Source organism: Aquarana catesbeiana, linkage group LG04, assembly GCF_042186555.1.
Source record: "Aquarana catesbeiana isolate 2022-GZ linkage group LG04, ASM4218655v1, whole genome shotgun sequence".
In the NCBI taxonomy this organism is placed as follows: Eukaryota; Metazoa; Chordata; class Amphibia; order Anura; family Ranidae; genus Aquarana; species Aquarana catesbeiana.
In genome coordinates this window covers 495,782,007-495,854,095 of record NC_133327.1, presented here as the reverse complement: position 1 = coordinate 495,854,095, position 72,089 = coordinate 495,782,007, and the positions used below count along the sequence as shown (strand labels likewise).

The window sequence follows — 72,089 nt, the reverse complement described above, 5'->3', positions numbered from 1 at the left end:
CCATCAACATCTTTTTTGGACCGGCGCAGGAGCGAAAGAACCCCGCCTTGGCAGGATGTAATAACGCATGCGAGAAGCCCAAACGCAAGAGGGGATGCCGAGGAGGATGCAAGGTCCAAAAGAAAAAGAGTAGTGGGTGAAGGCATATACAATCTCAGTGGAATTGATTTAAGTAGAACTGAATTACTAGTATTGAATAAAGGATTAAAATACGCACCAAAACGCAATCTAAATAAGTTCGATTTATATGTGGATATTCAAAAATATACAAGATTGAATATCAAAAAATACATGTTGAACAAAACTATTGTGACTAATGTAGAAAATGGAGGTAGAATTGATACATCTGGAAGAATTCTCCATAGTAACTTAAGAAACAAATCCTTATTTAACCCCCTGTTCATAACAACCAACATATAGAAGTTTTTAATAAAATGGTGACAAAAGAGGTAGATAAACTTAAAATTAAAAGAATGAAAGATCTGCAAGAATATTAGAAAAGGAATCAAAGAATTGGAAGATAATAACAATGTGGTAGTGAGACCGACCGATAAAGGAGGTGCAATTGTGGTTCTATCAAAAGAATACTACAACAATGAACTTCAAGGACAACTGAATGATCAGAATACCTATATAAAACTGAGAGGAAATCCCACTAGAGAATATAAAAGTGAATTACAGGAGTTGATACTAAAAGGAAGCAAAAATAATATATTAACTAAAAAGGAGGAAAAATATCTCTTACCAGATACATTTAGGGTGCCTATTATTTACACAATACCAAAGCTTCATAAGGATCAGAAGAATCCACGGGGTTGGCCAATAATAAATGGTATACATTCTATAAATGCAAGATTAGGGGAGTATGTGGACAATTTTTTGCAACCATTAGTTCCATCAACACCAGCTTATGGTGACATCAAGCACTTGATTCAGGAATTGAATAACATTGAAATCAGGCCAAATCAAAAATATTTATTAGCCACAGCAGACGTTTCATCTCTGTATACAAGCATAGGCCATCAGGAGGCCATACAAGCCTCAAGATGGGCCGTGGATAGATATAGCAATATCATTTCTAAACAGAAAATATTTATTTTAAGATGTTTGGCATTTGGTTTACAACACAATTATTTTTGGTATAATTTTATAGGCAACTTAATGGTATTGCAATGGGTGCTAAATATGCCCCAAGCGTGGCTAATATTTTTATGGCCGAATGGGAGGAATATGCGGTGCACTCAAATACCCCCCCACAATTGATAATGTATCGAAGATTTAAAGATGATTGTATAATATTATGGAATGGGGATGAAAAGTTTTGGAAAAACTGAATGACAATCAAAAAAATATCAAGCTTACCTATGAAATCAGTAACACATCTATACATTTCCTGGATCTGGATATACAATTAACTAAGAATGGATTCCTAACAAAAACTTTTTTTTAAACCAGTCGAGAGGAATAGCTATATTCCTGTAGACAGCTGTCACTTTGATCCCTGGCTGATTAACGTCCCGAAAGGGCAACTAATACGTCTAAGAAGAAATTGCACTGATAAAAGCACTTTTTTGGAACAAGCTAATATTATTGGAAGGAGATTTGTTCAAAAAGGGTATAATAATGATTTTATAGAAGATAAAATCAAGGAGGTATCAGAGCTCTCAAGGAAAGAATTAATTAAAGACAAACAAAAGAAAACCCCACAGTACCAAGAGATTCCTATGGTTCTGGATTATAATATTCAGCATAGGCAAATCGAGCATATCTTTTAGCGGATCACCAATTACGTAGTATTTTACCAGAAAAAACAAAACTTGTTTATAGAAAGGCACCAAGCACCAAGTTTAAGGGATTTAATAGCGAAAAATGTTTTGGACCCTCCAAAAATCTCACAGGGGTTCACATTTTTTCAAGGAAAGGGTTTATTTCCATGTAAGATATGCTATGCCTGTAGAAATACAAAGCAAAATGGTCAAAAATGCATCAATTTTACATCTACCAGTAAAAACAAAGATTATGAAATCAAAGATTTTGTGTCATGTAGAACTGAGGGGGTGGTGTATGTATTACAATGTCTGTGCCCCCTACAGTATGTGGGAAGAACGAAACGCCCTACGTGGAAAAACATTCGGGAGCACATACAGAATATTGAAAAAGGTTTTTCAAAACACAGTGTGTCACGGCATTTTGCTCTATATCATGATAAAAACCCCGCATTGTTGAAATTTTGGGCCATTGGGGGGGCAGGAGGCGGAGCCTAGTGGAGCAGACATGCATTGTTAGAGCTCCACACCGCTGAGGAGAGAAGAGAAGGACAAAGCGGAGCCTGCAGGCTCAAAAGGTATCCATTTGAACCTTTTTGCCCCAGGGAACAAACTGTGAAAGTTTGGGCAGGAAATATGGTACTGGGAGGAAACCGTGGCAGAAATAAAAATCACCTCACAAAGAGCTCACAGGCACTCACTGCAGCTGAAGCAGCTCCAGTCACCTCACAAGATACAGCATCAGGGCGCTCTCACAGACAGAAAATGTCACAGCAAGACTCTCCATTTGAGTCAGATACAGAACAAATCCTCTCACAAACTTCTCCACAAGCCTCCACAGCATCCCCAGTAATATTATTACAATTTGAAAAGATGCTTCATAAGGCTTTAAAACAAACCTCAGACCAAATAACAAAAAGCCTAACCAAAGAAATAAGAGAGCTGGGAAACTGCACCGCAGCCTTAGAAATAAAAATGGATGAAATTGAAATTACAACCCAAGAAAATATAACAGAATTGGAACAATTAAAAAAAGAGAATTTAATACTTCAAACTAAGCTCGAAGATTACGAAAATAGAGCCAGACGTTCAAACTTGCGCATAAGGGGAATACCTGAAACTGTGACAGACCTGCAATCTACTATTACTGCTCTATTACAAGAACTAAAGCCAGATATCCCTATTGAACGTTTAGAACTGGACAGAGTACACAGAGCCCTCACAGCCAAAAAGAAAGATGGACCCCCACGTGATATAATCACAAAATTTCATTATTACAGAACGAAAGAACAAATACTAATTGCTGCAAGAGAAAAAAAGGAACTTAATTTTCAAGGACACAATTATCAAATTTTTGCTGACCTATCCCAACTTACTATTACTAAAAGACGATCCATGAAACCCCAACTAATGGAACTGCAACACCACAACATTATGTATCAATGGGGCTTCCCCTTTTCAGTCAGATTTAATTACCAAGGTACAATTTACAGAAGCAGATCAGCAGATGAACTACAACAAACCCTTTTAAAATTAAATCTGACAGAACCCACAAGCAGCAACACTCCCACACGCAGAAGAATGGCATCATCTTCACCTTCAGGCAGCACCCAGAAAATTTCAGAACAAAATGGGAATCATCATTCTCACAAAAGAGGCCGTTATGCCACATCATCCATGAACCAAGAAGATTCAATGGACTGACATCCTAATTCCTGAAATCTCTTCATTTATTATACTAAGAGATGGTTCTCTATAAAAAAACCTATATTTATAACTGAATGTAACTGCATTCTGATAGTCACACACTGTGTGGGATCATGTTACATTCCAGTTATATTTCTTATTACTTCTGACTCATATAGCCTTAGAATATATAAGTGAAATAAGGAAATTCTTGTTCAGTTATATATTATCAGGTAATAACAATAGATTTATTACTTTTTAGGACAAATATGTTCAATAATCCAGAAGTAATGGAAGCTTTTTCTTTCTTTTCTTAAAACAAATATATTATTACCTAACTAGTTCCTAGAATTATGTTTTAGTTTATACTAATCTGAAGCAATACAACCTCAATTTTATGAGTTAACATATCTAAACAGTTACATATGAATAAAATATGTAATTGTTTACTCTAAAAGGGTTAAAATCCCAAAATAATTCAAACTATCTTCATCAATACCAAAGTTATTAACAGTACCTTTCTAACTGAATTATTTAGCCTAGGGCAAGACTAACCATATACAACCACCCTGGAATAAATAATTTCAACAAAAACTATATTCTGCACTCCAATTAATGAAACATCATTTTGATGTCTTTTGACATAGCACTTCTCTCCTGTAAGCGGAAGATCCGTGTACCCCCATTAGCCCTCCTCATTCTCCCAACCATATTATGTGGGAGTGTGACGAAGGCACTTATTCCCCTGAGAGAGATATTTATTCTCTTTCACGGGTAAATTGTGATTACTTGCAAAAAATAATTTATACAATGTATCATCTAATCTCATATGTTTTTTGTTTACTCTTTACTCCAGAATTCACTGGTTTCTTTTCTATCTATTCATCTCTTCAGTCCACACAGGTTGATCTGCACAGTCAGCTCTGCATAACAAAAAGTAAGTCAAAACTATTTGATCTATTGCCATGGCACCACTGAATATACTTTCCCTGAATGTTCAGGGAATAAATGTCCCTCAAAAAAGGACCAAAGCCTTCCGTACTTTCCATAACAAGAAGGCTCACATAGTATGCCTCCAAGAAACACACTTCACCAAAGATTCTACTCCAAAATATATTTCTCCTTTTTATCAACAAATTTACACGGCTTCTGCCTGTACCAAGCAAAGGGGAACTCTAATTGCATTTCACCGATCCACACCATTCACCTTATCATCAGAAATTAAAGACCCAGAAGGTAGATACCTGATACTCATGGGTTATATAATGGATACAGCAATCACGGTGATTTCCTACTACGCTCCTAACAAACAACCTACACCATTCCTCTCACATATATTACAAGTGATTAATACACACAAAATAGGAACAGTGATAATGTGTGGGGATTCGAACCAGGTCCTCCTCCCATTTCTAGATAAATCACGTTTTACACCATCTAAAATAACCTCTAGATTACCTTTTTGTCAACTTCTTTCCAAATACAATCTGGTAGATTCATGGAGAGAAAGTAACCCAATGAAAAAGAAATTCACTTATTTCTCGCACCCTCATCAAACCTTCACCAGAATAGATCAAATTTTTCTAACAATAGGAATGATACCAGAAATTATTGCATCAGATATAATTCCGATTCCGTGGTCTGACCATAATGCAGTATACACTACTATAGCCTCAGCCATACCAAAAGCGCATGACCCAACGTGGTACTTACCGGACATAATGCTCAAACACCCACTACATCAGATGGCCATTGAACAAGCTTTAAAGGAATACATATCAATTAATAATACAACAGACATCTCCCCAATAACACTGTGGGAAGCTCATAAGCCTGTCTTGCGTGGTACAATACAAAGACAAATGGCACTATTTAAACGGGAACGCAAAAATCTAGCAAAAAAACTAGAACTCAATTTTAATGCAGCCTACATATCATTTCAAGATAATCCATCTCAGAGTACAAAATCTCATCTGGAAAAATCTAGATTGGAATACGATCTATTTCTCACTGAGTCAGTTGATAAATCCCTCAAACGCTCCAAACACAATTTCTACATGAATACAAACAAACCAGGTACATATTTGGCTCGGGCATTAAATTCAACTAACAAATCTTTCAAACCAATACGTTTGAAATTATCAAAAAATGTTTACACTTGTAATCCAGTTAAAATAGTCCATAAATTTCACTCACATCTCGCAACTTTATACAAGACAAACAATGAATTTAATCCTACAGAGGCTGAATCCTTCTTCTCAAAAATAACCTTACCTGAGTTATCTCAGAATCAAAAAAGCAGTTTGGATGAGCCTATAACTATAGATGAAGTTGCTAACGCCATAAAAGACCTAAAACTTAACAAAAGACCAGGCCCAGACGGCTACTCGGCTTTATACTATAAAACATTCTCAGAAATACTCTCTCCCATTCTCACTGAAACTTTTAACAAACTTCTAGATGGACATTCTTTTCGGCAAGAAACACTAATGGCAATTGTTTGTATGATCCCAAAACCCCTTTCTGATGATACTTCCTGTGTGAATTATCGGCCTATCTCTCTGTTAAACCTCGATATTAAATTATTAGCAAAAATAATAGCAAAACGCCTCAATAGCATTATAGGAAAATTAATACATAGAGATCAAGTAGGCTTCATGCCAAATAGACAGGCAGGCGATAATATACGCAGGGCAGTGTTACTGGCACATATTGCTAAAAAACGGAAAATCCCTTTATGTTTTCTATCTCTCGATATTAAGAGGGCATTTGACACAGTATCCTGGCAATATATGCAATATTCATTACAAAAATGGGGTTTTGGACCCCACTTTTTAACATGGATCAAAGCATTATATAATAAACCCAAAGCCTATATAAAATATGCTGGATACAAATCTGAAGCCTTTAATATCGAAAGAGGTACCCGACAGGGTTGCCCATTATCTCCCTTATTATTTGCCCTTATACTCGAACCCATGGCCCAATACATCAGAACAAACCAAACTATAACTGGCATTGAAGTAGGAGGTATTACACACAAATTATGTATATTTGCAGACGATATATTACTTTTTCTATCATCACCACAGGTCTCTGGTCCTAACTTAATACCAGCTCTTGATGGATTTGCAGCCCTATCCGGCCTTATGATTAATCCTAAGAAATGCCTAGTGCTTAATATTTCACTCACAAACATGGAATTGATCCCGGCTAGGGCTGCACTCCCATTCACATGGGCAGAAAAATCAATCCCATATCTTGGAATTCATTTAACAGCATCTCATTCTGACTTATTCTCAACCAATTATCCTCCTGTATTAAGACAGATCACAAATCTAATAAAACAATGGTCGCAACTTCCTCCCTATTCCAATTCCTTCCTATTTTTTGAGAATAGTACAAAAAAGAGCAACTTCGTTTATATGGGGCTCTTCTAAACCACGTATACCTATACACACACTACATCTTCCCAAAAATAAAGGAGGCCTGGGATACCCTAATTTTACTAACTACTACAGAGCAGCACATTTGGCCAGTCTCTCCAAATACCATGCAAAACAGGAAATCCCATTATGGGTATTTATAGAGGCTTCAGAAAATGACCCTCTATTAATATCAAATTTATTATGGCTTGATCCTAAAGACCGCTTTAAAATTCATAATCCCATAACTAAACACTTCTTATCTCTCTGGGATAAACTAAAAACCAAATATCAGTTACAATCTCCACACAATCCTCTCCTTTCTTTTATCAGAAATCCGGCCTTTTATCCGGCATGGATCTACCCAAATTCTTTTAAAGCTTGGACAACATCAGGCATTCAGACACTAAATGACTTCATAGCATCTAAATCATTCCTTTAATTCCCATCGCTTAGAGAAAAATATGATCTACCAAACTCTGAGATATTTAGATATCTCCAAATCAAAAATTTCTATACACCATTCCTAAAGGGGGATACACCATTATCCCAATTATCCATTTTTGAATCAATCTGTACAAATGATCCATTTGCTAAAGGTACAATTTCATCACTTTATAATCAATTATATGGAGTAGCAAATCTTAATAGACCCTCTTACGTTCAGAGGTGGGAGGAGGACCTGGGACGAACTTTAGAAGACACGGACTGGTCTAACATATGGCTCACATCTAAGTCATCCTCACCCAACATCTTAGCACTGGAGACAAATTATAAAGTCCTAACTCGCTGGTACCTTGTACCCGCTAGAGTGGCAAAATATTCACCTAATACCTCAGCTCTTTGTTTTCGAGGATGCCCAGAAATAGGCACATATTTACACATATGGTGGACGTGCCCAGTAATCCAAACCTTCTGGAAGGAAGTCTTCGTGATTGCATCTAAAATATTTAAAAAAATAATACAACCAGATCCATATTTAACTTTACTTAACCTAAAACCGGAATGGTTAACACTCTCTCAATTCAAACTTATGATCCAACTAATAACGGCTGCAAAACAAACAGTGGCCAAGGCATGGAAATCTCCTACATTGGTACTAGCAGAAACAATTCACAGAATGAATAATACAATGTCCCATGCTAAGATGGTAGCCATCGATCAAAATCAAATTCCAAAATTTGAAAAACTTTGGCATCCTTGGATAAAACAACAGTTCCTGTCAAACTTCAATGACTCTGTCCTGTTGCCATGGTAATGACTTACAGAGACACCCATTCTAAGGCTTCAAAGAGAACTAAAAAGAATAATAAACTGACGAGTGGGACAACCTTGTGGACCATACCTCTACCTTTCAACCCTTTTTCTTCTTTCTCTTTCCTTTTCTCCACCTAACGTTTAAAGCTCATTATCAGAATTTATTTGACCTATATACACTCTACTTGTAAACAATATGTATAGTAGGTATAAATCATTTAAATACCTACAAAAGTAACTAAGGAAATGATATATATCTTTAATTTAGGTTTACGTGAACCCAATATTTAATATTTGAAATTTCATGATATTTACCTATATAAACCCTACTGTAAAACAATGAGCTTACTTTATAGATCCTTGTAAACTTACTTTATGTATCTTTATAACATTGTATACTCAATAAACTTCTTTTGACAAGGAAATTTTGGGCCATTGAAAAATATAAACCGCACTGGCGGGGTAGTAATAAAGTGAGAGAATTAAGTAAAAACAAATCAAAATGGATTTTTGAAATGAGGACTCTTGCACCCTTGGGCTTAAATATAGATTTTGATATAAATTGTTTTATTTCAGATTTTTAATTTATCTCTTGACATTTGCTCCTCCAAAACAAGTTCTAATATTTTAAAATATCTTTAATAATTGTATTATATATTTTTTAAATATTTTTGTCAAAAAATTATTTTAGCGATTTTTTTTTAGTGTCTTTTTAGCATCTTTCTACCTCATACATATTCATTTATCCTTAGTTCATTAGAGGATGATTATGTAGAGATGTAATTCCATTGGTTCAGCACTGGAGGGAGTTCCTAGGTTATATCTGCTTACTTCATGTATTTTAAATGGGTCTTAGGTTAGAGTTGCAGTTATGTTTTTAAATATATGTTTTATTGTAAACATTATGTATTTATATGTATTAAATTGTTACTTTGTATGGATATTATGTTGTTTGAATGTAGTGCAGAACGCATATAGCGGCATGATGTTGCATTACACTCCCTGTTCACTATGGCAACTGGCATACACACTATAAATGTTAAGCAAGGTCGTCACATGGTCACACTTGAAAAAATCACATGTCTAGTGATGAAACCGGTCGGGAGGAGCCAGTGACGAGCAGTGCTGTGTGTACACTGTTGGCGTGTGAGGAGATCCCAGCTGTTAACTGTATGCAACTGACCTTACCATATGCGATTCATTCTGCTGGAAAGTGAGAGTGAAGTTTACCCTTAGCTTATAGGGAATATTTTATACACTATCTGCGCAATGGTCTCTTTCTTTGTTGTTTCATACTGCGGAAGTTCTTTGAAAGCCAGCCCATGCTAATGAGCAGCTGAATATATGAGCAAGCCATCTATCACTGGGGTTACTCATTGAAACCTGTCCAAATTCATCAATCATTAAAGACATTTCTTCACATCGGTATGCTGTCCTATTGAGATATTTGTGCACTGTGGCTCATCACATTAATATATCTAATTTTCTTTCTTTTTTTATTGTGTTTAATAATTTATTATCACATTGATATTTAGTTCTAGGATTTTGTTAGGGTGAAGGATGTTATGTTATTTATAATAGGTTCCATTTGCTTATTTTCGCACATGATTCATTGATTAACCATTAGGAGGTTACACCGCATTATATTGGGAGGTTAATATTAGCGCGTTATACATCCTGAATATAAACACCATAATACGAATGCTGTCCTTAAGGAAGCACTTTCTCCAGTTATCCCCCTAAATACTTACCTGAGCCCAATCTCGATCCAGTGATGTGAATGAGAGCAGCGGCTTTCTCGTCTCTCTCTCTCTCTCTCTCTCTCTCTCTCCTCATTGGACGGAGAGGCAACAACGGGAGCCATTGGCTCCTGCTGATGTCAATCACAATCGGTGAGGAGAGAGTGGGGATGTTAGGCCCGCATGAGTATAAAAATATATATATAAAAAAATAATGCATTTACAATCACTTTAAGTCAGGGCTGGACTTCATCCAGACTGGCCCACTTTGACAGGTCTCTCCCATGCCGGCCGGACAAACCCGCCCCCCCGGCCTGCCACCCAAGCCCCCCCTCACTAACTATTAGCCATTCTACATTATTTCTCTTATAGGCAGTACCGGTGGGGTAGCTAGACATTATTTCACCCGGGGAAAAGAATCAGTTTGCCCCCCCCAATGGGATAAGATTAGGCAGGAAAGTGAGAAACTCCCAGGCCATAGCTGTTAAGTCAGCTGTCTGTCCCCTCCTCCATGCTCCTTCTGGTCTCTCCAAAGCTCCTCTGTTCCCCCCGTGCTCCTCTGGTATCCCCCATGCTGCTCCTCTATTCCCTCCCATGCTGCTCTGGTCCCCCATGTGCTTCACGTGTTCGTCTGGTCCCCCGCGTGCACCTCTTTTCCCCCATGCTGCTCTGGTCCCCCCGTGCTCCTCTGGTCCCCCCCCATGCTCCTCTCCCCTCCATGCTGCTCTGGTCCCCCATGTGCTCCGCGTGTTCCTCTGGTCCCCCGCATGCTCCTCTATTCCCCCCATGCTGCTCTGGTCCCCCATGTGCTCCTCTGGTCCCCCCATGTGTTCCGCTGGCCCCGCATGCTCCTCTGGTCCCCCGCATGCTCCTCTCTCCCCTCATGCTGCTCTGGTCCCCCATATGCTCATCTCCCTCCCCCCTCATGCTGCTCTGGTCCCCCATATGCTCCTCTCTTTCCTAGTCACCCATATGCTCTTCTCCCCCCATATGCTCTTCTCCCCCCTATGCTGCTCTTTTCCCCCATATGCTCCTCTCCCCCCCATGCTGCTCTGGTCCCCCATATGCCCCCCCCATGCTGCTCTGGTCCCCCATATGCTCACCCCCCCTGATGCTGCTCTGGTCCCCCATATTCTCCTCCCCCCATGCTGCTCTGGTCCCCCATATGCTTCCCCCATGCTGCTCTGGTCCCCCATATGCTCCACTCCCCCCCATGCTGCTCCTCTCCCCCCTCATGCTGCTCTGGTCCCCCATATGCTCATCTCTCCCCCCCCTCATGCTGCTCTGGTCCCCCATATGCTCATCTCACCCCCCCCCACCTGCAGCGCTCACCTCCTCTCCTTGGCTAGTTATGCAGCGTGCCTGAATACAGACATGATGCTCAGGAGTCGACACTGAGAAGCTCATCATACGATCCGGAAGGAGGGCGGACACACACAACTGTAACATAACTTTCCTCGGCACTCGTTCTCCTGCTCTTTACTTCCCCCGCTCTCCATCCTGTCTGTTGCCATGGAGAATCTAGATGGAGAAATGTAGGCAAGATGTGGTGAGAAATACTCCTGCACTTGTGAGGCCCTTTGCTGAAGAGTACGGGTAGTATTGTAGAAAGTGGAAGGATTGGAGGAGGTGATAAAGCGTATCCCGCCGCCTTAACTGACCCGGGGTGGTCTGGAAAGGTCTGTATGGTAGGAGGTGGATGGAAGGCGCGTGATCAGACGCTTACATCAAAACATGTATGGTTTAATCATGTATAGGGAATACACATATATAAAATAATGAATCATACAAATACTACATTGCATACAAACAGGTAACAAAAAAGGCACTAGAAAATAAATTAAAATTGGGGTATGCCCATGTTGAGGCAAGTTGTTAAAAATGGCTGATGCGTTTTGAGGGTAACCTCTTCACCAGAGCCAGGAGAACAAGAGCACAGTCTGTATGGGCCTGTAGGCCGACATGTGTACATAAAAAGAGGTGGCTAGTGGGAGGGGATGTCCTGTGGTGGATGGTTGTTTATTCCAAGTTCCATACTAGTCCTTGTCCGGGTTTTCTAGGAAGGGTATAGATCAGGACAGTATATACCGTACACTACAGACCTGAGACGTGAAATACATTTGCAGTAGAAACAGCGTAAAAAAAAGGTCACAGGTATAGACCTTAAAAAAATCATAAAAAATTTAAAGAAATATAGAAATATATAAAAATATATATAAAAACAAAAGAAAAATAATAGTACTAGTAAAAAAGTACCATATCACTATAGGAAATAGGTGATGGGTAGTGGACAGTTGAAACACAGAACATGAGAATCAATCGCTTATATAAATTCGTGTATAAACAAATACATAGAAATAATACACATATATATATATATATATATATATATATATATATATATATATATATATAGATATGTGCATAGACATACATATAGATAAAAGCACAAAAGCATAAAGGGGACATAAAGGAAGCACTGTGAAGTGTACATGGTATAGCCAGTGTTGCTTGAGTAAAGAGGACCTGCGCATGCGTGTGAAGACAGTATTACCAGTTCGTGAATCGCGGTGTAAACATACAGATATGGATGTATGTTGATGCTCACCTGCTCACAAGAGCAAAGAATAGGGGCACAGAGAAGTTCGTGCGGTTGTGCAAGAAGCTAAGATGTATTCATATACATGGAAATCAATGAGAATACATGTAAATGTACATATATAAATATCTAAGAGGACATATAGAGATAGAGCCCGCCTGAGTGAACACAAATCATGTGCCTGTATTTAGAAAGTATCATGAGAAGGGCAAAGGGGGAGGAAAAAACGCACCTACTTACGAAGGTAATCGGACTGTAAATTAAATGTATTCTCCTTTTGTGATGGAATTGGCTGTCAGATGTGCCTGTGGTGGAAACAGGGGATGAGCAAGGGGAAAAAAGCAGAATGTAACCAGAGCAGGAAGGGGGGGAGGGAGAGGGGAGGACTAGAGGGTAGAAGGGGTAGGGGAGATAGAGAGGTGGTGGAAAGACCTAGTGGCTGACCTTTCTCCAGTGGATATGTGGGAGTGGCTGAAGTCCCAAAAACCTCCCAGGATGTGGAGCCGTGTGATCCTGGAAACCAGAGGGGGGAGGGGGTGCTCCTGATGTAGCTGCAGCTGAGGACGCTCCAACAAGAAGCGTCTCACTGTCAAGGATAGGTAGGTGTTCAGTGAGAGCGCTCGAGGGTTTGAAAATCTCTGGGGGGTGGATCTAGGGGCGGGCTAAGATTGGATGTAGCCAATGGCTTGTTAATGGAACGCACGCCGGCGTGTAAGTGGGCGTGGTCGTGCGCTCCAAGTGGCATTAAATATGTCTCCTGTCAGCTGGCAAGGGAGGGCGGGCTGACAGGGAATTTAGTGTGTGCCTGAGCCGTGTCCTGCCTTTGTGATAGACGGCAGGGGCTCGTTCATGGCAGCCACTCGAGCTTGCCGTCTATCACAACGGCAGGATATGGCTCAGGCACACACTAAATTCCCTGTCAGCCCGCCCTCCCTTGCCAGCTGACAGGAGACATGTTTAATGCCACTTGGAGCGCACGACCATGCCCACTTACACGGCGTGCGTTCCATTGACAAGCCGCTCCCACCCCCTCCCGTTGGCTACATCCAATCCTAGCCCGCCCCTAGATCCACCCCCCAGAGATTTTCAAACCCTCGAGCACTCTCATTGAACACCTACCTATCCTTGACAGTGAGACGCTTCTTGTTGGAGCGTCCTCAGCTGCAGCTACATCAGGAGCGCCCCTCCCCCCTCTGGTTTCCAGGATCACACGGCTCCACATCCCGGGAGGTTTTTGGGACTTCAGCCACTCCGACATATCCACTGGAGAAAGGTTAGCCACTAGGTCTTTCCACCATCTCTCTATCTCCCCTACCCCTTCTACCCTCTAGTCCCCCCCCCCCCCCGCTCTGGTTACATTCTGCTTTTATCCTCCTGCTCATCCCCTGTTTCCACCAGAGGCACATCTGACAGCCAATTCCATCACAAAAGGAGAATACATTTAATTTACAGTCCGATTACCTTCGTAAGTAGGTGCGTTTTTTCCTACCCCTTTGCCCTTCTCATGATACTTTCTAAATACAGGCACATGATTTGTGTTCACTCAGGCGGGCTCTATCTCTATATGTCCTCTTAGATATTTATATATGTACATTTACATGTATTCTCATTGATTTCCATGTATATGAATACATCTTAGCTTCTTGCACAACCGCACGAACTGCTCTGTGCCCCTATTCTTTGCTCTTGTGAGCAGGTGAGCATCAACATACATCCATATCTGTATGTTTACACCGCGATTCACGAACTGGCAATACTGTCTGCACACGCATGCGCAGGTCTTCTTTACTCAAGCAACACTGGCTATACCATGTACACTTCACAGTGCTTCCTTTATGTCCCCTTTATGCTTTTATCTATATGTATGTGTATATGTATGCACATATCTATATATATACATATGTGTATTATTTCTATGTATTTGTTTATATAAGTGATTGATTCTCATGTTCTGTGTTTCAACTGTCCACTACCCATCACCTATTTCCTATAGTGATATGGTACTTTTTTACTAGTACTATTATTTTTCTTTTGTTTTTATATATTTTTATATATTTCTATATTTCTTTATATTTTTTATGATTTTTTAAGGTCTATACCTGTGACCTTTTTTAACGCTGTTTCTACTGCAAATGTATTTCACGTCTCAGGTCTGTAGTGTACGGTATATACTGTCCTGATCTATACCCTTCCTAGAAAACCCGGACAAGGACTAGTATGGAACTTGGAATAAACAACCATCCACCACAGGACATCCCCTCCCACTAGCCACCCCTTTTTATGTACACATGTTGGCCTACCGGCCCATACAGACTGTGCTCTTGTTCTCCTGGCTCTGATGAAGAGGTTACCCTCGAAACGCGTCAGCAATTTTTAACAACTTGCCTCAACATGGGCATACCCCAATTTTAATTTATTTTCTAGTGCCTTTTTTGTTACCTGTTTGTATGCAATGTAGTATTTGTATGATTCATTATTTTATATATGTGTATTCCCTATACATGATTAAACCATACATGTTTTGATGTAAGCGTCTGATCACGCGCCTTCCATCCACCTCCTACCATACAGAATCTAGATGGAGAGCAGGGGAAGAAAGGGGCAGGAGAACGAGTGCCGAGGAAGGTTATGTTACAGATGTGTGTGGCCGCCCTCCTTCCGGATCGTATGAAGAGCTTCTAAGTGTCGACTCCTGAGCATCATGTCTGTATTCAGGTGCGTTGCATAACTAGCCAGGGAGAGGAGGTGAGTGCTGTGGAGGGGACAGAGGACCGGAGGGAGGCGGCGGTCCACTGTCACTGAAACGGCCCACCGGGAAACTCCCGGTAGTCCCGATGGCCAGTACATGCCTGCTTTAAGCCCATGATCTACCAGAGCCCCCAGATCATTGACCTCCCAGCTGTTCTCCTAGAATGTATGATGCTTACATATTTTAGCCCCCAACAGAGCACCCAGATCATTGACTCCCCCAACTGTTCTCTTCCTAGAATGTATGATACTTGCATGTTTTAGCCCCCAAGTGCATAACTTTACATTTATCAACATAGTTGTCTCATTAAATAGTGCATTGAGGTTGGCTTATAAGTTGGAAGTCCTGTAAGGATGTAATTCCATTGCCTAGTTTGGTGTCATCTGCAAGCACTGAAATAGTACTTTTAATCTCAAAATCTATATAATTTATAAATAGGTTAAAAAGTAAGGGTCCTAACAATGAACCTTGGGGTACACCACTAATAACCTCAGATGATTCACAGTATTTATCATTATTCGCTACTCTCTGAATACAGTCTTTTAGTCAGTTTTCTATCCATTTACGAACTGAGTTTTCTAAACCACTTTAACATACACATTAGCTGTGTGTGGGAACTGTGTCATACGCTTTTGCAAAATACAAATAAACTATGTCCACAGCTACTCCTTTTTATAAATTTTTGCTAACTTCCTCATAAAAAGAAATCAGATTTTTTTGATAACGTCGGTGTTTCCTGAATCCATGCTGTCTATTGGTTAAAATATTGTTTTCTAGCAACAATTCTTCTTTGTGGTCTTTTAATAAACTCTTCAGTATCTATCCAACTATAAAAGTTTACCTAACTGGCCTGTAGTTACTTGGTAATGAATGTGATCCCTTCTTAAATATAGGCACCATGATGGCCTTCTGTGAATCCAGTAGTATTATGCTAGTCATTAAAGATCCTCTAAAAGTTAGAAATAATGGCTTTGAAATAAAAGACCTCACTTCTTAAAGGACATGTGGGAGTAAGTTATCTGGTCCAGGTGATTTATTCATCTTTATTTTGTCTAAATGTGTATGGACCATATCAATTTTGAGACATTGTGGATAATTTATAGCTATGTCCATACTATCCCCATTAAATACATGAGCTCCTAAACAGTACATGTTGGCATTCATGGTTCCCTCAATGAACTGTAGCTCCCCAGTGTCGGCAGCACTCATGCAGCCCCAGACCATGGCACTCCCGCCACCATGCTTGACTGTAGGCAAGACACACTTGTCTTTGTACTCCTCACTTGGTTGCCGGCACACATGCTTAACACCATCTGAACCAAATAAGTTTATCTTGTCTCATCAGACCACAGGACATGGTTCCATTAATCCATGTCCTTAGTCTGCTTGTCTTCAGCAAACTGTTTGCGGGCTTTCTTGTGCATCATCTTTAGAAGAGGTTTCCTTCTGGGACGACAGCTATGCAGACCAATTTGATGCAGTGTGTGGCGTATAGTCTGAGCACTGACAGGCTGACCCCCCACCCCTTCAACCTCTGCAGCAATGCTGACAGCACTCATAAATCTATTTCCCAAAGAAAACCTCTGGATATGATGCTGAGCATGTGCACTGAAATTCTTTGGTCGACCATGACGAGGCCTGTTCTGAGTGGAACACCTGAGACCTTGTAACACTAATGAGTCACATGACACCGGGGAGGGAAAATGGCTAATTGGGCCCAATTTGAACATTTTCACTTAGGGATGTACTCACTTTTGTTGTCAGCGGTTTAAACATTATTGGCTGTGTTGAGTTATTTTGAGAGAACAGCAGATCTACACTGTTAAAGCTGTACATGCATTACTTTACATTGTAGCAAAGTATAATTTCTTCAGTGTTATCACATGAAAAGATAAAATAAAATATTTAGAAAAATGTGAGGGGTGTACTTACATTTGTGAGATACTGTATATACTTCTAAAGCTTTATCTAATGGGGCGTACACACGGTTGGACTTTTCGGCTACAAAAGTCCTATGGACCAAATCCGACCGTGTGTGGGCTTCCCCGGACTTTCAGCGGACTTTTCTAGTCGCAAATCTGACGGACTTTAGATTTGGAACTTGCTTCAAATCTTTACGTCGTAACTCCGTCGGACCCAGAAATCCACTCGTCTGTATGCTAGTCCGATGGACAAAAAACGACGCTAGGACAGCTATTGGCTACTGGCTATTAACTTCTTTATTTTAGTCCGGTGTACGTCATCACGTACGAATCTGTCGGACTTTGGTGTGATCGTGTGTAGGCAAGTCTGGTCGCTAGAAAGTCAGTTTAAAGTCCGCCAAAAGTCCGTCGAAAGTCTGTCGGACAGGCTGTCGGACTTTTGTAGCCAAAAAGTCTGACCGTATGTACGCCCCATAAGATTTACAGAAATGGATTATGGGGTTAAGTTTCATTGATACCAGGAGCATGTGTGGCCTTCAAACGTTCAATCCATCGAATATCCCTTTGGAGAAGTGCCTTGTCCCAATTCCCTCCTCACAGATCCTAGGGGAACTACGGCCAAGGCAATAAAGGATACCATAGAGGTATCAAATCTGTGATACAAGTCTAGGTGTCTGCTTACCGGGGTAAGCATTTTGCCATTGGCCGACTAATAAACATGGTAATTGTTCCATTGCCGGAACTGGCGAGCCGTCTTACCAACATAAAACGTCCCACACCTACAGAGCATTAGATAAACAATACCCCATGTCCCGCAATCTGCAAAGAATTTGGGAGAGAAATTGTTCTCCATCGAGGAGGGTAAAACTTAATAATAAATCCATGGCCAAAAAGTGCAGCCGCCACATTTAAAAATGCCCTTATGTTTCTTATTAGACGTTGTAATGGGAGAATAGTGACTAGATACCAATCTATCACAAAGTGAGTTTGCCCGTCTGAATATCAACTCAGGTCATGATCCACTATGTTTCCTTAGAATGAGATGCTGATGTAGTAAGTGCCAAAGACTGAAAAGATTGTCTCTGATCTCAAGATGCTGTGACGAAAACCGCGTGAGAAGTTTACCTGTGGGTCTGGATTTGGATTTTTTGTTTTTAAAAAGTAATGTATCTCTTGTCTGTTGTAATGCCTTATTGTAGGCTTTCCGCAAAAGCAATTTGTTGTATCCCCTACAAAGAAGACGTGTATGTAGTAGGTTGGCTTGTGTTTTGAAATCAGTTAAATATGTGCAGTTACGGCAGAGGCTGATGTATTGTGCATAGAGGATGCTGCGTATTAATGCCGGTGGATGTGCACTAGCTGCATGTAGCAGGGTATTACCAGCAGTCTCCTTGGACGTGGCACTTTTGTATTTTTTGTATTCACATCACCACTCTGTGATGATACAATCAAAACCTTTCAATAGATGTTTATGCAAGTCGCAATAAAATTGTAGTAGTGCAGGGATCTTTTTCACAATCGCGGCAATATGAATGGTTCCATTACTGAATATAGGCTGCAACTTGTAATGCGATTTGGAACTGTTAAATTGCATGACAAGTCGCACCGGTGTAAACAGGAGCTTAAAGTCACAGTGATTGCAAAATAAACAATTGAATCAACACTTTACACCCGCACAAATCAAAAGTAAACCCAAAAACTAAAAAGTGATAAATATGAAGAATAATCTGCCCGTCTTAAAGCTAAAGAAGCCCTTGACCTGTGAAGGACTAAACTTCAGTCCTAGAAGCTACCCCTTAACCATCAACCTCTAATACCTCCCACAAATGACACGACAAGGTGGTGGAGTAAATGGCCTTGTCGGCCTTTTATTAATAAAATATAAAACCAATAAATAACATTTTTGTAAATAACTTTTAAATAACTTTTAAATAACTTTACGGAATTATTGGAGTCTAGGAGGGGAATCCACCCACAGGTCACTGCATAGGAACTCTTAAACTTTTTAAGGCCTCCAGTCGCTAACCCCAGACTGTGAGACAGTACCCAACCTCTCAGTGACCAAACTTTTCCCCTTCCTGGTTAACCCCTCGTAACCGGAAGGTACATAAAAACAGCCCATATTATATATGGGTACCAACCGTGTAAACTCTAAACAGCCCATATTATATATGGGTACCAACCGTGTAAACTCTCCATACCATCAATCTCCTCCTCCTCACAGACCCAAACCACTGCCACACTACAACCAACGTCCCTTATTGCCATAACCTCAGGGAGGGTGGGTGGGAATCTTCCTCCCCGCCGCTCTCCACTGACGTCACATCCCCCCTTCTCCTCTCTACATTTCCTTCTGCCTCCTCCTCTGCTCCAGCCCCTCCCTTATCCTTAAAGGGGAAAGTGACCAGCACAAACAGCCTGACTGTGCAGTCCACACAGGTCATGCTGTCCCTGCGCTGATCCCCTGCTCCTCTCTGCTCCGGGACCTTCTTGACCTGTGAAGGACTAAACTTCAGTCCTAGAAGCTACCCCTTAACCATCAACCTCTAATACCTCCCACAAATGACACGACAAGGTGGTGGAGTAAATGGCCTTGTCGGCCTTTTATTAATAAAATATAAAACCAATAAATAACATTTTTGTAAATAACTTTTAAATAACTTTTAAATAACTTTACGGAATTATTGGAGTCTAGGAGGGGAATCCACCCACAGGTCACTGCATAGGAACTCTTAAACTTTTTAAGGCCTCCAGTCGCTAACCCCAGACTGTGAGACAGTACCCAACCTCTCAGTGACCAAACTTTTCCCCTTCCTGGTTAACCCCTCGTAACCGGAAGGTACATAAAAACAGCCCATATTATATATGGGTACCAACCGTGTAAACTCTAAACAGCCCATATTATATATGGGTACCAACCGTGTAAACTCTCCATACCATCAATCTCCTCCTCCTCACAGACCCAAACCACTGCCACTGCTCACAAGGGGTAAAACCTTACCCTTGCGAGCACCTCCACACCCTCAAAGCTCGCTGTACCCCCTCCTGCAAACCAAGCGCCCAAAGATCAGTGCCCACATCATTCAGATGCACCCCATCACTTCTCAGGTACCTCCAGGTATCCACCTCCAACTCCCTATGCCGTATGGTCACTCCCCCATTCCGCATAACAAACTTGCTGACCTCCTTATTTACCTTCACACGTGCCCTATCAACCTTTATATCAGACAAAGCCCAGCGCCATGACCTTCTACCCACCATGTCCGACCATACTATCACCATCCCAGGGAAAGCCGCCTGTAAACGTAGAACATCACATTTTATGTCACGTATGAGGTCCCTCATGGACCTGACCCCCATGTCATTGCCCCCCACGTGTAAAACTAAAACATCCGGGGCCCTGTCCCACCGAGCAAACTTGTGGACCTCTGACCTTACCCTGTTCCACATCATCCCTGACAACCCAATCCACCTTACCCGTGCTTCCTGCCTTGGGATACCCAGCTGCCTACCATTCGGCCGAACGTCGGCCCGCTTGGCACCCCAGAACACGAATGAGTGGCCCAATATCCAAACCAGGGGCACCGAGTCACCTGTAAAGTAAGGTTAACAGGACACAACAATAAATCACCAAAAACTTTCACCAGACCCCCCAAAATTCAAAAAGAAACACCCCCCTTTTTCTCAACAAGCCTATAATAAATGCGGGCGGATGTAAAGCTTAAACCTATCTGAGTCCCACCTGCCAATACGCTTAACTGCCTCAGAACCCAGGCCCGCCCTGGCCGCTTCAGTAGCAGCCCCAATACGAAAGGAATGGGACGAGTATCTATTGGGGTCATACCCGGCTGCCGATAAACACCTTTTGAACACGGCAACAAACTGGAATTTTGACAAAGAGGATCTGTCCGCATGTATCAGAAATGAGCCCGGGCAACGCGGGCGCAAATCACAAAATTTCTTTACCGCTGCTACCGGACAAATCTGGGATCCCGCGATCCGGAACACCTCAAGTTGTACTCCCTTCCCTGCCTGATCTGTTTTTGACCGTTTTATGTAAATCCTAACCGATTCCTGTGTACAGACCAAATCATCCCATTGCAGTCCCCCATTTGCTCGTTTGGACGGGCTGACCAGTTCGCTCACCCGTAGCGCCCCAAAAAACGCTAAAGCAAAAGCCGCACAAAAAAGTGCGCTTTCAAAACTAGAATTACAAATGCCTTCTATCTGGCTAAATAGCCCGTGTAACATTTCAAACGACACAGGTCGTCGCCCATCCCTGCTCTTATGACCTTTTCTGTAACCTTTCAAAGCTTGCCTAACCCAAAAATCCTTTGTATGGTCCCGCAACCCCTGCAACTTAAAGAGAAAGGCCAAACCCGCCATTTTCTTATCGATGGCGGCTGCCGAGATGCCCCGCTCGAAACCGAAATTGAGAAAGTATAGCATCGCCTGAGGTATCTCCCGGCTCACAGGGTCGATGTTTAAACTTTTTAAGCATGCCAACCATTCTTGCCATACCTTAGAGTAAGCGTCCCAAGTGACCTTACTCACGGAGTTTTGGATCCACCTGGCCGCGCTCCCAAGGCAACGGTCCATATCCAGTCCGGGCAGGTAACCCCCTGCTGCTCCGCGTCTGGTGCCAGTTCCCGAAACTTGTCCCACTGAAAACGAGACAGAGCATCAGCTACGGTGTTGTCCACTCCAGGTAAGTGTACAGCGTAGATGAAAACATTCATTTTCAAACAGCGCAACACTAAATGCCTCAGCAACCTGACCACTGGCAAAGACTTGGCCGACAAACGATTAATCACCTGAACCACGCCTAGGTTGTCACAGTTCAGCCGCACCTTCAAATTCCTAAAAGACTCCCCCCATATTTCCATTGCCACCACAATTGGAAATAATTCCAGCAGGACCAGGTTCTTCAAGAACCCTGCTTCCACCCAAGCTGTGGGCCAACGGGCGGCGCTCCAATTTCTTTGGAAAATAGCCCCATAGCCCGTAGAACCTGCTGCATCAGTAAATAGTTCTAGATCCCAATTACTGATGGGACCTGACATCCACAAGGCCCGCCCGTTAAAGGAGTCTAAGAACTCGTGCCATACCCCTAAGTCCTCTCTGTGCTCCCTGTTGAGCGTCACAAAGTGAGTGGGGGTGGTGACCCCCGCGGTCGCTGCCGACAACCGTCGGCAGAACACCCTGCCCATTGGCATTATTCGGCAAGCAAAATTCAGCTTGCCCAATAATGATTGCAGCTGCCGCAATTGCACTTTACGCTTGCCAATGGTCCCACGTACTTCAGCCTTGAGATTTTCCAGCTTGTCCACCGGTAGCCGACACTCCATCCCCATGGAGTCTATCTCAATACCCAGAAAAACAATGGTGGACGTAGGGCCCTCCGTCTTTTCCGGTGCTAGCGGGACGCCGAAACGGTCTGCTATGTGCTGCAAAGTCCCTAATAGGACCGCACAAACGTTGGAACCCGCTGGGCCAACACAAAGGAAATCGTCAAGGTAATGGATTACCGATTGGATCCCCGACACGTCCCTGACCACCCATTCGAGAAATGAACTGAATTTTTCGAAAAGGGCGCATGAGATCGAACATCCCATTGGAAGGCAGCGATCCACGTAGAACGCGCCATTCCATGTGCACCCAAGCAGGTGAAAACTATCCGGATGAACCGGCAAAAGCCTGAAAGCAGACTCGATATCCGCCTTCGCCAGCAGCGCCCCCCGACCATAGCGCCGCACCCATGATACTGCAGCATCAAAGGAAGTGTACGTCACCGCACACATTTCCGGCGCGATTGCATCGTTGACCGACGCACCCTTCGGAAAGGAAAGGTGGTGGATCAACCGGAATTTGTTGGGCTCCTTCTTAGGAACTACCCCCAACGGAGAAACCACCAATCCCGGCAGGGGTGCGGAGGTAAAAGGGCCCGCCATGCGCCCCAAATGTACCTCCTTTCCCAATTTTTCGGCAACCACCGATGGGTGCATGAGAGCCGACCGTAAATTCTTTGCTAAGGGGGGCGCCGCCTCCAAGGAAGCTGGTATTTTAAAACCGTTTTCAAAACCCGAGTCTAATAACCGTGCTGCCTCCCGGTCGGGATATCTACTGAGAAAAGGACGCATCCTTTCCACCCGTATTGGGGTCTTCCCTTTTGTTCGAAGGCTCCCCTCCACGACCTTTTCCCCGTCTAAAGCATTTGGACAGGGCATGGGATCCCCCGCAACCCGAGCACGTGTGCTTGAACCGGCAGGTTGCACCAAACTTACAGGTGCCCTCATTGAACTGCCAGCAGAAGCCCCATTTTTTGTCGGTCGGCTGTCCTGGAGCTGCGTTACCTCCGACCCCTGCCTGAAAAAACTGGTTCGGAGCCCTCGCCGCCGTCATAAGCTTCATCCACAGGCTGATGTCCTTATGATCCCAGCGTAGTGACGGTCGGACGGCCATCCGTTGTCTAAACTGTTCATCGTACCGCAGCCACGCCACTCCGCCGTACGTCCGATGAGCCTCGCTGATAGCGTCCAAGTACACAAACAAGGCCGAGCAGTGTTCGGGAGCCTTCTCCCCCACCACACTCGCCAGGATAGCGAACGCTTGCAACCAATTGGAAAAGGTACGCGGAATCAGCCGATACCTGCGTTTTTCCTCATCCTCTTTTTTGCGTTCTTCTGGCTTCAATCTATCCAGATTGAATTTTTCTAAGGGCAACAACGTGAATATCTCCACATATTCCCCTTTCCAAATTTTTTCTTTTACCTCTGCTTTAAGATGTGCACCCAATGGGCCTTCAAAGCAAACGTACACTTCACTTTTTGCCGCATCCGCCAATCTGACGGACTCGGCCTTCTTATCTCCAGTTTTACCCTGGCTGTTCGTGGCGGAATCTCCACTTGACGTCCCAGGCGACTCAACGGTCGCCGACCCTGCGGCCTCCGTCTCCGCACTTCCACCCACCACGACCGCCGGTACTGGCGTACTTACCACAGCCGTCTCCTTCTCTGGGGTTGTGCCCCACGCCCGCGCCGGTGACGCTCCGTCCCCCGTGGGTGGATCAAAACGCTGCACTAAATCCCGCAAACCAGCCAACAAATCCTGCAAGCCCTTACTACTCGCCCTCTCACTTGCCTCCCTAGGATGTGTAGCCGGTGACCTAACCTCACTCACCCCCCCGGAACCAGCCCCCCCAGAGGGAGCCCCTTTTCTACCCTGTTCTAACAATTGTTCTAATAAAGAAGAAATGGAAACATTAGATCTGCACTCACCAGGCTGCACAGGACTGGGCCGATCAGCCGCCCTTCCGGAATCCACCGCCGACGCTTGTCCCTGGTCCTCGTCTCTCTCTGACCCGGACAGTTCACCTTCCGACCTGTCGCTGACTTCCTCCTGGCGAACGACCGGTGCCTGCACGCCAGAGGTTCCCGCTCTGGCTGCCGGGGGTCTCCGCTGTTGCTCTCTCCCCGCCCGCTGCGCCGCAACACCGGACCCGCGTCCTGGCCTTGTAGACGGACTTCTGTTCCTCTGACTATGCTGGGCCTCCGCTGTTCTCCTTTCACCTCTGTTCACCACCGACACTGTGCTTCTCAAGGTTCCACCTCTGGCTGGCGTAGGGCTGCTGGCCGCATGGACCCCCTGACCAGCCCCCCGATCAACTGCCGATGATCGACGGTCCGACTGACCGCTTGCTGACCCCAGCGACTCTCCATCTGGTTGTTCCTGTCGCCTGCGACGCGCTGAGGGGGGGGAACCGAGGGTTGCGCTGGTCCCCCCCATCCCTGCACTTCTTCCTCTGCGCTGTGAACGCTGCACCTCTCCCATGCTGGCTCCCCGAGCTTGCTGAGCACTGGGGGGGGGTGGCTGATTCTGTCTGCCTCTGTGCTGGTCCCTGGGCCTCTGACTCACAGGAGAAGAGTCAGGGCTGAAGCGCTGTGGCGGCCTGGAACGGCGCCCACGTGGAGTCTCCTGGCCCCCCCCGCTCGGTGCCGCTCTGTCTTCCTGTATTATGGCTGCGACCTGAGCCTGCAGCCAGTCTGCCCCCTGAGTTGCGGCCACCGCTCTGAGCTGTTCGAGCAAAGCCGCCGCCGTTACATCCGCCATGACAGTGGATTTTTTTTTTTTTTTTTTTTTTTTGGAGCAGTGTGAGAGCGTGTCGAATCTTCCTCCCCGCCGCTCTCCACTGACGTCACATCCCCCCTTCTCCTCTCTACATTTCCTTCTGCCTCCTCCTCTGCTCCAGCCCCTCCCTTATCCTTAAAGGGGAAAGTGACCAGCACAAACAGCCTGACTGTGCAGTCCACACAGGTCATGCTGTCCCTGCGCTGATCCCCTGCTCCTCTCTGCTCCGGGACCTTCTAAATATTAAAAACTAGAAAAAGACTGCATTCTCAATTGACAATAGACAATAGTGCTAAATACTATTGATGAGTATACAAAACATATATAGAATGAATATAAATATCACGTAACCCAAATGTAATAGAATTAGAGTCCATAATAATAAAATAAAGTACTCTGTGATATTAAGTCTATCCATTTGTGAAGAGAAAAGTGCCACCAAAGAAAGAAAGTGTTTCCTCTTCCCCACCAGTGGATTTAATTAACATGGAGGATGGCCCCAATTCAGACTGGACTGAAAAGGAGCAAGAGAGCAGTTGAGATATATAAATAGGGGAAGTGATGTGTCCGGACATGTGACCGCTGATAACACCAGACGCTCCAGATGAAACGCGTTGGGTGGAGCTTCTGTGACACGTCACTGCCGGTGCTCGGATCACAGGTGCAAAGCGGCAGTTTTTGTTTCCATTGTACACTGCAACATGCCTGATCTTATTTTTTGGATGTAAGTGTAATCTTAACCTTTTTTATATACATTTTGATATATTACACTATGAGAGATCCCTCTATTTTTATCTCTAGTGGGGGAGTTTTTATACAGAGTCTCTTAAAGGTGCAGAAGCACCGATACATACACAGTGAGGTTAAATCATCCAAGATACCAAACATATGTATATGGAGATATATATCAAAAGCGATATTTGACCTTCTTTGAAAAAAAGGGTCACACTCTTCTGGTAAGTGCAGTGTGAGGAAACACTTTCTTTCTTAATGCACAGAGCACTTTATTTATTATTATGGACTTTAATTCTATTGCATTTGGGTTATGTGTTTTTGTTATCATTTTTTATATGTTTTTTATACTCATCAATAGTGTTTAGCACTATTGTCTATTGTCGTTTGAGAGTGCAGTCTATAGTATTTAATACAAGAAATAATTGGCTGAGTCTTTCAAATGGCAAAACACCAACAGAAAAAGTAATATAACACAATACAGTACCACTTTAAGCCACTCCCATCGGTCCTACAGGACTGAAGATTTAAACGTGAGCTCCCGAACCGAGAGATTTTCCTCAAGTGAGCAAAAAAGATGAGAAAGAAAGAACAAACACTACGCTAGTTCACTTGCTGGTGCTCAATGAGAAGAGTCAGGGTTTATCTCTCAGGAATTTAGACAAGAACATTTTAGCAGATTCCCCAAGCACATGAGGAAGTTTTCTGATAGAGTTCCCCTTTAATAAACACTGGTAGGGCAATAAGCCACTTTAAGGATGTCAGATTAAAGTGAATAGTCACTTTAAGGATGTCAGGTGGTAACATAAATTGCTTTGGAAGGAAAAAAAGGGGGGAACAGAATTTGGCTTAGGTATGTCCCTTTAAATGGAATCCAGCTAGTTTCTTCCTTGGATAGCTCAAGTCTGAGGTGGGGTTTGTGTAGAATTTCTGCATAGCAGGGGAGCAAGGAGGTGAATCTTGGTATCCTACAGGCAGTGCTGATAAAGGCAGTAAGGATGAGTTATAGTGTCTGTGCCTAAAGATATAAGCCTGTACTGTATCCCCTTGCAGGGATATTGATGGGAGAGCACACATGGCTGGGAGTTTTCATTTCACGCTTTCGCTTTACATGGGATAGCTCATTCTGCTGCTGCAAGCTACTGATCTCACACAGGTACACATATCTTTCACCCTTCACACTGAACACTCCATTTTGCCTGGCTATGCTTTTCACATTTCCCCTTTTTCCTTTTAAGGATTACCTTTTTGACATTCCTTTTCACATATCTGCAGCTTTGCACATTCCTCCTTGGCGCTTTACCATCCGTCCTACCCAGTGCTATATTTTCTGTATTTTGGCATAGGCCGACAAGGCCCAGGACTAGGACGGCACTTTGTGGGGGGGGCACGAGAAAAAGCCCCCTATCCTCCTCTCGAGTCAGTCCATTCACTCACTGCCAAGGTTGCTGGCTGCAGCGTTTCTCATAGAGCAGAGCATGTGGTGACAGTTCCCCCCCTCGCCTCCACACAGACAGGAGAGCACGGAAAGAACTGGTCAGCCTCCTGCGTTGTGATTCCAGCAGGTGCACATGGAGCCTGCACGGTTGGTCTGTGGCTTCTGCATATCCTGGAGGGGGTGAGAGTAAGGCTACTTTCACACTGAGATGCTTTACAGGCGCTACAGCGCAAAAAATAGCACCTGCATAGCGCCTGTAAAGAGCCTTTCCTGTCTCCAGTGTGAAAGCCCTCGGGCTTTCACACTGGAGTGGTGCTCTTGCAGGACAGTAAAAAAAGTCCTGCAAGCAGCATCTTTGCAGCGCTTAAGCGCCCCTACCCATTGAAACCAATGGGGCAGCGCCAGGAAAGTGCCGCTGCATTGCCACTGCAGCGCCGCTTTGTGGGTCGGTTTTAACCCTTTTTCAGCCGCTAGCAGGGGTTAAAAGTGCCCCGATAGCAGCCGAATAGCGCCACTAAAACGGCGGTAAAGCGCCGCTAAAAATAGGACTGTGCTTTTCTTCTCTGCATCAATGGACACATGTACACTTACATATATGGTTAACTACGCCGCTAAAACTAGCGTCACTTTACCTCTAACACGGCCTGCTGGCAGTGTGAATGGGGTCTATATGTGGTTAACTTTTCATAGCTACCTGTATGGCTAATGCTGCCTTCTGACCTATGAAGAAAAGTGTCATTTCTGATTATAGATCAGTCTGGATTTTATTACCCATCCTGCTGTTTACATTAATCCCAGGTTCACACTGATGCGGGTTAGAAATCATGTGAGTTAAGCTGAATTTCAAACTGGCAATTCAGTCCGACTTTGGGGACGATTTGACAGACATCTGTGCAGGAACGATGTCTATACGAATCTCACCACAAAGTCACCAAAAGTAGTGCAGGAACTACTTTTGGGAATCGGTGCAGCGCCGCAAAGTCGGTATCATATCAATTCAGAAGGTGCCATTGCCAGCAATAGCCGCCAATTTGGCATGCGATTTGACATGTTAAATTGCATGCCAAATCGGCCCAATGTGAACGGGTGCTTAAAGAGGTACTGCAGTCTGCTCACATAATTTGGTATGATTAGAATGCAATTGGAGACCCTTTGGGCACTGGGGAGGCTGTGCTGATGGGCACTAGTGAAGCTGCATTGATGGGCACTGATCAGGCTGCATTGATGGGCACTGATGAGGATGTGCTGATGGGCACTGATGAGGCTGCATTGATGGGCACTGATGAGGCTGCATTGATGGGCACTGATGAGGGCTGCATTGATGGGCACTGATGAGGGCTGCATTGATGGGCACTGGTGAGGCTGCATTGATGGGCACTGATGAGGTTGCCTTGATGGGCACTGGTGATGCAAGTTAAGAGAATGTAGGTGTGGAGCTGTTCTAATTAGAAAGTATTTAGTTTGCACCAGTTCTGGTGATCTTGCTGTGTCACACCCTCTGCAGTATGCAAAACATACATAATTATATGAAACCAACTAAGAAAAATGAAAAAGATATGCCAAAGGAATATGTAGTAGGATATTGCTGGCAGTATTTACCACTTTCAGTGGTCCTCGTTCAACCAGGTATATGCCTGCCTTTGTATTGCACCCCCTGCATTGGCAAATGCAAAAATGGGCACCAAATCTTCTGCTGGATAAGCCCAGTTGGAAAGGGACGTATGGTAAAATAACTAGTAGATCAGAGTGGTGAGAATCAAGAGATAGGTGATATGAAACCACAATTTTATAATTAGTGTACTAATGTGCTACACCCTCTGCATAAAATTGGTGTTTATCTTTTACAACCCTATGTGCTTCTATAACCCTTTTGGGTGAGAAAATATAAATGTAAATTTAAAATGAAAAATTGATAGATGCGATAGATTCAAGTGGTCAAATAAACATGTGTTGCACCCTCTGGCAGGTGCTATACAAAAAATGAAAAAATAATAGTGGCAATAAATAAAAACCAGTAACCTGAATAAATCGAACCCAGTGGTATAAATGCGGGATGTGTTATACCCCCTGGAAGGTGCTAAACAGAGTTAATTTGTTTCCCTAAATGAATTATTTTCACCAATAAATGCATACAATGTGTTCAACCAGACAGGTTAAAACCTAGTAATTTAGTGATGATCATAAGACATTATGGTAAATGCAAATTTCATGTGACAATAACTCTATAAAAGCAATGTGACACAAATAAAGTGACTTGTGCTCAAAAGAGTGTCCAGTGCTTGTTGTTGAATGATATCTTAAAATCTTCTTATTTGGGTGACAGCCGGTGTTAGTGATTCTTATCCGTGCTCCTAATGTGAATGCACTCACCGGACAGCCTCACCCCCCCAGGGGTACTGCGCGTTCACAGTATCTACCACTGTGTAGCAATTCCTGGAGCCCCTGGTCCGTGCTTTTAATAATTGGCGATGTTTTTATTCGTTCCCCATATGTAGAAGAGAAGGGATGCCCATAGTGTGAATCCGTATTTTAAAAAAGGTATTTATTATTTAAAATAAGAAATATAATCACATTTGGTACATAAGTAAAAAGCATGTAAACAATAAACGAAATGGATGCCATCAGAATCCTATTCTCGTCTGACCGGAAGTGACGCAAAGACGTTCGTAACCCCGCCCTATGTGTTTCGTCATACAGACGTCAACTGGAGCGTGGGGATGCTGCCTTGATGGGCACTGGTGATGCTGCCTTGATGGGCACTGGTGATGCTGCCTTGATGGGCACTGGTGATGCTGCCTTGATGAGCACGGGTGATGCTGCCTTGATGGGCACTGATGAGGCTGCCTCGATGGACACTGATGAGGTTGCCTTGATGGGCACTGATTAGGCTGCACTTGGTACCCACTTTTAATGTACAGAGAGGAAGAGGTGGGGCTCTGAGAGAAAAAAGTGGAGCCTAAAGAGGAAGGGGTGTGGTTTACAGATGACAGGGCGGGCCTTAAACAGGAAGGGGCGTGACATTGACATAAAGTGGTGGGTCATATTTAAATTAGAGGGTGCCCAAGTTTAGTCAGGCCTAGGGCAGCACAAAACCTAAATACAACACTGGTCCTACCATCGTAACAGGTTGGTTTATACATACATTTATGCATTCCATTATATACTTGATGATCATTTTGCTAATTTAGCAATGTTTGACTATATACACATTATATTATAGTTGACACCTGAATAGATTATCCAGGGAAGGAGCCCGCTAGAGCCCTTGTAGGGTTATAAATGGGAGAGCACACATGGCTGGGATTTTTCATTTCACTCTTTCACTTCACATGGTACAGCTCATTCTGCTGCTGCAGGCTACTGATCCTACACAGGTACATGTCTTTCATCCTTCACATCGAGCACTCCTCTATGTTTGGTTACGTGGTGTATTTTTTTGTTTTTGTTTTTTTCATATTCACACTTTCTCATATTTCCCCTTTTTCCTTTTAGGGATTGCCTTTCCTGGCATCCCTTTTAACATATCTGCAGTTTTGCACACATTCCTCTTTGGCCTTATTTTCTGTCCTACCATCGCAACAGGTTGGTTTATACATGCATTCATGCATTCCATTATATACTTTATGATTATTTGCCAATTTAGCAATGTTTGATTATATACATATTATAGTTGACACCTGAACGGATTATCTAGGACCTCCAAGGTCACTAATTTCTACCCATGCCGTGACCGCCTTTCCACTATTCTTTGGTCGGGGTTTTTTGGTTGGCTCCGCTCCCTCAGCTCCCTTCCCAAGCATATATTGCTGCCATTCTCTATGAACAGGCCTTGCCGATTGGTGAGTATGGGGTCTTGCCGATTGGTGAGTATGGGGTCTTTTCTTTCTTTGTAAGGCTACTCTTACCATTTGTCCATTATTTATTTATGTGTTACATTACCTTTTTGGTCATTCATTTTCAGATATAGCCTGCATGCATCCACCTCTGAAGAGCGAGTCACATCTCGTGAAACACATCGGGTGTATTAGATGTTATGTATACTCATGTATTTCATATGTAATGAAATCTTCAACCATCTGCAAAATTGTATTGGCTTTGCCTTTGTTTATGCTACTCTTTCATGTGTGATCATTTCTGCAATAAATGTTTTTATTGTATTTATATTTTTCAATTTTATCGGCCAATTGTGCACACCTCATATAAAGTCCCAAAGGCGATACCCATGTTTTTAGGCTTGTACTGTAAACTGTTCTAGACTCAAGCCTGTTGTTTACATCCAGTTGCTAACGTACAATGCCAGCATTGTGTGGGTTAAGAACCCTCTCACCTGGGTCCACAGTGCAGCAGGGCAAAGTAATGACCTTCAGTGTGGTGTGGGGCCACCTTTGTCCTTCTCTGGGAAGGCCGTAAAGATGGCGATGACCCAGGCCATCTGCCTGCAGGTTCCGCAACCTGCCTCCTCAGGATGATCAGCTCTCTAGCGACTTTTGTGACTTCCTGGCTCGGCCTGATCCAACCTGGGCCTGCATGGATTCACTTTGCTCTTTCTCTCTTACATCTGACCTCCAACACAGGCTCTCCCATCTACCCCCGTGTTCTCAGGCTTTCCATTTTTAAATGCTCCTGCCCCTTTGCCAGTCCTCATGGGCAGTGTAGTTCAGCTCCAGCTAATCTGGATGAAAGAATCCTGCTTACAGCATACAGATCCCAGAGTCCACAGCATTTTTGTTTGAGTTGTGTAATAACTAAGTTGCGAGATGCTGCCATCTTGTGGCAAAAAAAAAAAACAGTTCTGCATAACAGTGACATTGCACAGTGTTACAATTGCTTGATCATGTCTCGGAATGCCGACCGCCTGCATGAACATTCCCCATTAACCAAGACAATCCAATGTAGCACCAATATTTAAAAAGGGCCCAAAATGCGTCTCTGGGAATTACAGCCCAGTTAACCTAACATCAATAGTATGCAAGCTCTTGGAGGGGATGATAAGGGACTATATACAAGATTTTAGTAATGAGAATGGTATCATTAGCAGTAATCAGCATGGATTCATGAAGAATCGTTCTTGCCAAACCAATCTATTAACCTTCTATGAGGAGGTGAGTTGCCATCTAGATAAAGGAAGGCCCGTAGACGTGGTGTATCTGGATTTTGCAAAAGCATTTGGCACAGTTCCCCATAAATGTTTACTGTACAAAATAAGGTCCGTTGGCATGGACCATAGGGTGAGTACATGGATTGAAAACTGGCTACAATGGCAAGTTCAGAGGGTGGTGATAAATAGGGAGTACTCAGAATGGTCAGGGGTGGGTTGTGGGGTCCTCCAGGGTTCTGTGCTGGGACCAATCCTATTTAATTTATTCATAAACGACCTGGAGGATGGGATAAACAGTTCAATCTCTGTATTTGCGGATGATACTAAGCTAAGCAGGGCAATAACTTCTCCGCAGGATGTGGAAACCTTGCAAGAATATCTAAACAAATTAAAGGGGTGGGCAACTACATGGCAAATGAGGTTTAACCACTTGCCGACCAGCCACTGAAGTTTTACTGCAGCAGAATGGCAGGGCTGGACAAAACAACGCGAGTGGCGGTGTGATCACCGCCGGGCTCCCGCGATCGCTGTTGACACACCGAGAACTGGGATCTGTGTGTGTAAACACACAGATCTCGGTTCTCTGAGGGGAGGAGAGACTGACCGTCTGTCATACGAAGTATGAACAGAGATCTATCATCTCCCCTAGACAGTCCCCTCCCCCCTTCAGTTAGAACACAGAGAGGGAACACAACCCCTTGATCGCCCCCTAGTGTTAACCCCTTCCCTGCCAGTGACATTTTTAAAGCACTGATCGCTGTATAAATGCCAATGGTCCCAAAAATGTGTCAAAAGTGTCCGATGTGTCCGCCATAATGTCGCAGTCCCGATAAAAATCGCAGATTGCTGCCATTACTAGTAAAAAATAATAATAATAATTAAAATGCTATAAATCTATCCCCTATTTTGTAGATGCTATAACTTTTGCGCAAACCAATCAATATACGCTTATTGCGATTTTTATTACAAAAAATATGTAGAAGAATACATATTGGCCTAAACTGAGAAAAAATTAGCTTTTTTAAAAAAAAAATGGGGATATTTATTATAGCAAAAAGTACAAAATATTGTGTTTTTTTCAAAATTGTTGCTCTTTTTTTGTTTATAGCTCAAAAAATAAACGCAAAGATGATCAAATACCACCAAAAGAAAGCTCTATTTGTGGGAAAAAAAGAACATCAATTTTGTTTGGGTGCAGTGCCGCACGACTGCGCACTTATCAGTTAAAGCGACGCAGTGCCGAATCGCGAAAAATGGCCTGGTCATTCAGAAGTCAAATCAAATGTGCTTGGTTGGCAAAAATATGAATGCAATCTATACACTAGGGGGAGAACCTCTGGGGAAATCTAGGAAAAGGACCTGGGGGTCCTAGTAGATGATAGGCTCAGCAATGGCATGCAATGCCAAGTTGCTGCTAACAAAGCAAACAGAATATTGGCATGCATTAAAAAGGGGATCAACTCCAGAGATAAAGCGTTAATTCTCCCACTCTACAAGACTCTGGTCCGGCCGCACCTGGAGTATGCTGTCCAGTTTCTGGGCACCAGTCCTCAGGAGGGACGTACTGGAAATGGAGCGAGTACAAAGAAGGGCAACAAAGCTAATAAAGGGTCTGGAGGACATTAGTTATGAAGAAAGGCTGTGAAAATTTTTTTGCAGAAGGAAGTTTAACAAGACTCCTGGCCACTCATTAAAATTGGAAGAAAAGAGGTTTAACCTTAAACTATGTAGAGGGTTCTTTACTGTAAGAGCGGCAAGTATGTGGAATTCCCTTCCACAGGCGGTGGTATCAGCAGGGAGCATCGATAGTTTCGAAAAAAACTATTAGATAAGCACCTGAACGACCACAACATACAGGGATATACAATGTAATACTGACATATAATCACACACATAGGTTGGACTTGATGGACTTGTGTCTTTTTTCAACCTCACCTACTATGTACCTATGTAACTATGTAATCATTTATCAGACAGAGGGGTTGATTTACTAAAGGCAAATAGGCTGTTCACTTTTCAAGGGATTTTGCCCCAGAGCTTAGTGAATGAATTGAAGCTCTTCTGACTTCTATAATCAAAATATATTCAAGCAAAATGCATTATTTTCAAATTTTCCTTGCCTGTAATTGGGTATCCTTTGCAACATGAAACTTCATCACATTCTCTTAGCTGAAGGGCAAATTCCCTGGCAAAATGAACAGCCTATTTACCTTTAGTAAATCAAGCCCAGCGAGTCCGGTAGAAGGAGTAGCTCAACATTTCTGTATATCAGACAAATATTTATTTGCAATAATTTCATTATCCAACCACATCACTTCCTTATGCTGTATTGAGGTAGTTATCAAATCATACAAGTTGCAAGGGATAATGATCTGAGATGCCTCTTGTGAGGTATTCTATAAATGTCTGCCTGGGGAAACAGTCTAGGGTAGTTCCATAGAGCTCTCAAGCAGTCCCGTGGCAGACCCATGGTGAAAAGATAGTAATGTATTCCCCTTAATTCAATAAGAACAGAGGAGAAACCCTGTATAACTCTGCCAAGCAGGGAATGGCCCCTGTTAGAAGGGGAGTGTATAATAGGTTTATATCTTCACAGCAGTCCCAGGCAAAATAGTAAACACTAAACATGGGAAACCGTGTGCATATCTAATGGACTGGAATCAGCAGATTGGGATCAGTGAAGTCCACACCCAGAACAAAATGCATATGGAGATAGGAGCCTGACATCTGACGTCATCATGCGGCCATTCCTAGCTACATGGCGGTAAGCCATTACATATGTTTGAGGTTGATACCAGCTGGCACGGCTTGAGTGCCTTTTATGTAAGTGTGATTTCATAAACTATTTTGTTGTATCTTCCGTTTCATATTAACACTATCCTGTGAATACACCTGTGAAGGGGAGAACCGGGTAAAGAGAACAGAAGGATAATACGGTATGCAGATCTGATTACATCCCTAGGAGAAACAGCTTGTTGTGACTCACTGGTAAAACAGGAGTCATAACGTTAGGTAAGCAGCCAGTGAGCACAGGTGGAGGATTGCATGGTACTTTATGTACAATTTTTGATTCATATTGTGTTATATGCACAGAGGTGGAAGATGATGTTCTATGGATGTTTTTGATATACAGTAGTACTTTGGATTATGAGCATAATCCATTCCAGAAGCATGCTTGTAATCCAAAGCACTCGTATATCAAAGCGAGTTTCTCCATAGGGATCAAAGGAAACTCAGATAATTCATTCCACAGTCACTGCTGGTGTATGCAGTACTGGATGTGGCCAGAGGTGCGGGGGCGCCAGTGTATGCAGTACCACATCTGCCTAGGGGCATCGGAGACACTCGAAGACGCTCAGAGACATTCGGGAATGCATTGTCTCCAAGTGTCTCCGAGCGTCACCAGTGCCCCCGCACCTCTGGCCAAATACAGTAATGCACACCCCAACGGCTTGATTCCTGCTTGTCTTGCGAGACAACGCTCACAAATCGAGTCAGGATTTTTTTTAAATAGCTCGTATTGCGAAACGCTCATAAACCACGTTACTTGAAATCCGGGGTTCCACTGTATTTATTTATGAACATTTTTGCACTTTTTGAATTTCAGAGCTTTCTTTTTTGAGTCTTATGGACATTTTACACTGATTGAATTATATAATATGAGAGATAATATGTAATATGAGTGTAGCACTGGTAGATTTCTAATCTACTGCTGATAGGTAAATTTAGTGGGGTACTTGTTAGGTGAAGTTAGATTTGCCTCTGTTCCAGCTTGGCTGAGTTGCGTGTAGTTCCACACTGCGCCAGTGGGTGTCGTTGTCACCATGGGCCGGTGTTGGAAGGGCAACGTGTTGAAGCGTATGAGTGCTCCTCTGTCCCAGGAGACAATTCGGTGGAGGTGGTCCTCCGAGTTGCATTCTGGGAGAGGGTATTTATGGGACAGACGCCATGTTTAGGGGTTCGTTTTCAACCACCTGCTGGCCCTCCTGGCCAACAGGTATGCGTTAGGAGTACCACCTCGTGGTCCTCTGATCCGGAGGCCCACGTCGCTGCAACGGGTGGGTGGGCCCAGAAGCCTGTCTGGGGCCTACCACAGCGGCAGAGGAATGGTCCTGGGCTGTCTATCCTGTGTGAAGAAGCTGGACAACTGAGGAGATCCCAGGGGAGGACCCGTCATGGAAGGATCATGCAGAGTGCTGGTCTGGAGAGGGGCCTGGTGACTCAGTTAGAGGACGTATCCTGAAGTAATCTTACTGCATAGTACTGCCGGGTTGGCTTAAAGGTTCAAGTGCTGTGTCTGATATTCACCGTAATCCACTACATCCTGTGGCAGAGGATCGTACGAGTTTTGCTTCAAACAAGTCTGTGGCAGAGACTTTTGTTCGTGCTACGTACTGGCTGCTAGGCGAGTGAGAGAAACCTATCCAGGTGGGCAAAGATTGAATCCCACAAGGGGAGTATATTCAGTTACAAGCGTTCAATTCCTAATGATGTACCAAAGAATACTAAGGAAAGGTATTTGAGCTTCCCTGCAATTTTCCTTCTGCCTCTTTCCTGCTACTTCCTTTATTACCTGTTCATTAAAGCATTGGAAAAAGATGTGTCTGGTGCCTACATTGTCCAGAGGTAAACTCGACGGGACTCTAGACCCGGTGACGGTGAAATAGAGGTGGCGGAAGTGAAGGTAACAGCCCGTTGTAAACCAGCAGCTCCACCGAGAGTTAGTGCTACATGAGATAATATTGCACTTGCACTTTATGTTTACCAATGAGTTGCACTGCACTACTATGGAGGTTTATTTATGCTAATAGTGAGGTGAAAACACTTTTTGGTGCTGGCAGCAATTAATTGTGAGTTCACTTATTGCCTCACAATTTTAGAAAAGATTTAGACCCCTTTCACACTGGGGCGGTTTGCAGGCGGTATTGCGCTAAAAATACCGCCTGCAAACCGCCCCTAAACAGCCTTCGCTGTTTGTTCAGTGTGAAAGCCCGAGGGCTTTCACACTGAAGCGGTGCGCAGGCAGGGCGGTGAAAAAAGTCCTGCAAACCGCTTTTTTGGAGCGGTGAAGGAGCGGTGTATTCACCGCTCCTTCACCGCTCCTGAAATCAATGGGACTGTACGAGGGATTTTAACCCTTTTTCGGCCGCCAGCGGGGGTTAAAACCGCCCCGCTAGCAGCCGAATACCGCTGCAAGAACGACAGTACAGCAGCGCTAAAAATAGCGCTGTTGTACCGCCGACGCCCCCACCGCCCCAGTGTGAAAGGGGCCTTAAAGATTTTATCTTTATCACTTTATTATTTCAGTTAGTTAGGTCTTTGTATTTGTTAATAAGGGGTTGCGCTGATTAAGATATACACGTTTTAAACTATGTCTCCTATCTGGCTTTATCAATTTTTCTTTGATCATTTCAATGATCTCATATACTAACATGAATGATTTTTTTTTTATTTCTAGGTACTACTTGACTGGCTTTTTTCAGGAGGTGATTCCTTCTCCTCCCATTCAATGGCCTCTCTAATTGCAGTAACAAATGACTTATCAGGGCAAAACCAAATGAATGAGAAACCATTTCTCCACTTCAAAATCTGAATCCTGTGATAACTTTCTCGCCTTGAAAAAACCTGAGTCTGAAGATCTCAACTGTTGTTTTATCAATGATGAATCTTCTCTAACATAATGACTCATGCTGTCTGCTACTGCTTCCCTGATATGTGGTTTTACTCTTTGTGTGTCTGCATCTTTATCTCATGCTGCTTCATTAAACAGGACCTGCACATGAGTTTCTTTACTGCTCAGACCCAACAAATTCCTGGAACTGGATGCTTAGGAGACTTGGCAATGTGTTGAAAATACAATTTTTAACTGCTGCTTGCTCTTTGATTTTTGGGGAAATCAGTTTTTCTAGTTCCTGTATTTTTTCAGTGGCCAGTTGTATCAGTAATCATTGCTGATGGATTTTTTTTCCCTCACTAGTAGCATTTTTTTCTAAAATCAGTTTCTTGGCAAGATTGTGAAAATGTTTCATCTTGATTAAATCCTTCCTGAGCTTCTGAACTATATTCAGTAGTACCAGTTTGTCCTATGTTTTCTTCTGTCTGCAGCATTGTTAAGCCTCATGCACATGTAGCGGGCACCTACTTTTAAGTAGATGACTTTTCTTGTTAACTTTCTATTACAGGTAAATTTAGACAGGCTGATGCTATTGCAGCAGGCCTGTTTTGTTGATTTCCATATTTGAATGACGGGTGGTTTATGTGTTGGTCTCGGCCAATCATTAATTTGCTTGGTAATCCCGGGACTCTCATATAAAAGCGGGGTCACATGGTGTCGGGTGAGTTCCAGTTCCGGGTCCGAGTCCAGTCCTGCTCTGAGGAGCGGGAGAGCCAGCCTGGTTCTGGAAGTTGGAGGTTTTCCCCTCTGGGGAGCCAACGGAGCTTCACCTTAGCGAGAAGGGTGGAGATCCGGTCCTCATGGAGGAACAGACGACATCTTGCCGCTTGTAGTCGTGGATGTCATAGGCCACCCCTGCGGGCAGGGGAACGGGCCACAGAGGTAGAGGAACTGAGAATCATTGCGGATGAAGTAGCAACAAAGCGGAAGGAAACTGGGCGATCAATTGTTTATGAGTGGCACATGGACTATTGATCACGTGAGTGAAAGCCCAAGGGAAAGGTACTGCCAGAGACTGAGGGTTGTTGATGCACAAGTCAGTGAGATGGGAGGTAATGGCCTATGACTTTGAGTTCAGCATTGCCCCAAGATTCCAATCAGTCAAGTGGGAGGAGTTATTCAGATTGGCTCTCCTTTAGCTTAATTTGGAAGTACCATGTCGGTGGGAAGTAGTGGTAAAGAGGTAGCGGTGAAGCTGCAAGCACACATGTAGAGATATGGATCATTCCTTTTAAAGTTATCCAGATGAAGAAGTTATTCAGAGTGACTCTTTATCAACTCATTCTCTATCAAATCTACTTCCATCGTCCCTGATTGAAGAGATTGTTTAAAAATGATTTCTTGACTACCCGCAATTGTACTCAGATTCTCCTGTATGATTCATTGAAAGATGACAATGTAACAAAAGAGCATCTCAAAGGAAGTCTTTCTCCCATCCCAGTTTATGTTGATGAAACAAGCATTAAGAAAAAGCATTAAGGACTGTGACTTTTAAATCTATGGGCTGCGAGGGTTGAGTAATAAACGTGAATTACGGATATAGCAAATATTAAGCCGCTCCTTCGGGGGGTAAGCACTACACACACTTTTAGCTTCCTTGTGGTTCAACTCAGCAGGGCTGAACGGAAAAAAAAAAACCTGACAGCTCAGGAGTAAGGAGGAGCTACGGCGTGTTCGCATGCTGAACGTGCCGAGCCCGCCAGGAAGTCGGCACAGCGCTGCGCTAATCACAGGTAGGGAGACATTTCCCGATCTCTGCAGCCGCACATCAGGAAATGTCTCACTGCTTGTGATTAGCGATGCGCCGTGCTGACTTCCTGGTGGGCTCGGCACGTTCAGCATGCGAACACGCCGGAGCTCATCCTTACTCAGGAGGAGCCGCTGTACTAACCATCCGATGTTAGTACAGTGATCTCCTAGTACATTCCGGTCAGCACTCTTAGCCATTGACTGAGAGCGCTGATTGGCAGACCTTTTTCGGTCATGCCTCTTCGCCTGGCTTCTGTCAGGCTGACGCCAGTATGCACCGGCCAATTATCATCCGGTTTCTATTGAATGCCACCTGACATTCAGCCCAGGTGTACTAGGCTTTACTCTTTGGGTTATCATCTGAAATCGCTTTGCCAAAAAAAAGTTATCATATTTTTTATTTGCTTTGTTAATAAATCTCTCTGCATATAAGCTTTACATTTTGCTGCAGCACATAAATATTTATTTTCTATGTTAGCTAAGGTGAGTTAAAACCAGATCTAGAATTAAATATAAACAAAACAAATAGTAGTACCTATGAAATTTAATGATATAACAAAATTGAACGTATTTATTGAGAAGACTTAGAAGTTAATTAGACAGATCAATGTGCAAAGGAGTCCTGAAAAACAAATCTGTTTGATTTAAAGTACAATTACACCTTTTTCTGAAATTTGTTCAATAAGCTAAGGCCTTATTTAAGATCTTAGCCGGCTTACTCGCTAATAGTCTATACACTACAGAAAATATGTAGCAGTCAACCTTTCAAAATGCTTCCTGTCTACCCTGCCCTAAATTGCAAACAATCAAAAGTGTGAGCCCGCAAAAATAAAGAGCTTTGACTAACTCCAGTCACTTTGACATATCCAGCTGTCACAGTGGATACGTTTGTATTGCCAGCAATATGTAGATCAAAATTCGGCCAGTTCAGCAGGGAGGGGACGAATTTTAATCCATGCATGTGCACTGAGGTTGTACAGAAGTCGATATATTAATCGACTTCTGTACAACCACTCTGTCAGAATTTCACCACTCAGTCAGCACTGCATGCTATAGCATGCAACAATGATCAGTGTATTCTGATGGCAGAGAATTCTGGCCACATACATTAGCTCAATGGTGAAGATTCCCTCATCCACATTGAATCAAGTCCTTTTTATTTCATTCAACCCGCTGGTTGAATGAAAACAAATGGCTCATCTACAGTGCCTTGAAAAAGTATTCATACCCCTTGAAATTTTCCACATTTTGTCATGTTACAACCAAAAACATAAATGTATTTTATTGGGATTTTATGTGATAGACCAACACAAAGTGGTGGGAAAATGATAAATGGTTTTCACATTTTTTTACAAATAAATATGTGAAAAGTGTGGCATGCATTTGTATTCAGCCCCCGTGTGTCAATACTTTGTAGAACCACCTTTTGCTGCAGTTACAGGTGCAAGTCTTTTTGGGTATGTGTCTACCAGCTTTGCAAGTCTAGAGAGTGACATTTTTACCCATTCTTCTTTGCAAAATAGCTCAAGCTCTGCTATTCTAACACACGAATATGCTTTGATCTAAACCATTCCATTGTAACTCTGGCTGTATGTTTAGTGTCGTTGTCCTGCTGGAAGGTGAACCTTCGCTCGAGTCTCAAGTCTTTTGCAGACTCTAACAGGTTTTCTTCTAAGATTGCCCTGTATTTGACTCAATCCATCTTCCCATCAACTCTGACCAGCTTCCCTGTCCCTGCTGAAGAAAAGCATCCCCACAACATGATGCTGCCACCACCATGTTTCATGTTTTTTAGGCCAAAACGTTTAATTTTGGTCTCATTTGACCAGAGCACCTTCTTCTACATGTTTGCTGTGTCCCCCACATAGCTTCTCGCAAACAGCAAATGGGACTTCTTATGCTTTCTTTCAACATAGGCTTTCTTCTTGCCACTCTTCCATAAAGGCCAGATTTGTGGAGTGCACAACTAATAGTTGTCCTGTGGATAGATTCTCCCACCTGAGCTGTGTGATCTCGGCAGCTCCTCCAGAGTTACCATGGGCCTTTTGGCCGCTTCTCTGATGAATGCTCCCCTTGCCTGGCCTGTCAATTTAGGTGGACGGCAATGTCTTGGTAGGTTTTCAGTTGTGCCATACTCTTTCCATTTTCTTATAATGGATTGAACAGTGCTCCGTGAGATGTTCAAAGCTTGTGATATTTTTATATAACCTAACCCTGCTTTAACCACTTACAGACCTCCGCATCCTAACTTTGAAGAGGTTTATCGTTGTTATGGCAGCAGCTAGCTGCCATAACACTGGTATCCTCTTTTTCAGCCAGCGGTCCGCTTTCCAATAATAGTGGTCTCTGCAGCGGATTTGCCGCAAGATCACTTTTATCGGCGGCGGGAGAGGGGCCCCCCTCCTGCCGCGCTCCGGTGTCCTCTGCCGCTAACCAGAGCTGTCGGCAGCGGCGGAGGTGATCGGATCTTCTCCCTTGCTAGGTATGGAGACGAGTGACGTGAAGATGGCCCCCACCCGTCTTCATACTATTGCAGGGCAGAAGCGATGTCAAAACGTCACTTCCACCCATAGCTCTTAAAGGGCCATTTTTTAATTTATTTTTTATTGCATTTTAGTGTAAATATGAGATCTGAGGTCTTTTTGACCCCAGATCACATATTTAAGAGGTCCTGTCATGCTTTTTTTCTATTACAAGGGATGTTTACATTCCTTGTAATAGGAATAAAAGTGACACATTTTTTTTAAAAGAACAGTGTAAAAATACAAAATAAAAGTGAAAATAAATAAGAAGAAAAAAATTCTTAAATGCGCCCCGTCCCGCCGAGCTCGTGTGCAGAAGCGAACGCATACGTGAGTAGCGCCTGCATATGAAAACGGTGTTCAAACCACACATGTGAGGTATTGCCGTGATTGGTAGAGCCAGAGCAATAATTATAGCCCTAGACCTCCTCTGTAACTCAAAACATGCAACCTGTAGAATTTTTCCTATGGAGATTTTTAAGGGTAAAAGTTTGTCACCATTCCACGAGCGGGATTTTGAAGCGTGACATGTTGGGTATCAATTTACTCAGCGTAACATTATCTTTCACAGTATAAAAAAAAAATTGGGCTAACTTTACTGTTGTCTTATATTTTTAATTAAAAAAAGTGTATTTTTAAAAAAGTGCGCTTGCAAGACCGCTGCGCAAAGACAGCTGACAAAAAGTATTGCAACGACCACCATTTTATTCTCTAGGGTGTTAGAACCTCCAAACATTATAAATTTTTTTCCTAAGTAATTTTCTAGCAAAAAAACCTGTTTTTAACTTGTAAACAATAAGTCTCAAAAAGAGGCTCGGTCCTTAAGTGTTTAAACTTCTCCACACCTTTGTCCCTGATCTGTCTGGTGTGTTCCTTGGCCTTCATGATGCTGTTTGTTCACCAAGGTTCTCTAACAAACCTCCGAGGGCTTCACAGAACAGCTGTATTTATACTGAGATTAAATAACAAACAGGTGGACTCTATTTGCTAGTTAGGTGACTTCTAAAGGCAATTGGTTTCACTAGATTTTAGTTAGGGGTATCAGAGTAAAGGGGGTTGAATACAAATGCACTCTACACTTTTCACATATTTATTTGTAAAATAAATTGAAAACCATTTATAATTTTCCTTCCACTTCACAATCACGTGCCACTTTGTGTTGGTCTATCACATAAAATCCCAATAAAATACATTTAAATTTTTGATTGTAACATGACAAAATGTGGAAAATGTCAAGGGGTATGAATACTTTTTCAAGGCACTGTAGTGATTGCTATAATATAAAGACAATACACATAGGAGCAAATAAATAACATCTGCAACTAAATTATGGATAATAAAAATAGAGCACTTAAGGCTGGACACAGCACAACTCTCTGATAGTGGTGCTTAGCAGTGCCCAGCATGTATTCAACCAGAGCTAGCAACCCTGGATGCAAACAATCTTTGTCCAGGCTCAGTCAGAGGCACTGATTGCCTGTAACCACTTGTCTCAGTAGTTACAGGCAATCAGTGCCAGCACCGGAATTAGACTTTTACTGAATAAAGTCCCGTGCCCTTCATCCCTCAGACCTTTTGATGGATACTATTGCTTGTTTTTAATAGTTTTTTTATAAATATATTTTATTATTCCTAATCGTTTGTGGGGACTCGCATCAATGAATGCTCCAATTGAGGCATCAGGGCTGGTGGGCTTTATAGCTTTGTCCAAGGACACTAGGTTTGCAAGACATCTGACCTACAGTGGGGAGAACAAGTATTTGATACACTGCTGATTTTGCAGGTTTTCCTACTTACATTGCATGTAGAGGTCTGTCATTTTTATCATTTGTACTCTTCAACTGTGAAAGACGGAATCTAAAACAAAAATCCAGAAAATCATATTGTATGATTTTTAAATAATTAATTTGCATTTTATTGCATGACACATGTATTTGATCACCTACCAACCAGCCAACCAGTAAGAATTCCGGCTCTCACAGACCTGTTTTTTTCTTTAAGAAGCCCTCCTGTTCTCCACTCATTCCCTGTATTAACTGCACCTGTTTGAACTTGTTACCTGTATAAAAGACACCTGTCCATGCACTCAATCAAACAGACTCCAACCTCTCCACAATGGCCAAGGCCAGAGAGCTGTGTAAGGACATCAGAGATAAAATTGTAGACCTGCACAAAGCTGGGATGGGCTACAAGACAATAGGCAAGCAGCTTGCTGAAGAAGGCAGCAACTGTAGGAGCAATTATTAGAAAATGAAAGAAGTTCAAGATGACGGTCAATCTCCCTCGGTCTGGGGCTCCATGCAAGATCTCACCTTGTGGGGCATCAATGATCATGAGGAGGGTGAGGGAAGCAGCTCAGAACTACACGGCAGGAACTGGTCAATGGCCTGAAGAGAGCTGGGACCACAGACTCAAAGAAAACCATTAGTAACACATTATCATGGATTAAAATCCTGCAGCGCACGCAAAGTCCCCCTGCTCAAGCCAGGGCATGTCCAGGCCTGTCTGAAGTTTGCCAATGGCCATCTGGATGGTCTAGAAGAGGAATGGGAGAAGGTCATGTGGTCTGATGAGACAAAGATAGAGCTTTTTGGTCTAAACTCCACTCGCCGTGTTTGGAGGAAGAAGGACGAGTACAAGAACACCATCCCAACCGTGAAGCATGGAGGTGGAAACATCATTCTTTGGGGCTGATTTTCTGCAAAGGGAACAGGACGACTGCACCATATTGAGGGGAAGATGGATGGGGCTATGTATCGCGAGATGTTGGCCAACAACCTCCTTCCCTCAGTAAGAGCATTGAAGATGGTTCATGGCTGGGTCTTCCAGCATGACAACGACCCGAAACACACCGCCAGGGCAACTAAGGAGTGGCTCCGTAAGAGGCATCTCAAGGTCCTGGAGTGGCCTAGCCAGTCTCCAGACCTGAACCCAATAAAAAAATCTTTGGAGGGAGCTGAAAGTCCGTATTGCCCAGCAACAGCCCCGAAACGTGAAGGATCTGGAGAAGGTCTGCATGGAGGGGGGGCCAAATCCCTGCTGCAGTGTGTGCAAACCTGGTCAAGGACTACAAGAAACGTATGATCTCTGTAATTGCAAACAAAGGTTTCTGTACCAAATATTAAGTTCTGCTTTTCTGATGTATGAAATACTTATGTCATGCAATAAAATGCAAATTAATTACTTAAAAATCATCATACAATGTGATTTTCGGGATTTTTGTTTTAGATTCAGTCTCTCACAGTTGAAGAGTACCTATGATAAAAATTACAGACCTCTACATGCTTTGTAAGTAGGAAAACCTGCAAAAAACTTGTTCTCCCCACTGTATATATACAGTACTTACTGTAAACCCCACTTTAACAGGAGTGTCAGCCTGCTCCTGTCTGAAACCCCCAAATCCTGAAGTTTTTCAAACTCAGAAACCTGTAGTGAGAAGAAAGCTTAAAAATGAGACAAACATTCCAGAGGAAATATCACTTAGCAGTGCACTATAGAGAAAGCACACATAAACACCACCTATTTTGATTAACTGGTACAAAAAAGTAAAGCACATGTGCATGGTAATTTACGGGTTATGACTAGGCCATGTTGAGAGTAGGGATGAGCCGAACACCCCCCTGGTTCAATTCGCACGAGAACATGCGAACAGGCAAAAAATTTGTGTGAACATGTGAACACCGTTAAAGTCTATGGGACATGAACATGAAAAATCAAAAGTGCTCATTTTAAAGGCTTACATGAAAGTTATTGCCATAAAAAGTGTATGGGGACCCGGGTACTGCCCTAGGGGACATGTATCAATGCAAAAATAGGTTTTAGAAACAACCGTTATTTTCAGGAGCAGTGATTTTAAGAATGCCTAAAGTAAAACAATAAAAATAAAATATACCTTTAAATATCTTGCCTGGGGGGGGTCTCCTTAGTCTGCCTGTAAAGTAGCGCAACTGTCTGATGTGTTTTACAGTCCCGCAGCAAAATAATATTTCTAAAGGAAAAAAAATAATATAAACTTGTTTGTGGCTGTAAAAAGAGATTATAGATAGGGGCAAATGGCGCTACCTGTGTTGGAATATCTAATTGGATTTATGCTCGTGTGTATAGGGCAAGAAGAACCACTCAGCCACAAATGTATAAATTTATGAAGGTGAATGTGCACCCAATGGGATTGATATCCCGTGCTACTGTGTGCAAACCAATAAATTCCTTTTATATATCTAAAGTGTAGCTACCCATCCAAACCAGTGTAAATATAATACAATATATGAGATAAATCAATAAGCATCCCACCTAGTGCATAGAGAGGAATATAATAAATGCAGATCCCCCCTGCAAATGGTGTAATATCTGATCACTAATATCATTGATCAATACGTGCAAATAGTGATATATCATATACATCCAATATTCATGCTATACCACATTCTCTCCCCAATTAAGATTGAACAGGTGGAGAGTATATTCTTAACTCAGTTCATCATGTGTTGCAAATAATACATATAATGGTGATAAAAATTAAAAATGAAAAAATAAGAAAAAAATGAAAATCTGAAAAATTATATATATATATATATATATATATATATATATATATATATATATATATATAAAGTCCCAGCATGAAAAATTGCATAAAGTTCCACCATAAGCAAAGTTCCTGTGAATAGTGACTTTCGTGACAACAGCAGTTGATGTCCAGTGACTTGCGGTGCTCCCCCTCAAGGATCCCCACTCACCAGCTCCCTACACCCCTGCAGGGGTAATAGGCATGTAGTGTCAGGCAATAAGTGGCGTCTTTGTCTGTGGTCAATTAATAAAATGACATAAAATCGCATAAATAAGTGTTGACACTAAAAAACATTCAAGTCTTAATAATCAGCATCATGTGTATGTGAAAAAAAGTGCATAAAAATCCTTTTCAATTGGTATATACTAAATGACAAAAAAATCGCATGTAAAAGTGACTTTGGTCCAGGGGTCCTGATAGGACCATAGCCACTTGTAATCAGCTGCCATTAGGATAACCCAACACCGGCAAGCGTGGATATAGGGACACGATTGAGGCTCAGGACCTGGCGTTTTAGCTACAATTCATGCGGTTGACCTAGCACCGCTAGGTAAGGGGCCACTGCTTACATTAGTGTTTTATGCACGAAGAGGACACTGAGTGAATTGCATCCCAGACACCCCACTGTTGTTTTATTGAATACACCAGAACTTGCTTTTGCACCTTCAATGACTTTTACACTGGCACTTTAAGTTTGCTGCACTTACTGGCATGTCATTGGTCATTTGTTTCGCAGGCCAGCATAATATATTTTATATCACTATTATTGGGACATTTATTTATATTATTTATTATCCATATTGCGTTGGATTGATGTGTTTTATTTGCGATATCTAGATCACCTTTAAGCACTGGCACTTTGTATGTTTTGCACCATTTATAAGGATATGTTTTTGAAGGTTATTTCTGATTTATTCTATGTATTTTTATTTAGAATTATTCACATGAAGTAGTATTTATGTCCCTTTGTGCACCAACACATGATTATCTAGATTTATATGTTTTTAGTGTCAACACTTATTTATGCGATTTTACATGCGATTTTTTTTTGTCATTTAGTATATACCAATTGAAAAGGATTTTTTATGCATTTTTTTTTCACATACACATGATGCTGATTATTAAGACTTGAATGTTTTTTAGTGTCAACACTTATTTATGCGATTTAATTATGCGATTTTATGTCATTTTATTAATTGACCACAGACAGAGATTTACAGCTTTCTTCTGGTTAGCGCAGCACCTCCCCCCCTTATACCTCAGTTTGATTTTGGGCTTATGTCTGACCCTTGCTTCGGTGCATGCAGCTGTCCAGTCGCATATGTGCGTTTTTACTATTTTTCTGAGTTCTTGTTTTAATTTCTTTTTCCAATTGGGTAGCGCAGGAATATTCTTATTACAAGTGGCGTCTTTGGTTCCAGTAGAGTTGTCCCTGGGGGGCTTCCGCTCCAAGTATGATGTACCCTTCAGTGGTCCGGGTTATCCTCATAAGAAAGAAACAGGGCTCCCGTAGTGTGATACGTAAATTACTTTATTAAAAAGCTAGATACACCAGCAAACTAGATAAAAAAATATATAAAAAGTTCGAACTCCTACTAAAGGAGCCAAACAATCACACTGCGTTTGGGAAATTGGGTTCTTCTTGCCCTATACACACGAGCATAAATCCAATTAGATATTCCAACACAGGTAGCGCCATTTGCCCCTATCTATAATCTCTTTTTACTATATCTCACCCCTCTGGGGGTGTGTAAGGGGAGGCTGCAAACCTTAGTCCGTGAGCGCGGAAACCTTTTCTACATTGTTCGTGGCTGTAATGTATTGCAGAGTCCCGGTAATATACATAATTATCAAGGAAAAAACCCTTAGGGTCTGGTATGGACACGCGGTGACGTACCTGGGTGACCCCGCACCCCTCTGACGCACAGGGACTTCCTCATGGCTTTCCCTCGGCGTCAGAGGGGGGCGGGGCCACCCAGGAAGCCATGGGAAAGTTCCCGTGTGTCAGAGGGGGCGGGGTCACCCGAATACATCACCGTATGGCCCCGCCCTCAGTTATATAAGAACTGTCACCTGCGAGGACACGTCAAAGGGCGGGAGCCTCCCATGGAGGCAGATCGGTGGCATTTTTTTAGGTCCGTCAGCGGAGCGATAGAAGAAGATGAATGGACTTCGTGGGACATTTTTATTTTTTCATTTTTTAATAAAGGACTTGTCCCCAAGCTGTGTCTTGTTTTTTTTGATCATTTTGACACTTTTTTTGTGAAATGATACGGGTACAATGTACCCATTACCATTTCACATGGGGGGTGGGATCTGGGGGTCCCCTTGTTAAAGGGGGCTTTTAGATTCCAATAAGCACCCCGCCCGCAGACCCCCACAACCACTGGGCAAGGTTTGTGGGGATGAGGCCCTTGTCCCCATCAACATGGGGACAAGGTGCTTTGGGGGGCTACCCCAAAGCACCTTCCCAATGACCCGACGGGTCTGATATGGATTTTGGGGGGGACCCCTACGCCATTTAAAAAAAAAAAATTGGCACAGGGTTCCCCTTAATTTCCATATCAGACCCGAAGGGCCTGGTATGGATTTTAGGGGGGACCCCCACGCAATTTTTTTTTTTTTACATTTTGGTTCGGGGTTCCCCTTAATATTCATACCAGACCCAAAGGGCCTGGTAATGGACTAGGGGGATCCCATGCTCTTTTTTTCGATGAGTTTTATCTACATTGCCAAGACCCGACAATTCATTACAGCCGCGAGAAGTTTTAAATAAAAAAACTTTCCGTTACACCCCTTTCACACTGGGTCATTTTGCAGGCGCTATTGCGCTAAAAATAGCGCCTGTAAACCAACCTGAAACAGCCGCTGCTGTGTCTCCAGTGTGAAAGCCTAGGGGCTTTCACACTGGAGCGGTGCGCTAGCAGGACGCTGAAAAAAGTCTTTGGAGTAGTGAAGGAGCGGTGTATACACTGCTCCTGCCCATTGAAATCAAAGGGGCACCGTGGCTATACCACCGCCAAAGCGCACTCTGCGGTGGTTATTAAACCTTTCTTGGCCGCTAGTGGGGGTAAAACCGCCCCGCTAGCAGCCAAATACTGCCGCTAAAACGACAGTAAAGCACCGTTAAAAATAGCGGCGCTTTACCGACGCACCTCCCGCCCCAGTGTGAAAGGGGCCTTAGAAATTTTGCTGTGGTATTGTTCTAAACATAGGAAAACTGTGCTACTTTACAGGCATACTATAGACACCCCCCCAGGCACGATATTTAAAGGAATATTTCATTTTTATTGTTTCACTTTAAGCATTAGAAAAATCACTGCTCCCAAAAAAAGGATGTTTTTAAAAACATTTTTTGCATTGATACATGTCCCCTGGGGCAAGACCCAGGTCCCCAAACACTTTTTATGACAATAACTTGCATATAACCTTTAAAATTAGCACTTTTGATTTTGCATGTTAGTGTCCCATAGACTTTAACGGTGTTTCAAATTTTCCCTGAACACCGCATATTGTTCGGTGTTCGAAGAACATCCGAACAACCAACGTTCAGCCCGAACCATTTGTCCATCCCTAATGAGCAAAAACAGACATGGAGAGCTTTCCAGTAGATGATCCACTGGGTTTCTGGGTCAAGAGAATAGACCACTGACCAGAACTTGCCCAGTATGCAATTGAGTATGCAATTGAGCTGCTGGGCTGCCCTGCATCCAATGTGCTTTCTGAAGGTTTTGTGACAGCTAAAAGTGCGCATCTGTCCACAGATCTGTCCTCCGTTGATTGGCTGGCATTTGTCAAAATGAATCAGTCCTGGATTAGCAGCAGCTACCAAGCCCCTGATGTCAATGTTGTTGATTAAGTGTTATTGGGATCAGCAAGACTGTCTAGGCTGCCTACCTTTGTGGGTGTTGATTTTATCTTGAAGTAATTTTTCGGTATAGGTTTCATGGGCACAATTAACACCCAAGGACCAATTTTTCCACACCTGTTTGACAGGTGCATCGAATTTCATTTTTTTTTACAGCAAGGCCAATTCTTTCTTTCATCAAGAGTACCTCCATAGGGTTACGATACGAAGGCACCACCAACACACAAAGCCCATTTTTTTCTGCAACTGTTTGACAGGGGCATCAAATTTCAATTTTTTTACAGCAAGGCCAATTCTTGCTTTTACCAAGAGTACCTCTATAGGGTTACGGTGTGAAGGCACCACCAACACCCAAAGTTCAATTTTCCTGCAACTGTTTTGCATCAAATTAATTTTTTTTTTTTTTTTACAGTAAGGCCAATTCTTGCTTTCATCAAGAGTATCTCTAGAAGGTTATGGGGTGAAGGCACCACCAACACCCAAAGACCATTTTTTTCTGAAACCATGTGACAGGGGCATCAAATTTAAATTTTTTGTCCTAGCAACCAATCACCTGCTAGTTAATCTGGAAAGTTAACTAATGCAGCTCCTGCCCCACCCTCCATCCAGTGCTGTCAATAACTTGCATATAAGCCTTCAAAATGGGGACTTTTGATTTTTCAAGTTTGGGTCCCTTAGACTTCAATGGGGTTCGTTGTTCACGTCCAAACTTTTGCAATGTTCGAGAGGGATGTTCGGCCCATCTCTACTGGTTTATTGCAGAATATGTAATATAACAGATTCATAGGGAATCAGTATGCTAAAGTAACGGAAAATGTATCTCTGAACCAAAAGTTTTTATTTCTAATATCTACATTTGACATTGCTTGTCTTGCTAGCAATGATAATTCAACACTAAAAGTTATAGATTTTCATGCCCATAATTGCCATAGGTCTGTTATTTGGCTGACATCTAAAGTTGCTGGTATTTCGATTAAGATGAAATGAAACAATAGTAATCTAAATGTCAATCATCACACAACCAGAATATTAAAACTGTTTAAAAAAGGAAAATACCACTGAGGTCATACGCTGAACAGTAGCTAGCTCTGCTTAGTGTGGGACAGGTGGGAGTTATTGACAATAATTCTAGATATCTGCTGGACTCATATCATGTGGAGAGTGCTATTCCTGCTTTGTGAGGATATAAGTGATTACATGAAATAGCAAATGACAGGAAATCTATTAAAATGTTACAATTAGTGTCTGTTGACAACACAACTTAGTTGAGAAACAGCTAAAGGTTATATTAGAACAAGCATCAGAAGGCATAGGTACTTTTAAACGCTTCAGCGATAACACACTGGAGGAAAATGCACAGAGCAAGTTCCAAGCACCTCTGCTGAAAGAGGTAATGTATCCAAATGTAAACTGTATTAATGATTTCAGTCTATTTAAACCAGACTTGACAATTGTGCTATACATAATTAATCAACTGCTGCAGAAAAGTAATTGAGTGAACAATGTGAAAATACATTAATCAAGGCAAAGAGACTGGCCACATATGTACATTGTAAATGTTATTGTACATTTTTTTTACTGTTTTTTGCCTGTTCTGTTTGATAATAAAATTAGCTTGTATTGCTTCCTCTTGTGTAATTGGTGTTGTTTTATTACATCTTCTTATAGACCAGCAGTTCTTTTTGTCATGCCCCCCCTTAAAAGTACCTCAACCAAAATAGCCTCAAGAGACAAACTTTTGTTTGCTGTGTGCGTCCTTTATTCCCTCTAATACCACTCATCCCGGCCTCTTAGTGATCCTTGCTTACCTGGACATACTACCCACAGTGTCATCCACATAGACTTTGGCGAAAGACCAGTAGAATTTTTTTCATGGTCACTCTCTAGTGCAAAATGTAGTAAAAAGATTGTTTGCCTTATATGAGAAAGTTTGCTTGCAAATTAACAAAAACCATTGGCTATAAAATGTGATGAAAGGAGTTTCCGTTACACAGTTGCAGCATTTATTTCTTGGCATCTATCTGCGGAGTAATGTATACACATTGATTTTGCTTGACACTGTATTTACAAGCCATTGTGGACCACAAATGCCAGAACAAATTGTCAGAATGTTTTTTTTTTTTTATTATTATTATAAAGCACAATATAAGTATTTTGCTGCAAATCTTTATCATGAAAATGGAAGGTCCTCCCTGTTTGAAAGCACGTCCCCACCCCCCACCAAAGTCAAATCGCCTACAAATGCAACTTAAAAAAAACTGAAAAAGTACACATTTCAGGCCCGGCATCTGGCACTTGCAGGACAAGTTGGCCTTCCATAAAAATGAAATGTCTGATCTGTTAAAATCTGTTGTGAAAAAAAGAAAGTTTAAAAATAGATCAGGCTTTTTAAAACTTCCAGGAGGCATGGGTGGTGTCACCATGTCTCACCTCTGCCGCCTGGAAAAACTGGGGGCTTGAAATGCACTCCTGCCTATTGCAGCTTCCAGCTCTCCCAGGAGGCAGTGGTGAGGCGCAGTGACGGCTCTCTCATCTCCGGGAAGCATTGGAACCGTAGGCAATTTGACTTTGAGGGATGGGGCTTTCAACAGAGAGGAATTTCTATTGCCACATAATCCAGGGGTCCCACAGAACAGAGCTATGTCCCAGAGCTGAAAGCTGAAACACTTGTTTCAGAAATCAGCTCTGTTTCTAAACAGTAGCACTGCTGGGTGGAGTGATCTCCTGCCTAACAGAAGCCGCATATTCCCTGTAATGATGTCACCACACAGCAGCATAGGTAAGTAATCCCTCTTTCATTCAAGTAAGTTCAGTAACACGTTTTTAGGATGCAAGTTTTAAATGCGTAAAATGCATAAATTTTGCATTTTGCATTTTGTGTAAAATGCATAAATTGCATGAACTTCCTTCCACAGAGCATCAATGCCCCGCCTCTCCCTCTACAGTATACCATAGCCCTCCTACAAAATACTTGGTCCCCTTATCCCCCAAATCAGTGTTCCTTCTTCACGCCCACTAGAGTGTTTTTCTTCCATTGACCACCAAAAGCTGATCATTTTCTTTCCCTACTGATCGATTCTCTACATGTTTTCCTCCCATTAAGCACCAACAAGTAACAAAGAGATGTGGAATCCAATAGAAGAACAGAGAAGGCCTAGTGCTCATGGCACAGTGTACCCCTCAGGATTTTAAGGACAGACCAGGGAGATATATAAAAAATTCCTTTATTGATACAAAAAGTAATTATACAATAGTAATATTAAAATCAATGGTATTTATACAGAGTTGCAAGCATAGTAATACCTGCCCTGTGAAATAACAGCGGGCTGATGCAAGTAGCTATATAGAATGACGCCTGACATGTTTCAGACTAACTGTCCTTCTTCAAAGGCTTTGTGAATACGGGGTGGTGGTGCGATGTTGGTCTATTGAGTGAGGTGGACCCACATCCCAAAATTCAGGGAGAAATGGAAATTTGATCCTCTTACGGGACTTTAAAGGGGACACCTACTCATGAGTAATAGAGTATAATAAGGAGTATAATAGGTATAGGTTTGATTGCAAAAGTTTAGGTGTTTATTAAGGTAAGGATTCGGGTAAATTTAGGGTACAACAGATGAGTTGGCATAAAGTACAGGATACAAGTTACAAACATGAAACATGGCAATACAACATGCAGAAGATCCATAATCATAGGACTCCAGGTGTGTATGGAACACACACACAGAGAGTACCCGACGCGTTTCGAGATAAACTCTTCCTCAGGGTGTCTGATAGGGATCAGCAAGCACAGAGGTATGTCATATTGTGTTTCTTGGAAGGCATGTATTACTGCATTGTATCCATAGAAGCACTCAAAAGGAAGGGGGGTTTTGTTTGGGGGGATAAAAAGACACACCACTGGACTTCAGCAGACCACTCGCCTCCAGTCCACATCAGGCCCGTGACACCCAAACCCGGCGGGGCGGCCTGAGAGAGAGCTCCCCAGCAAAGGGTGCCACAGAGCCACTGTAGAGAAGAGTAATCCTAGGTAGGCTCCAATCTGTAAGGGGCCTGGAGAGGGCCGAGGGAAGGCCCATGCAGGCAGGAGACTGCGGGTCTCCAAAGGGCCTTCTGCTCTACATCGCTGCACGCTGCTGCTACACCCACAAGATTGGACCTTTCTGGCCTGGACCCCCTGTTGGAGCACTCACCTCCATTGCCCCCAGACAGCCATTACCCTATAAACCCCTCCCCCTCCTGGGGCACCGCAACTCCCATAGGGAACTGGATGCACACAGTCTGGGGCATCATACAGGATCATTGCACTTGCTCACCGGGCCGGACCATAAGGAAAACCCCCTCCCTTTGGAGACCCGCAGTCTCCTGCCTGCATGGGCCTTCCCTCGGCCCTCTCCAGGCCCCTTACAGATTGGAGCCTACCTAGGATTACTCTTCTCTATGGTGGCGCCCTTTGCTGGGGAGCTCTCTCTCAGGCCGCCCTGCCGTGTTTGGGTGTCACAGGCCTGACGTGGACTGGAGGCGAGCGGTCTGCTGAAGTCCAGTGGTGTGTCTTTTTATCCCCCCAAACAAACCCCCCCTTCCTTTTGAGTGCTTCTATGGATACAATGCAGTAATACATGCCTTCCAAGCAACACAATATGACATACCTCTGTGCTTGCTGATCCCTATCAGACACCCCTGAGGAAGAGTTTATCTCGAAACGCGTCGGGTACTCTCTGTGTGTGTGTTCCATACACACCTGGAGTCCTATGATTGTGGATCTTCTGCATGTTGTATTGCCATGTTTCATGTTTGTAACTTGTATCCTGTACTTTATGCCAACTCATCTGTTGTACCCTAAATTTACCCGAATCCTTACCTTAATAAACACCTAAACTTTTGCAATCAAACCTATACCTACTATACTCCTTATTATACTCTATTACTCATGAGTAGGTGTCCCCTTTAAAGTCCCGTAAGAGGATCAAATTTCCATTTCTCTTCAAAGGCTTTGTGTCATCTATAGCATACATATTCTATAATATAAACACATTTGAGCATTAGTAAAGTAATGCAAGTGAAATTGAGATCGTTCCATACAGACATTAAATAATCATCAGATCAGTGAACATGGCAAAGGAACAAACACACTTACATACCTGAGCTGATCACTGCTAAACACAGAGGGGAGGGCAGAGCGAATATAGCCTGCACAGTTAGTGCCTTGCAGTGTGGAGATAAAAATGTGTGGCTAGATGTAATGAAGCCAAAATCGAAAGCCTGGAGGGTCAGGGCTGGACGGACCAACAATCACCACAGTAATTCCCACTGACTGGAGCAACCACCCCTGATACCTTCCTGTCTGGGAAAGACAGATAAAAAGTAATGAAAATGTTGAAGTAACAAAGTAGGTAAAAGGTTGATGATATCAATGCCATATAGGGGTACTCAAAATGTGAACTTGCCTTGGCAGGAGTAGGTACACGTCAATGGATCCAGCAGCAAGCAAACACCAGCAATGTGGATGCTGCTGCTGACAGAGCCTATGTCAGGCCCACCCATCTGCACTCCAGGCTGGAACGCAAACAGGAAGGAGCACAACACAAGGGCTGAGCTCCATAGGGCTAAAAGACCCCGAACCACCGCCAATGCAGGAGGCGATCGGGTATCTCCCGCACGCCAGGTAGTGACTGGGGGCGTCCAGACCGAAACCCCAAGCGATGGATAAACATTTTAGGCCCATAAAGATATGGGCAAATGATGGAAAGATTGTCTGCAGGAGAGAAAAGGAAAAAGGTGCGCCCCCTAGTGGTGAGAGGTGGTCAGCTCAGGCCGAGAAATCCTTATTAAGGTACATCATCATAGGTTAAGAGATATCTAGAACGATAGAGAACACAATGGTTAATGGGCTAAAAGGGATACAGCACTGTCAATATAGGCAATAAGCTTGTTCAGAAAATGAAAAATATCAAACTTCATTAAAATGCCAGAAAACAAAAATAATGAAATGATAATGCCAAAAAAAATGTTTTTAATACAAATAATAACTTATTCAAGAAATGGAAAGGAGTATATAAATTCATAAACATACCAGACAAAGAAAACGTATGTATAAATGAGTTGTGTTGATGTGGAAAAGTCTATATTGATTTTTTTTTTTTTTTTTTTATTATCACTGCACTATTATGGAGCACCATCTGACATCTTATCACTTAGATCACCCCACTTTTGTTATAACACTTATACTATAGTTATTACTGGTATACCATCATGAATTATCATGTGATCTTCCCCACCTTTTATCACCCCTTTTTTCCAACATACATCAGTATTACCCCTCTTTTTTTACCATTTTTATTATTTTTATTTTTTTATTATTATTCATATTATTTATATTTGAATATTATTTTACTTTTTTGTTTACACTCTTTACCTTCCAGGTAATTGGGCTGTCACCCCCCAGTTATCTCCCTCCCACACATCATTTCCTCACTCTTGTCCATGGGTTGTGCCGCCTCAGCTCCCGGGAGGATGCTTGTTCCCCAGCGGGTCCGGGCCCATTGCGCCGTCGCATGCCATCACAGCTCAATTGTAAGTTGTCTACGGGTGCCATATATTTTCAACATCGTTACCATTCATCAATATTTCTGCTCTCCTTGCCTCTCTAGCCCCTGTATGTGGCAATTCCCCTTTGTTCAATCGGCCAGTTTTACCAACTTATCATATGTTATGTTTATAGATTATTGCATCTGCTCCTGAAGATTGGAGGTATCCATGAAACGCGTCGAGCTATAGAGATGCCCTTAATATCAATTTCATCCAAGAGTGATATTCTACCATCTGTTTATGATTTTACTTTTCCATATTGGCCTTTACCAATTATTTTATGAACTTATTATAATGCGTGAACACAGAAATGTATATCTGGTGGCCGCCCTCTCCTTTTATTATGTTGTTAATGTCATGTACCACTCATGTTACCTATGTTATTTTTGTTACGATATGATTGCTATATCTAATAAATGGTATAATCAGGATACTGGTTCATGTTATGTTACTATGTACATGCCATAGCACTATGTGACTGGGCTAATCATTATTTCTGTACACCCACCAGTCATTCTCTGCTCATGTTGTTCTATTCGGCCACATGCTTCATATAAAGTCCCAACTTCTCCTCTCCTTTTTTTTGTTTATTCAAATAGGGATGGAGGCCACCTACGGCGGATGCCCTGGCCTCATATAAAGTCCCACAATTCCCCCCTCTTTACATACATATATTAGGGATGGAAGCTTGCGTTCCCGACTACTTATTATATTCCCAATTCTTGGTATTGTCCATTATTAGCTTATTTATTACAATTAATACTATATATCTCTCTTGAAGTTTCTGGCCAATAGTTTGTATTCCTGAGGGGTTTGGAGAGAGACTTTATTTAATTACTCTGCTATGTTCCCAGATGGATACACTCCTTCTTGATGTCTGTGGTTGTGTGTAATGGTGGACTGGGCCGTTGGGCACCACTTTGGGGGTTTTCCTTCCCGGGAGCTGCGATGCGCACTTGGGACCCTCCCCTTCCCCCTCCGCCTTAGTTGACGCGGGCGATCGGGTGGATGTCCTCACTGCGCATCGACGCCACGCACTCAGGGTCCCGCGTGTGACGTCGCGATGACGTCATGACGCCGTGTGCCGCTGTTTCTATCTGGGCGGCTCTTGGTGGGGAAATTTGGCGCCTTATGCCGGGCGGGCGTTTTCCGCTCAGGTACGGATGCCCCCTCCCCCAGTCAGCCGTCCTGCGTGACGTTGGCGGACACCCATTGGACACCTGGGACTACATCTATACTTCACCCCGTGTGGAATGGTTGGATCCCTGTTGAGCGGTGTCTACCGCTACAGCATCACCGGTCAGGCCACACGGTCACTCACGCCTTATTCAGGTAATCACCCTTCTACACTATACCCATATACACCTATACATATTTTGGTAGTTTGATTAGTAGCAAGTGCATTTTTTTTTTTTTTTTTTTTTATTATCACTGCACTATTATGGAGCACCATCTGACATCTTATCACTTAGATCACCCCACTTTTGTTATAACACTTATACTATAGTTATTGCTGGTATACCATCATGAATTATCATGTGATCTTCCCCACCTTTTATCACCCCTTTTTTCCAACATACATCAGTATTACCCCTCTTTTTTTACCATTTTTATTATTTTTATTTTTTTATTATTATTCATATTATTTATATTTGAATATTATTTTACTTTTTTGTTTACACTCTTTACCTTCCAGGTAATTGGGCTGTCACCCCCCAGTTATCTCCCTCCCACACATCATTTCCTCACTCTTGTCCATGGGTTGTGCCGCCTCAGCTCCCGGGAGGATGCTTGTTCCCCAGCGGGTCCGGGCCCATTGCGCCGTCGCATGCCATCACAGCTCAATTGTAAGTTGTCTACGGGTGCCATATATTTTCAACATCGTTACCATTCATCAATATTTCTGCTCTCCTTGCCTCTCTAGCCCCTGTATGTGGCAATTCCCCTTTGTTCAATCGGCCAGTTTTACCAACTTATCATATGTTATGTTTATAGATTATTGCATCTGCTCCTGAAGATTGGAGGTATCCATGAAACGCGTCGAGCTATAGAGATGCCCTTAATATCAATTTCATCCAAGAGTGATATTCTACCATATGTTTATGATTTTACTTTTCCATATTGGCCTTTACCAATTATTTTATGAACTTATTATAATGCGTGAACACAGAAATGTATATCTGGTGGCCGCCCTCTCCTTTTATTATGTTGTTAATGTCATGTACCACTCATGTTACCTATGTTATTTTTGTTACGATATGATTGCTATATCTAATAAATGGTATAATCAGGATACTGGTTCATGTTATGTTACTATGTACATGCCATAGCACTATGTGACTGGGCTAATCATTATTTCTGTACACCCACCAGTCATTCTCTGCTCATGTTGTTCTATTCGGCCACATGCTTCATATAAAGTCCCAACTTCTCCTCTCCTTTTTTTTGTTTATTCAAATAGGGATGGAGGCCACCTACGGCGGATGCCCTGGCCTCATATAAAGTCCCACAATTCCCCCCTCTTTACATACATATATTAGGGATGGAAGCTTGCGTTCCCGACTACTTATTATATTCCCAATTCTTGGTATTGTCCATTATTAGCTTATTTATTACAATTAATACTATATATCTCTCTTGAAGTTTCTGGCCAATAGTTTGTATTCCTGAGGGGTTTGGAGAGAGACTTTATTTAATTACTCTGCTATGTTCCCAGATGGATACACTCCTTCTTGATGTCTGTGGTTGTGTGTAATGGTGGACTGGGCCGTTGGGCACCACTTTGGGGGTTTTCCTTCCCGGGAGCTGCGATGCGCACTTGGGACCCTCCCCTTCCCCCTCCGCCTTAGTTGACGCGGGCGATCGGGTGGATGTCCTCACTGCGCATCGACGCCACGCACTCAGGGTCCCGCGTGTGACGTCGCGATGACGTCATGACGCCGTGTGCCGCTGTTTCTATCTGGGCGGCTCTTGGTGGGGAAATTTGGCGCCTTATGCCGGGCGGGCGTTTTCCGCTCAGGTACGGATGCCCCCTCCCCCAGTCAGCCGTCCTGCGTGACGTTGGCGGACACCCATTGGACACCTGGGACTACATCTATACTTCACCCCGTGTGGAATGGTTGGATCCCTGTTGAGCGGTGTCTACCGCTACAGCATCACCGGTCAGGCCACACGGTCACTCACGCCTTATTCAGGTAATCACCCTTCTACACTATACCCATATACACCTATACATATTTTGGTAGTTTGATTAGTAGCAAGTGCATTTTTTTTTTTTTTTTTTTTTATTATCACTGCACTATTATGGAGCACCATCTGACATCTTATCACTTAGATCACCCCACTTTTGTTATAACACTTATACTATAGTTATTACTGGTATACCATCATGAATTATCATGTGATCTTCCCCACCTTTTATCACCCCTTTTTTCCAACATACATCAGTATTACCCCTCTTTTTTTACCATTTTTATTATTTTTATTTTTTTTATTATTATTCATATTATTTATATTTGAATATTATTTTACTTTTTTGTTTACACTCTTTACCTTCCAGGTAATTGGGCTGTCACCCCCCAGTTATCTCCCTCCCACACATCATTTCCTCACTCTTGTCCATGGGTTGTGCCGCCTCAGCTCCCGGGAGGATGCTTGTTCCCCAGCGGGTCCGGGCCCATTGCGCCGTCGCATGCCATCACAGCTCAATTGTAAGTTGTCTACGGGTGCCATATATTTTCAACATCGTTACCATTCATCAATATTTCTGCTCTCCTTGCCTCTCTAGCCCCTGTATGTGGCAATTCCCCTTTGTTCAATCGGCCAGTTTTACCAACTTATCATATGTTATGTTTATAGATTATTGCATCTGCTCCTGAAGATTGGAGGTATCCATGAAACGCGTCGAGCTATAGAGATGCCCTTAATATCAATTTCATCCAAGAGTGATATTCTACCATATGTTTATGATTTTACTTTTCCATATTGGCCTTTACCAATTATTTTATGAACTTATTATAATGCGTGAACACAGAAATGTATATCTGGTGGCCGCCCTCTCCTTTTATTATGTTGTTAATGTCATGTACCACTCATGTTACCTATGTTATTTTTGTTACGATATGATTGCTATATCTAATAAATGGTATAATCAGGATACTGGTTCATGTTATGTTACTATGTACATGCCATAGCACTATGTGACTGGGCTAATCATTATTTCTGTACACCCACCAGTCATTCTCTGCTCATGTTGTTCTATTCGGCCACATGCTTCATATAAAGTCCCAACTTCTCCTCTCCTTTTTTTTGTATATTGATATACTGGTACAGATGCCGAAAAGGACCATTTCAGATGGGGACCCATCACCCAATGGGGAGGTCAGAATCCTTTTTGTTAATACTAACTGTGTGACGGTAGATGCGTTGCCAAAAGGGGAGTTTAGTTTTGCCTACATAGAAACAGCTGCATTCACACTGCATTAGGTATACCACCCCTGCAGTGCGGCAATTTACAAAATGTTTGGATCTAAATGACTCCCCAATGGGCAATACCAACGATTTGGTTATATCCATATATTGACAGTAGTTACATAGTAGGTGAGGTTGAAAAAAGACACAAGTCCATCAAGTCCAACCTATGTGTGTGATTATGTGTCAGTATTACATTACATATCCCTGTATGTTGCGGTCATTCAGCTGATTATCTAATAGTTTCTTGAAGCTATCAATGCTCCTCGCTGAGACCACCACCTGTGGAAGGGAATTCCACATCCTTGCCGCTCTTACAGTAAAGAACCCTCTACGTAGTTTAAGGTTAAACCTCTTTTCTTCTAATTGTAATGAGTGGTCACGAGTCTTATTAAACTCTCTTCTGCGAAAAAGTTTTATCCCTATTGTGGGGTCACCAGTACAGTATTTGTAAATTGAAATCATATCCCCTCTCAAGCGTCTCTTCTCCAGAGAGAATAAGTTCAGCGCTCGCAACCTTTCCTCATAACTAAGATCCTCCAGACCCTTTATTAGCTTTGTTGCCCTTCTTTGTATTCGCTCCATTTCCAGTACATCCCTCCTGAGGACTGGTGCCCAGAACTGGACAGCATACTCCAGGTGCGGCCGGACCAGAGTCTTGTAGAGCGGGAGAATTATCGTTTTATCTCTGGAGTTGATCCCCCTTTTAATGCATGCCAATATTCTGTTTGCTTTATTAGCAGCAGCTTGGCATTGCATGCCATTGCTGAGCCTATCATCTACTAGGACCCCCAGGTCCTTTTCCATCCTAGATTCCCCCAGAGGTTCTCCCCCCAGTGTATAGATTGCATTCATATTTTTGCCACCCAAATGCATTATTTTACATTTTTCTACATTGAACCTCATTTGCCATGTAGTCGCCCACCCCATTAATTTGTTCAGGTCTTTTTGCAAGGTTTCCACATCCTGCGGAGAAGTTATTGCCCTGCTTAGCTTAGTATCGTCTGCAAATACAGAGATTGAACTGTTTATCCCATCCTCCAGGTCGTTTATAAACAAATTAAATAGGAGTGGTACCAGCACAGAACCCTGGGGAACCCCACTACCCACCCCTGACCATTCTGAGCACTCCCCATTTATCACCACCCTCTGAACACGCCCTTGTAGCCAGTTTTCAATCCATGTACTCACCCTATGGTCCATGCCAACGGACCTTATTTTGTACAGTAAACGTTTATGGGGAACTGTGTCAAATGCTTTTGCAAAATCCAGATACACCTCGTCTACGGGCCTTCCTTTATCTAGATGGCAACTCACCTCCTCATAGAAGGTTAATAGGTTGGTTTGGCAAGAACGATTCTTCATGAATCCATGCTGATTACTGCTAATGATATCGTTCTTATTACTAAAATTTTGTATATAGTCCCTTATCATCCCCTCCAAGAGTTTACAAACTATTGATGTTAGGCTAACTGGTCTGTAATTCCCAGGGATGTTTTTTGGGCCCTTTTTAAATATTGGTGCTACATTGGCTTTTCTCCAATCAGCTGGTACCATTCCAGTCAATAGACTGTCTGTAAAAATTAGGAACAACGGTCTGGCAATCACCTGAATGAGTTCCCTAAGTACCCTCGGATGCAAGCCATCTGGTCCCGGTGATTTATTAATGTTAAGTTTCTCAAGTCTAATTTTAATTCCGTCCTCTGTTAACCATGGAGGTGCTTCCTGTGTTGTGTCATGAGGATAAACACTGCAGTTTTGGTTACTGAAGCCCCCCGATTCACTCATGAAGACTGAGGAGAAGAATAAATTCAATACCTTCGCCATCTCCCCATCCTTTGTAACCAGATGTCCTTCCTCATTCTTTATGGGGCCAATATGGTCTGTCCTCCCTTTTTTACTGTTTACATACTTAATGAATTTCTTGGGATTTTTTTTGCTCTCCTCCGCTATGTGTCTTTCATGTTCTATCTTAGCCATCCTAATTACACCCTTACATTTCTTATTGCATTCTTTATAAAGTCTGAATGCTGAGGATGATCCCTCAACCTTGTATTTTTTGAAGGCCTTCTCCTTTGCTTGTATATGCATTTTTACATTGGAGTTAAGCCATCCAGAATTTTTGTTCGCTCTTTTAAATTTATTACCCAATGGGATACATTGGCTAATGCCCTTATTTAATATGCTCTTAAAGCAAACCCATCTCTCCTCCGTATTCTTTGTTCCTAATATTGTGTCCCAATTTATGCCTCTTAGCAAGGTTTGTAGTTTAGGGAAGTTGGCTCTTTTGAAATTCAGTGTCTTTGTGTTCCCTTCATGTTTCCTATTTGTGTGATTTATACTGAAACTAATTGACCTGTGATCGCTGTTACCTAAATTGCCCCGTATTTCCACATCTGTGATCAGGTCTGTATTGTTGGTAATTAGTAGATCCAGTAATGTTTTATTTCTAGTTGGTGTGTCTACCATCTGACCCATAAAATTGTCCTGCAAGACATTAAGGAACTGGCGAGCCTTAAATGAATGCGCGGTTCCCTCTGCCCAGTCTATGTCTGGATAATTAAAATCCCCTATTATGATAACACTTCCCATCCTTGCTGCTAATCCAATTTGTGATGGGAGATCCATCTCCACTTCCTCCCTCAGGTTAGGGGGCCTATAGCATACTCCCAGTATTATTTTCCCCTTAGCTTCATCCCTTTGGAGCTCTACCCATAAGGATTCCACCTCCTCTCTAGCTCCTTCAGTGATGTCATCTCTCACATTCGCTTGTACATTATTCTTGATATATAGGCATACCCCTCCCCCTTTTTTACCCTCTCTATCCTTGCGGTATAGGGTATACCCTTGAATGTTTGCCAGCCAATCATGAGAGCTGTTGAACCAGGTCTCTGAAATTCCCACAAAATCCAAATCCTCCTTGTACAACAGTATCTCTAGTTCACCCATCTTGTCCGCCATGCTCCTGGCATTGGTGAACATGCCACATAGTTTAGACCGGTCGCATATTGTCCTCGTATTGGGTGATTCAAGATTGCAACTAGGACTTGCTACTATAATCACCTTGTGTTTTTGTGCTTTGGTTAACCTACCACTAATGCCCCAATACTACCCTCTGGAATATCTTCCGCGCTGGCTATCACTGTCTCTGGACCCTCCCCCCCATCGCCTAGTTTAAAAACCCCTCTAACTTTTTGGCCATCTTCATTCCCAGCAGATCTGCACCCTACTCATTTAGGTGCAGTCTGTCCCTTCTATAGTACCGGTTACCGACTGAGAAGTCGGCCCAGTCCTCTAGGAACCCAAACCCCTCCTTACTACACCAGCTCTTCAGCCACTTGTTTACTTCCCTAATCTCCCTCTGCCTTTCTGGTGTGGCTCGATGTACCGGTAGTATTCCTGAGAATACTACCTTGGAGGTCCTTTTCCTCAATTTAGCACCTAAGTCCCTAAAATCGTTCTTTAGGACACTCCATCTGCCTCTGACTTTGTCATTGGTGCCAACGTGCACCATGACAGCCGGGTCTTCCCCAGCCCCTCCCAGTAATCTGTCCACAAGATCCGTGATGTGTCGAACCCGAGCGCCCGGTAGACAATATTCTGTTCGGCGCTTCAGGTCTTGGTTACAGATTGCCCTCTCTGTCCTTCTAAGAATTGAGTCCCCTACCACCAGAATCTGTCTTTCCTTTCCCTTTGCTGCCCCCCCACTCTCACTGGAGGAGTTCTTCCCCTGGCAGCTAGGAGAGTCCCTCATCTCCAGCAGTGCTGGTCCCTGACTGGTTTCACCAATGTCACTCAATGGAGCGTACTTATTGGGATGCTCCAGTCCTGAATCGGCCTCCCTGGCACTTTCCCCTCTACCCCTCCTGACTGTCACCCATCTACTCTTTGCTAGTACCTGCACCTCTTTGTCTCCACCCGCCTCTGTGCTGGCCCCTGCCGGCACCTGCCGTGTATGTTCCTGGCTCACCTTTAGTATGGAGGGACTTCTCAGTGCTGACAGTTGCTTCCCCAGATTCAGAACCTGGGCTTCCAGGGAAACAATGTGCTTACATTTTGCACAGCAGTATTCGCCCTCGATCGGATGATCAAGGAACGCATACATGCCGCAAGATGTACAAAGAGTCGCCTCTCCACACCCGCCGGGCATCGTACCTATTAAATTTAGTGAGGATTTGGGGATTTTACCCTGTCCAAATTACCTAACAGCTAGCTTCCTGGCACTAATACTCAAGACAATACACAGGTACACAACAAGACAATACACAGGTACTCACAGATCTACGTGCAATCGCAGAACAGTCGCAGACCTACCAGTCTGCAATTCCCGCATCTAAAAGTACCCGTAAGTTTTCTATAAACTCGTGTATTGACTTTAAATTTGCTGTGGACCAATTTGTCTTGTAAGGAGGGAGCTTTTCTGTAAGTGATAAGAGGCTGTGTGGATATAAAGGGTGCTAGTGTGGCGTCCATATTTAGTAGGTGCCAATACTTTTGCAGTATATGTCTAACCTGTCGATGCTGTTGGCAATATCTCGTAATGACCCCTGTGGGAGGGGATTCACTGGTTGTTTTTTTGTAAAAAAGAAGATCCTTCCTAGATCTATCTCTGGCCTTTTTATAGGCTTTCTTCAGGATGCCATTAGAGTATCCCCTGGTACGGAGTCTCTGTCTAAGTATGGCTGCCTCTTGGTCAAAGAGGACATCTCTGGAACAATTGTGCCTCACCCTAATGTACTGGGCAAAGGGGATAGAGGCCAGTAACGGTTTGGGGTGAAAACTGGACACAGCCAGTATAGTGTTACCCACAGTGAGTTTCCTGAAGAGTTTACTTTGGAGAGAACCATCACTATCCTTTATGATGGTCAAATCCATCACATCAGACTAAAGTTTCTCACATTCACAGCAATGTCGCACATCAGTTCAACACCCCTAGATCCAATTCACTCCCAGGTACATCACATTGAAGTGATTTTTTAGACCGTATGCGGGCACAAAACAAAAAGCACCAAGAAAGCACAAATCACTCCCACAAACCCAAGAAAAAGTTCCAATCACCTCACACTCGTTAAACATTATCAACCTTTCTGATCACATTTTATGCACAGATGAAATTTCGGTCTTGGAAAAAGGGCCTAACCTTTTGCCCTGTAACACATTGACAAATTTGAGGTCTTCAAAGACATACATTTATTTATTCGCAAACTCCTGTTGAAATGTCTTTACACCAAAACACATCCAATGAACTATGAAGTTCATTCTTTGGCTGAAGCCACTGCTTTGCAAGATCTCATCTGGGAACTTGTTTCACTACAGCCTTTGGCTGCATGGACGCCCAAGGGCTGGCTTTATTGTCAGCCCGCCCCTTCGGCCGGGACCATCGCGGTGTTCCAAAGCCTGTTCATGCCTCCTCTCCCCTCTGTCTCCCTTGGATGATGTGGGGTTCTCCCCCTTCTTCCTCTGGAGCCTTCCGTTGCACTTTTCCATCTGTCGATCATGTCGCAGGCAGTAGCCGCCATGTGACCGGACCGACGCTCGGACTTATGGGATATGTAGGCAAATGACACTGGCAACTGCGCATGTGCCCCGCCCGCCTGTCGTCCGCTCCTGATCAGCTGATTTATATCATGCTGATCAGGTGGGGGTTTTAAAAGGCAGCCTTGCTCTCAGTGTGTTTGTTATCTCCTTGCTGTGGGACCATCCTGGGGAGCTGGCTACATATGTAAAAGGTAATAGATCCAACAAACCTTTTTTCATCACAGCAAGCATCTGTCATTATATTGCCACATATGGCTATACTGGCTGAACTTTCTTGCTAACAGTCCCTTTGTTATATGCATTGACTTTCAGATCATCTACAATAACCGGTGTTACCAGAAAGACTCATTGTGGAGGTTCCAACATTTAGCCAAGATATTGACGGAACCTTATTCATAGGATGCATTTTTTCTAACTTAATGCGTATTCGGTAAGCCCTACTCACTATATCCAACATATTTCACTATGTCCTTCAAATCTGAAATTCACTGATATATTTATGTGTATCAATATCATTATTCCCATACCTTTTTTTTCCCCTCTCTTGAATCTATTTTACAGTCCTTTTGATCGCATTCATGCGATTTTTTTACATGAACTGACTGCGCTGTGAATCTCCCTTGTGCAACATTGAGTGCCTTGGTTTTGCATATAATTAGGGTATGTAATTGAGGCTTAGGTCCCTTTTGTTAAATAAAATTAAAAGAATTTTCAATACTTATATGCTATACTTCTCCTTTTAGGCGCCCTTTAATTCCCCTGTAGCCAAATACTGGGCTGAGTGCAACTTCCATTCTCAGGGTCTCGGTGGTGTCCCCCTTGCGTTTTGGAGCCTGCATGGTATGTTTTAGGTGTGTGGGGGGTGGGAAGACCGTGGGATATGGGGGGGTGGCAATTTGACCACTATGCGATGCGATTGGCTTGCCTCCAGCATTACAAGATTATGTTGATCCAATAATGCATTTTTTCTTTATTATAGTGGTTTTATTCTCTGCAGTACATCTCTACATTCCCCTGATGAAGCCAATGTTTTGGTGAAACTAGTTGGGAACATAAGACTATGGTCACCCCTCAACATCTTTGGTGACGGTCATTTATTTGCACTGTATTTCTGTTTTTGTTTTTGCTTTGTATATTTTTTGTACTCTTTCATGTAAACATTTTAGATGTTTTTGATATCAATAAAATAAATGATTTTATATAAAATATCATTCTAAGTAATTTTGAATTTTGGTGGCACCGCAATAATCCCATCATCCCCTGTTTACCCCATTTTTTGAGAACTTCGACTCGGGATGAGGTGCCGTACCTGGTAGGACACACCACCCACCATCCAATTATCTCAATGATCCAGTTGGTCTCATAGACTCCAAAGACCTTGAAGGCCTATTGGCCGAGGCTGAAGGGGTTAATTTGACACTTTCCCCACCTAAAATGAAAAATACTTCTTTGAAAAAAAAGTCTAGTCTATATCCCCCACCTAGCACAAACCCCAATGCCGCAACATTTTTAAAACTGGTTTCTAGAGACATAAGCGGCCTAAAATTTTCACCTCGGGACACAAAAACCTCACATACAATGAACAATTAGCACTAGTCATTGAAAGAAAATCCTAATATAACAATAAAACCAGCTGATAAAGGTGGTAACATTGTTATTCAAAACAATGTAGATTATGTCAACATGTGTCAAAACATTTTGGATTACTCACAGTGGTACAAGCAAATACCAAAATCACTGATTGATGGCTTCACACAGGAATTCTATGTACTGATAGATGAGGCATACAACCAACATATCATTGATAGAAATACCTGGGACTTTGTAAGAACACCGTTCCCACGTGAGGCCACTTTTTCTGCACTTCCAAAAGTGCTCACAGCCCCCCAGGGAGACCTATTGTGTCTGGGAGGGGCAGCCTCACAGACAATTTGAGTAGATAAATTGATAAATTACTTCAACCATTGGTCGAGGCACTACCATCCTATATCAGAGAAACAACTCACTTCAGATTTTGGATGGCCTCCACGTCGGTGGTGATACTTGGTTGGTCGCCATCGACGTGGAGGCCTTATACAGTTCAATCCCGCATGATATCGGTCTTTCAGCCATCCGTCATGTTTTGTCCAGGTCAGGGTCACACACTGACCTATCTGTGAACTTTGTTGTGGCTGCTTTGGAATACATTTTGAAGCATAACTTTTTTCATTCAATGGCTCCCACTACCTCCAGGTACAGGGCATTGCCATGGGCACTTGCTGTGCACCAGCATACGCAAACCTGTACCTGGGGGAGTGGGAAAGATCATTATTTTTGGATGCTCAGGCAGCGGCCTACACTGAACACGTGTTAGCATGGCATCGCTATATAGACAATGTCATGTTGATGTGGGATGGTCCAATCACACTGTTGTTGGAGTTCCTGGAGTATAATAACTCCAGCAATGCCTTCAATCTCCAATTTACTATGACCTACAACAGATCCAGGATTCCTTTTTTGGATTTGACCATCATAAAGGATAGTGATAGTTCTCTACAAAGCAAACTCTTCAAGAAACCCACTGCGGGTAACACGATACTGGCTGCGTCTAGTTTTCACCCCAAACCGTTACTGGCCTCTATCCCCTTTGCCCAGTACATTACGGCAAGGCGCAATTCCAGTGATGTTCTCTTTGACCAAGAGGCAGTCATACTTAGACAGAGACTCCGTGCCAGGGGATACTCTAATGGCATCCTGAAGAAAGCCTATAAAAAGGCCAGAGATAGATCTAGGAAGGATCTTCTTTTTTTCAAAAAACAACCAGTGAATCCCCTCCCACACGGGTCACTACGAGATATTGCCAACAGCATCGACAGGTTAGAGATATACTGCAAAAGTATTGGCATCTACTAAGTATGGACTTCACACTAGCACCCTTTGTATCCACACAGCCTCTTATCACTTACAGAAGGGCTCCCATCTTACTAGACAAATTGGTCCACAGCAAATTTAAAGTCAATACACGAGATCATAGGAAACTTATGGTTACTTTTAGATGCAGGAATTGCAACTACTGTCAATATATGGATATAACCAAGACGGTGGTGTTGCTCAATGGGGAGTCATTTAGATTCAAACATTTTGTCAATTGCCGCACTGCAGGGGTGGTATACCTAATGCAGTGTGAATGCAGCTGTTTCTATGTAGGCAAAACTAAACTCCCCTTTTGGCAACGCATCTACTGTCACACAGTTAGTATTAACGAAAAGGATCCTGACCTCCCCATTGGGCGACATTGCCGCATAGTGCATGCTGACTATCCTCCTAAAGTGCGTTTTCTGGCCTTACACCACATTCCTACAAACCCCTGATGAGGCGACTCCAATAAAGCACTTTTACAAAGTGAGTTGAGGTGGATTTTCCATCTCAATGCCATTGCACCCCCAGGCCTGAACGAGGCCTTCAATTTTAAGCCCTTCTTGGAGGGATTTCAATCGGGGGTCTGTGAATTAGACCTCTAGTTGATTCTCATCTGAGATGGTCCTCTTCGGCATCTGTACCAGCATATCAATGTAGACTTTTCCACATCAACACAATTAATTTATACATAAGTTTTCTTTGTCTGGTATGTTTATGAATTTATATACTTCTTTCCATTTCTTGAATAAGTTATTATTTGTATTACATTTTTTTTTTTTGGCATTATCATTTTATTATTTTTGTTTTCTGACATTTTTATGAAGTTTGACATTTTTCATTTTCTGGATAAGCTTATTGCCTATATTGACAGTGCTGTATCCCTTTTATCCCATTTACCGTTGTGTTCTCTATCGTTCTAGATATCTCTTATAACCTATGATGATGTACCTTAACCACTTCCCTACCCGCCTATAGTAATATGACGTCCACAGATGGGATCTCCCACCCTGGGTGGACGTCATATGACAGCCTCGGGTTCCCGGCCGCCTAGGGGGCGCGCGCCCGCCGCGTTGCTCGGGACCCAGTGCGTGTGCCCGGCGGCCGCGATGTCCGCCGGGCACCCGAGATTGCCCGTTAACAGGGCCGGACCGTGGATTTCTGTGTGTAAACACAGAGTTCCACGTCCTGTCAGCTCAGAGGAGAGCGATCTGTGTTCCCAGAACGGAGGAACACAGATCGGTCTCCTCCCCTTGTGCGTCCCCTCCCCCTACAGTTAGAAGCATTCCCTAGGAAACACATTTAACCCCTCCCCGCCCCCTAGTGGTTAATCCCTTCACTGCCTGTCACATTTACACAGTAATCAATGCAAATTTATAGCATTGATCGCTGTATAAATGTAAATGGTCCCAAAAATGTGTCAAAAGTGTCCGATGTGTCCGCCATAATGTCGCAGTCACGAAAAAAAATTGCGATCGCCGCTATTACTTGTAAAAATAAATAAATAAATAATTTTTTTTTAAAAATGCCATAAATCTATCCCTTATTTTATAGACGCTATAACTTTTGCGCAAACCAATCAATATATGCTTATTGCGATTTTTTTTACCAAAAATATGTAGAAGAATACGTATCGGCTGAAACTGAGGAAAAAATTTGTTTTTTTTTTTAAAAATTGGG

General features: G+C 42.9%; 1 protein-coding gene across 1 annotated transcript; it reads right to left on the bottom strand.

Annotated features, from left to right (window-relative positions):
* Positions 1-18,942: 18,942 nt before the first annotated feature.
* LOC141140476 (uncharacterized) lies at positions 18,943-25,556 on the bottom strand. Its single transcript, XM_073627705.1, has 2 exons — positions 24,421-25,556; positions 18,943-20,736 (listed from the first exon to the last, which is right to left on the bottom strand). The coding sequence occupies exons 1-2, from the start codon at positions 25,250-25,252 to the stop codon at positions 20,141-20,143; spliced, it is 1,428 nt and encodes a 475-aa protein (XP_073483806.1). The 5' UTR covers positions 25,253-25,556; the 3' UTR covers positions 18,943-20,140.
* Between the last annotated feature and the right edge of the window lie 46,533 nt (positions 25,557-72,089).

What these genes read in the sequence shown, in the direction of transcription:
- LOC141140476 (XM_073627705.1), bottom strand. Translation starts at nt 25,252, where the DNA reads ATGGCGGATGTAACGGCGGCGGCTTTGCTCGAACAGCTCAGAGCGGTG. An exon ending in GCCCAGTCCTGTGCAGCCTG is followed by an intron (nt 20,737 to 24,420) that starts GTGAGTGCAGAT and finishes CTTACTTTACAG; the next exon opens with GTGACTCGGTGCCCCTGGTT.